The sequence below is a fragment of the Drosophila takahashii genome, chromosome 2L (assembly GCF_030179915.1).
Source record: "Drosophila takahashii strain IR98-3 E-12201 chromosome 2L, DtakHiC1v2, whole genome shotgun sequence".
Lineage (NCBI taxonomy): Eukaryota > Metazoa > Arthropoda > Insecta > Diptera > Drosophilidae > Drosophila > Drosophila takahashii.
The window spans coordinates 10835699-10907453 of NC_091678.1; the positions used below are offsets into that span (position 1 = coordinate 10835699).

General features: G+C 39.2%; 3 protein-coding genes and 9 non-coding genes across 12 annotated transcripts; 6 read left to right on the forward strand and 6 right to left on the reverse strand.

Moving 5' to 3' along the window:
- The first annotated feature begins 5742 nt into the window (after positions 1–5742).
- Positions 5743–8841, forward strand: noc (no ocelli). The gene is made up of 2 exons (XM_017147446.3): positions 5743–6209; positions 6626–8841. The coding sequence occupies exons 1-2, from the start codon at positions 6120–6122 to the stop codon at positions 8144–8146; spliced, it is 1611 nt and encodes a 536-aa protein (XP_017002935.2). The 5' UTR covers positions 5743–6119; the 3' UTR covers positions 8147–8841.
- A 2704-nt stretch (positions 8842–11545) lies between these two features.
- TRNAP-AGG (transfer RNA proline (anticodon AGG)) lies at positions 11546–11617 on the forward strand. Its single transcript has one exon. It is a non-coding gene; the product is annotated as a tRNA-Pro (tRNA).
- A 24012-nt stretch (positions 11618–35629) lies between these two features.
- On the forward strand, positions 35630–35700 carry TRNAG-GCC (transfer RNA glycine (anticodon GCC)). Its single transcript has one exon. It is a non-coding gene; the product is annotated as a tRNA-Gly (tRNA).
- Positions 35701–35848: 148 nt separating this feature from the next.
- On the forward strand, positions 35849–35919 carry TRNAG-GCC (transfer RNA glycine (anticodon GCC)). The gene has a single exon. It is a non-coding gene; the product is annotated as a tRNA-Gly (tRNA).
- Positions 35920–36102: 183 nt separating this feature from the next.
- TRNAG-GCC (transfer RNA glycine (anticodon GCC)) lies at positions 36103–36173 on the reverse strand. The gene has a single exon. It is a non-coding gene; the product is annotated as a tRNA-Gly (tRNA).
- Positions 36174–36438: 265 nt separating this feature from the next.
- TRNAG-GCC (transfer RNA glycine (anticodon GCC)) lies at positions 36439–36509 on the reverse strand. Its single transcript has one exon. It is a non-coding gene; the product is annotated as a tRNA-Gly (tRNA).
- Positions 36510–44329: 7820 nt separating this feature from the next.
- On the forward strand, positions 44330–45072 carry LOC108061211 (uncharacterized). The gene is made up of 4 exons (XM_070219749.1): positions 44330–44395; positions 44472–44627; positions 44689–44859; positions 44914–45072. The coding sequence occupies exons 1-4, from the start codon at positions 44330–44332 to the stop codon at positions 45070–45072; spliced, it is 552 nt and encodes a 183-aa protein (XP_070075850.1).
- A 304-nt stretch (positions 45073–45376) lies between these two features.
- LOC108061210 (uncharacterized) lies at positions 45377–46121 on the forward strand. Its single transcript, XM_017147293.2, has 4 exons — positions 45377–45436; positions 45522–45677; positions 45735–45905; positions 45963–46121. Exons 1-4 carry the CDS (start codon positions 45377–45379, stop codon positions 46119–46121), a joined length of 546 nt encoding a protein of 181 aa, XP_017002782.2.
- A 10329-nt stretch (positions 46122–56450) lies between these two features.
- Positions 56451–56521, reverse strand: TRNAG-GCC (transfer RNA glycine (anticodon GCC)). Its single transcript has one exon. It is a non-coding gene; the product is annotated as a tRNA-Gly (tRNA).
- A 374-nt stretch (positions 56522–56895) lies between these two features.
- On the reverse strand, positions 56896–56966 carry TRNAG-GCC (transfer RNA glycine (anticodon GCC)). Its single transcript has one exon. It is a non-coding gene; the product is annotated as a tRNA-Gly (tRNA).
- A 253-nt stretch (positions 56967–57219) lies between these two features.
- Positions 57220–57290, reverse strand: TRNAG-GCC (transfer RNA glycine (anticodon GCC)). Its single transcript has one exon. It is a non-coding gene; the product is annotated as a tRNA-Gly (tRNA).
- A 142-nt stretch (positions 57291–57432) lies between these two features.
- TRNAG-CCC (transfer RNA glycine (anticodon CCC)) lies at positions 57433–57503 on the reverse strand. Its single transcript has one exon. It is a non-coding gene; the product is annotated as a tRNA-Gly (tRNA).
- Positions 57504–71755: the final 14252 nt, after the last annotated feature.

Consider the following 71755-nt stretch of genomic DNA (forward strand, 5'->3'; position numbering starts at 1 on the left):
CGCTCACTCGAAAAAAAAAAACAAATTTGTAAATTATTATTACAAGATTCTGGATAAAAAAAATAGTCAAATCAAATACAAAAATCTTTGAATTTACTATAAAAATATTTAAAACATTATTAACTATGCGCCATATACGATTTTACTATTTTCATGTTAGGATCTATTTCGCTGGGAAAAATAATTGAAACAATGGTAAAATAGTGACATTTACCATTTTTATTTTACCAGTGTAAAAACTATTAAACAACTTCACTTTTAAGGATTTTAAAAGTATGAGATATTTTGAAAACTGCTACCTGTAACATATTTTAACACTTAAAAATGTCAATGGATTTTTTATAAATATAAAAATGTCTATAATCTGAGGACCCCCGTTCGACAACCTATTTCGTTCGTATACAACCAATTCCAGTGATTTATTTTGCGGATTATACCTTTATCAATAACCGCCGTATATCACTGGGATAACTCCTCCCCTTGGACCAAACTCCGTTAGATCGGATGTTGTAGGCAATTAATACTTAATACCCAAAATGGCAATAAAAATTGATGCCATCAATTTATCATTTTAGAATCCTGCACGTGTCAACTTGTAGGTATTTCCACTTTTTTGTTTTTGGTCTGTCCTTTGTTCCGATATTTTTTTTAGAGGGGAGCATTGGGAACGATTAATTTGCTTTATTAATCCACCAAGCGATGCCACACAGGGGGTGTTGCAAACACAACCCGCAGTTGGCGAAAAGGATCCCTTTTTTTGGTGCATTACCGTAAAATTTCAATGTCACCATTATTCTTTCTCCTTTTGGGCAACTATTACGAGATAAATTGTTGTCGATAAATTATCGACAGGCAGCAGGCGGAGCTCGGACTCGATTCAGCTCGGTAGTCACAGCGGGACACCCTCTTCTGCATCCCCTTCATTGGGTTCGGGATATATTTTTTAGGGATCCGTCGCTGTGTGCTGTGTGCCGCTGCCTGCTTAGTTCACTTTCATACGGTTCTATTGAATTTATTGCAGTTTGTTTTTCAATTTTTTAAATGGCATTTTTCGCCCTCCCCAGTTGGGAAGTGAGTTATTGTCTTGCTGCATGGCACGTAGACGCATTCAAATCGGAAGTAATTACGGTGAAGCATAAGCGATATGAGGGGAACAAATGGGTGGCATTCGAAATGGTTGATGAAGCGTAAAAAATATGCAAAACTTATACTTTTCCCCATATTTGTTTTCCTTTGAAAAAATAAAAGATTTTAGAAATATTAATAAATATAAAATTCAATGGGAATGTTTAAAATTCAAACTTTGAACGCATTTTTTTAAAATTTTTAATAAGTCAATGGTAAAATAAAACCGAAATCTTCAAAGTAATTATTTTCTTGGTATTATTACTCATATATTCCTATCCCAAACAGGATAAAATATGTCTGGCCAGATAGCCGTTTTATGACTGGGGGAAAGGTTCTTCAGAAGGCGAAATAAAGCAATTATCGTGGATCGGTTGGGGCTTCTTCTTCTTCGTGCGTAAGTCAACTGAAAATCCGCAGACAGTTAAACGACTTTCCCTTACCAACCACTTCACGGAAATATATACCTTCATATTGCCGGAGATAATGTCAAATTTATTGCATTATTTTTCGCTCCTTTTGCTCGGCAGTTGTTGTGCATGCGTGCCCCCAACCACAGTGCCACAGGCGAACCCACCCACCGCTCACCATTCTCGCACCACCACCCACCACCCATTTCCACCCACCTCCCACTGTTGTGCATAAATCAAAAGGTAAATGGCTGCATTTTTATGACTGCGCCGCCATCGTCGTCGTTCATCGTCGTTCGCCTTTTGCGCTGCTTCGCTTTTATCACACAAACATTTCTGTGATAATAAATGCCATAAAAATGAAGAAATATGTGGTTAATTTTATGTGCTGCCTCCGCCGGCCCCCCGTTTGTTGTTTTTGTGGCTTCCACGTTTACTTCCTTTTTATATTCCTCATATAAATGTTTTCGCGGCTACAAATTTCTCCCACTACATCTGAATATCTCTCTGCGCTTTTCCTTTACGACTTCTGCGGAAATTTCTAGGGTAGTCGAGTTCTGAAATCCTTGTAAAATTCTTATATAAAATTAAATATTTTTTGATCCAAAAGATCTTGGAAAAAACCCCAACATTATTTGTAGTTTTTATGTATACATTTATTATCGTAATTTTTTAGTTTAAACTTTTTTGAGCCATTAAGTAATTTAACCATTAAGAGGCTAAAATGTTTGTTACTCGTATTAACCTTGCTAAGACTTCTCTTTACATAAAATTAAGTTATCAACGCCAAAATGCTCCAGGGTGAGCATTAGTCTGAAAGCAAATCGCTTTAGTCACGGTATCAAGGTGTTCCGCACTTCCGCCTGGCAATTCCTTTGGCTTCGTGTAATTTATAATATTTTTGTATTATTTATATGACACCCCCAGCCACTGGTTTCGAGGCTGCCTTCGGCCCACTCCCGCAATTTGCTAGTAAATAATTCACATACAGGAGCAGCGAATTTATGACGCTGACAAAGTGGCCATAAAAAATAACAAATAATAAAGGAAAATGCTGGGGAACGTGTGCGTAAACTCTCTAACCCTGTAACACTGTACCAGAATATACATATACATTATTTTGGCAACACTTTGCGCACTTTTTTCGCTTTGTTGCTGCGCTCTGCACGCAAAACCGCAAATTATGTCTAAGCTGGATCGTAAAGTATCGCAGCACGCTCTTACCTAATAAATCCATCATTTTCGCCGAAGGTCGGTAGAGTTTCCTCTACCTGTTTTGGACACATCGCAGGTATTTGCTGCCGGGTTTCGGCTTAGGAATTCCCATCGAAAAATGTCTAAATACTCTAAATCGGGATTAAAACTGTCGCTTCTTGGTCTCGGCTTATCGTCCATATTTACACAGATTTTAATTTACTTGCAGGGGCTTTGAAGGGGTCTTAACACTCAGCCTAGTGATTAGGTAACATTTCCGAAAGGGAAATATTCCCAAAAATCCCCTTTGGGCTTGATGTAAGCATCTTAATACTTCGTTTTGGTAAGACCAATGGATTTTGCTAGGATTTTTGAGGTATATTTAATATCGATTAGGTCACGAGACCAAATGTTCTTAATCTACACTCAGAAAAAAAATCGCCCTGAATTTTAGAAAATCGCCATACTTTTTAAGCCAAAGGCAGCTCGCCTTGCCTTTTAGAAAAAATATTTCTAAAATCTAAAAAAAAAATTTCTAAAATTTAGGGTTAGTTTTTGCAAAATTGAATAAGAAGAAGAAAAAAAAATCGGGGAATCGGGAGTTATGCCGACTCCACCCCTCTGTCGGTGTGGGGTGTTGTTGTTGGGGTTCTCGTTTCTCAACTTATTTTTCTCTCCTCTATTTAAACACATGGATGACGTCACGATGCTTGTACATAAACACACTTTTAATCTTAAATTGTAACTGAAATAATAACTGAAATTATTATATTATTTATTAATGATAAACATAAAAATCAAATAACTTACTATCTGGAGAAAAACATTTTGGTCGCTCGCGGGATTCGAACCCCTTACCTCACAGTTTGCAGTCAAACACTCTACTAGCTGCGCCAGGGAAGCATCACGAGAGACGCTGTACAAAGAACATTCTCATTCTGTTCTCTTGGGTTCTAGGTTTATACTCTTATTTATCCATTATGTGTGTGTTAGCTTACCTAAATCCTTATTTGTATTAAAGTATACATTTTAATGCGCCAAAAAAAAAAAAATAAAGACGCAAAAAATGTCCGCCTCGACGTGGGATCGAACACACGCTTCCGAATAAAAGCGTAGAAAACAAATAATCCGCTCGCATTAGACCCCTAGGCTACCGATTGGCCAATTTCCTAAAATGTAAGGCGATTTTTTCTTAGTTTGAAAGAAAAATTTCTGAATAACAGAACATTTTTCTAAAAGTGGATAACAAGAGGAGTTGATTTAATCAGGGTAAGTTTTTCTTATTATTTAGAAAAATTTTTCTGAAAAATAGAAATATTTTCTGAATTTCAAGGCGATTTTCAAAGTATGGCGATTTTCTAAAATTTAGGGCGATTTTTTTTCTGAGTGTAGTAAGAAATATCTAGGAAAAGTGATTAGTGCTCACATTTTTTCAAATTCCTTTCTAAATAAATAGCTTAATTATTACTATTTAAAATTTAACAATGTATTATAAAATATTTATCAATTAAATGAATGCGAAATTGGAATTATTTTGAACGCAGCTGGTAGAATAATTACAATTAATATGGAAATAATTTACTATTTATTCAGCCTCGTTTCGCAATAAACCACACACAAAAAAAAAACTTGGTAAAATCAACTGTAATAATTGTCAAACAGGCCCCAACCAGCAAAATTGTCAATTTTACTAAGTAAATAGTCATTTCACAACAACAAAATACACACAATTAGCAAAGACACAAACCCAAAGCAAAAACAAAATACACGTAACTATTTTAATAGTTACGTAACTATCTTTGTTGGTCAATTTTACCAAGCAAATTTTTTTGTGTGCAGGCACAATGAAATAATTGCACTAAAAACAAGCAACCCGCTAAATAATTTATAACGTTCGTGCGAAATTCAAATAAATAAGTGAGGCAAGTGCTAACTGCAAAATTCAATCCAATTGTGGAGCGATTAAGAATGCAGCGAAGTTAACCAAACCATTAAACTATTACCAACTTTCGGAGTGCAACACACCACAATACAACACACGTTCGTTTGTTTGATATGTGCAGATTAATTACACACACACCGGGGAAAGAGGAAAAATTGCTTGGAAAAACTTTTCGACGCGACAACAAAACAACGATTTCCACTTAAACAGCGAAACAGGAGCCACAAAAAAAAAGAAGAGGGAAAACCAACCGCAGAAGTTAATCGAAAAACGCTAAACAAAGGCCACAACAACAGCTGTGTGTGTGGGGTGGGGGAAGGTGGAGTAGGGAAGGAGAGAGAAAGACTGGTAAAGCGGGAGAGCGACAAACAAATTAATTTTTATATGACATTAAAACGAGCGAAGCGAGGCGATGGAAATGGTTGAAGAGTGTGTTTAAGTGTTGAGTGGTTTGCTTTTTCGAGCAACAAATCTCGGTGCGAAGACAATGAGGCCTCTGCCGCGTCTCTGCCGCCGCGCTGCTGCTGTTGACAGCCCCATCAAGAAAAGGTTCCCCCCCCCAGAGAGGCAGAGAGCGGGAGAGTGAGCGTGACATATGTGCCAAGATAAAATTAATGTGCCCCCAAAGCGACAGCAACAACAATGCCACTGAGCGGCGCTCTCCGCGCTCAACTGTTGCTCTCTCGACGAGTGTTGCCGTGTTGCAGCCCAAGACTACAAGTACCATATGATTACTCAGCCGTCACGTTGGCCTCAAGTCTTTGCCTTGCTGCAGAGAGCCAGAGAGTGAGAGAGCGCGAGAGCGGGAGCGGAAAACCTGTCTTGGCTTCCATTGCAAAGCGCATGCGATTGTGATTGGGCAAAAAGTACGCCATATTTGAAAATTATACGCAGTGCATCCCGCTCGCGCACAGCAGGCGGCGCTCCTCTAACGCCTGCAGCAAGCGAGAGTGTGCAGCGCTGCTCGCCGGAGAGCGAGAGAGCGGAGAGAGCGCTCTCTCCAGCGGGCGCTTCGCTGCGAGGGCAGCTACACTCGCCGCCGCGTTCGTTGGATTCAATTCGAATTTTGACTTCGCAGCGTTCAGACGTGTTCGGAAAAACCTGAAAGCCATTCGAGTGACACAAGAAAAACCCAAAGCAAAAATCAAACATACCCAGTCAACTGCGGTGTCTCCGATCGAGAGTGTTTCGTTTCGAGTGAAAAGTGAAATCAGAGCCAAAACCCAAAACGCTTGGCCAGCAACAAAAAGTGCTACACAGACCAGAGTTTAATTCTCTGCTGAAAACTACAAGTGCTAATCACCGATTTTATTTGGATTTACCTACGTGTTTGCCGACGCATTTCTGTGGATTAACCTCATCGACGCCGAGAAGCAAAGCTACACATTTGTAGCCTTGTCTCGCAACTTCAGTGGATTACCCTTGCAAAAACACACTAAGCAACTAAAATGGTTGTCTTGGAAGGAGGCGGCGGCGTTGTTACCATCGGTAACAACCAGTACCTTCAACCGGATTATCTGGCCCCATTGCCAACAACGGTTAGTATTGACTAAAAAGCAAACAATCTGAAAAAATTCAGATAGGCTGAGAACATTTTTTGGAATAAAAAAAATGTTTAAAAAAAACAAGTTTTTAAAATGTTGAAAACGTAAAATCATAAAATTTTTTGAAGTATTAATATCAACAAATTCGATTTTAAATTCTTGTAAAGCTATTTTTGATAAAAAAGAATTCTACAACAAACTTACAAATTTTTACAGACTTAAATTTAAAATTTCGAAAAGTGCAAACACGAATTTTTGATGGTAGTCATATGAAAAAGTCTTAGAAATTAATATAAAAAAACAGTTGCTAATAAAAATATAAAAAAATGCAGATAGATAGAAGACAAAAAAAAATTTTAGTGAAAACCAAAAAACTAAAACATTTCTTTTATTTTTTTTATTTACCACAGATGGACGCCAAAAAGAGTCCCTTGGCTCTGCTCGCACAGACCTGCTCCCAGATTGGAGCCGATTCGTCGGCGGTGAAGCCCCTGTTGGCGATGGACAAGAACAAGACAAAGCCCGGAGCCTGCTCCTCGTCGTCGAACTCGTCGAGTTCCTCGAGCAGTGCTGAGATCTCGGCTGCCAAATCGCCTTCCGGCCAGGCCAAATCGCCCAAGTCCAGCACACCGATCAGCTCCACCGCGACCAGCAACAGTCTGGGAAATACCAGCACCGGCGAAATCAAACTGGCCTTCAAGCCCTACGAGACGAATGTGCTGAGCCACCAGAACCAGAACTCCTTCAAGAGCAGCTCCTCGCTGGAGTCTGAGCCCATGCGCCCCAGCTCCAAGAACTCCTCGTCCGCCCAGGAGCGAGTACCGTCGCGCAGCAAGTCGAATGCCACGCCCACGGACAAGGCGGAGATATCGGTGCACGACTCATCGTCCAGCCGCAAGACAGTCTCCCCGTCGGGATCCTCGCAGCGCGGCGCCAGTCCTATCGTCCGCTCTGGAATGGAGGTGCTGAACAACGCCAACGGCACCGCCCAGCATCCCAAGGAGATGAGCAGCATGGCCGCGGCGGCGGCGGCGGCAGCAGCGGCGGCTTACAAGGCCGCCGGACCCTATGGCCTGAACCCATTGTCCGCCCTCTGCTGTCCGCCCGGCATGGAGCAGCACGCGAATCCCGCCTTCCGGCCACCGTTCGCCGGAGGATTCTCACACCATCACGCCGCCATGCTGGCGGTGGCAGCCAACGGCGTTTACCAGGGCGGAGCTCCAGGAGGAGGACCTGCCGGACAGCCCAATCCGTACATCAGCTACCAGCGCATCAAGACCCCGGCAGGCGGAGAGGCCATCGTGCCCGTCTGCAAGGATCCCTATTGCCAGGGATGCCCCTACTCGGCGCACACGCAACAGATGCTGATGGGCGCCCCCTGTCCCGCCGGCTGCACCCAGTGCGAGCACCAGAAGTACGGCTTGGCCATGGCCAGTGCCGCCGGTCTGCCCCCAGCTCACCCCTACTCCCAGGCAGCCGCTGCGGCGGCGGCCAATGCGGCGGCAGCCCGTTCAGCGCCCTACGTCTGCAGTTGGGTGGTGGGCGATGCCTACTGCGGCAAGCGCTTCCAGACCTCCGACGAGCTCTTCTCCCACCTGCGCACCCACACCGGCAATCTCTCGGATCCGGCGGCCGCCGCGGCTGCTCTGGCCCAGTCCCAGGCTCAATCGCTGCTGGGCACCCTATTCCCGCCATCGGCTCTGAGGGCTGGCTATCCAACGCCCCCACTGAGTCCCATGTCCGCGGCTGCGGCAGCGGCGAGGTATCATCCCTATGCCAAGCCACCGCCGGGCGCCATGGGCGGAGGACCCTCGCCCTTCGGCGCCGCTGGAGCCTTCAACCCGGCCGCAGCGGCTGCGGCAGCTGCTCTGGGACCCTACTACTCGCCATATGCCATGTACGGCCAGCGCATGGGAGCAGCTCATCAGTGAAGTGACTTTCACAAAAGTTAGATACCAAAAATGGATAAAACTGAAGAAAAACAACCAGAGATATAGGACGAGAGGGTTAGCACCCATTTCCAAGACCCTGTTTGAGATAATTTCATAGAAAACAAAACAAAAAAAACACACAAACACGATTGCAAAGGCTGACACATCTCTGGCTTTTGCGCTATTCTGTGATACTAAACTGTAGTTTAAAGAGCGCTAGTTACACTTAAGTTTCGCAAACGGAAAATATTCAACCACCTAAAAAAAAACAGTAGCAGCCGCAAAAATAGCAGGATCACCTCTTCTTTCACCCTAAATGTCTACAGTAATCGAATCGTTAGGTAAAAAGTGCAGCAGCAAACAGGAAGTTCACTCACTCTTATTTGTTCTCAAAGTTCAACCAAAGTTTTTTAAGTCTTAGCCAGAACACATTCTACAACTTCCAATTTTGTTAACGACGAACCCATTGCTGAGATGTTCAAACATTGTTTTAGTTTTAGTTCGCCTTAAGTTCTATTAACTATTATTACGATTATCTACAAGCATACAACAAAACCAACAATTGAAATAATGTTCTTTAAGTCAACTTATATGTAAATTAAGCATAATGAATATTTGTAATACAACCAATCAGAGAAAAAAAAAAGAAAATGACAAAAAAAAACAAACAAAATAAATACGGAAAATAAAAATGAATATTTCATATAAATATGTACTGTGTGTAAATTCTATAAATATTAAATTAGATTTGCTATTTACTCCTTGATGTACGCAAAAGCCACAACACGATCTACACAAGAAGCCACGGAATATCAAACAAAAGTACTTTAAACTACATGCAAACACATTCGTATAAAACTGAGAAATATACAAGAGAAAACCATTTTTAAAAATACAAATCAAAACTCTTTTCTTTCGAAGCAAACTCTTTTACAGATGGAACCATTTTACTTGGGGCAATAATGTTTTTTTCAGCTATCAACATCGCATGGTTTGGCTTTCTCACTAATGGGTCGTAAATATGGTTGATAATACCCTGCTCGGTTTTCAATTATATTTACATAAGCTTGAGTGGCAAATTCCACTAGCCTTATCGTGGTATAATTCGCTTTATTTCTAAGCCGTAATCTGAAAGAACTTTTGAGGAATTTTGTTTTTAAGAATCGAGCCATTTATAGAAAATGAAGGACAAATTTTAAACTTTTTCGGGATATGAGGTAACGAAATAAATAATTGAAAGCATTTTATTTTTATAAATTGTTTTATTATACCCGTTACTCGTAGAGTAAAAGGGTATACTAGATTCGTGCAAAAGTATGTAACAGGTAGAAGGAAGCGTTTCCGACCCCATAAAGTATATATATTCTTGATCAGGATCACTAGCCGAGTCGATCTAGCCATGTCCGTCTGTCCGTCTGTCCGTCTGTCTGTCTGTCCGTCTGTCCGTATGAACGCTGAGATCTCGGAAACTATAGAAGCTAGAAGATTGGCATTTTGCATGCAGATTCTAGGAATTCCTACGCAGCGCAAGTTTGTTTCAAAATGGTGCCACGCCCCCTCTAACGCCCACCATCGCTTATATACGATTTTAAAAATTTTAATATTTTGGAAAAGTAAAAATGCAGTTTTATTGTGTTTATCAATACCTATCGAAATGTAGAAGAAATTTTTCAAATCGGACCATTCGTTAAAAAGTTATGCGTGATCAACGTTTTCTATCTCTATCTCCATCTCCCTCGCACTCCCTTTACCTGAGTAACGGGTATCTGATAGTCGGGGCACCCGACTATAACGTTCCCTCTTGTTTATTTTCTAGATCTACACATTTGAAATTCCAATGATTATTACAATTTATTTGCATTCCCTTTTGCATTTCAAGCGCATTCATTTTGAATGCAGCGATTCAAATTCAGCCTAAAAAATCAAATCAAAATCGAATTTGAAATTCATGAGGGGTGGAGAAGGGAAAGGTTTGATTGGGCAAGCCTTAATAAAACAGTCGCCGGCAACAGCCATAAAACACCCAAGCTGAAAATTAAAAATCAATAAAAATCACATTTGTACAAACAATGTATGTAACCAAAATCAATTGCCATTCAATGAGCGACTCGAATAAGCAATGCATATATATATATATATGTACGTACAATAAAAATTTGCTGACAAAGCCAAATGACAAACATTATTCACAAACAATATGCTTTAGAAATATCAAAATCTCAGACCAACCAGACAACTCAAACTCAAGCGACAATCAGCAACAGCAACAATCAAAATCAATGGCGATATTTCGAGTGTATCTCATAAATAAATTAATTGTGACAATATTCAATTTATTTGATTTGAAATTATCGCATTCAGCTGTCAAACGCTCAACGACAGCGTTTTTTCAATTGTTTCAATTTCCAGTTGATTCTTTCAATGTCTGTTTTCATTCCCCCTTCGACCCACTTGAATGTTGTTTCTGATTTGTTTCTGATTTGATTTTGATTCGATGCGAACACAAAAATCGCTTGGCCCCAATACGAATGTGGGAATATGTTTTTCCGCAGGAGCGGGGGTCGCAAGGGGGTAGACTTATCAATACTCAGCAATCAGCGTTGGCAAATGAAGTGCCGAAGTGCGAGTTGTTGATTTCAGATTGCTGAGGGATTTGTGTTTTGTGGAGCAGTTTTTATCGCATACCAAGAAAAATTATGCAAACCCCAAAAGTATTTGGCTTCGGTCATTATTTTAAAAACCCAATAAATTGCCAAAAGTGTTTATTAATTTAATGCGATAAGGAATTAAATAAGAAATATTTTTAACATTACCAGTCTTTATAAATAAGAAGTCTGCATACCAAGACATTATTTAAATATATAATCTTTCCGATTTGGACTTATTCCTTAAAATCATTTGGAAAGTAAAATTCATATCTTAAAAGTGGTTAGGAAAGGGATATGATAAATATTATATTTCTACCGCCCTCTTAATAAGTTTGATATATTACTAATAATGTTGGTTTCCGTTAAAAACTACGTCAGTAAAACGCTTTGATTGTCTGACTCGGTGTTTCTGTCTTTCCAAATTGAATTTATTTACATGCATCATATTTCTTTGTTTTGCCATGCTGTCCATGTTGGACAATTTGTTTTGGATGTCAACACTCGCCCGGCGCCTCCAAACAGCAGCGCAAAAACAAAAACAACATCAAAAGCGGCCACAGCAGCAGAAAACCAAAACCAAAAACCAAATCAACAACAGACTCGGCCACTTTTTGTTAAAAATAGTATGGCTTTGATTATAGAGCAAGGGGAAAAGAGGGGGTCTTCGACTCCAAATGGTTTCTCTTTCGTCTTCGCTCCAAGAGATCTTGCGTCGCACTGAAGTTGCCGGTTTGGCGGCCTCCGTTCAACTGGCTCGTTGGTCTAGGGGTATGATTTCCGCTTAGGGTGCGGGAGGTCCCGGGTTCAAATCCCGGACGAGCCCAAGTCAAAGAAATTTTTTGTTTTTTTTTTTTAAATCTTATTTTGTGTATTTGTTTGTCTATAATGGCGTTAGTCTCCGAAATAAAGCTTTATCTTTTCATTAATCAGTTGAACTCTCATTAATCGGTCGCATTTTAACAAGTAAAATACATAACTAGTGACATTTTTTAATAAGGATCAAGGATTAATTATAAAGGATGATTTTATTGTACAGGTTGATAAATAATTCAGAGTCATTCCGTATTCTATCGATTTATTGCAGCACTTAGAACCAGCCATGCAAGCTATCAGAAGTTGAGTCATAATTATTAATACTCTGCAATAATCGGGCTATTTAAAGTCATAAATATAAAAATATATGGCAAAGCTTATACTGTGGCAAAATTTTTATGGTATCTTGTGACTTTGGGGCTGGCCCCTGTCTAAATTTATGGCCACGTGAAAATTAAGTCTAATCAGTGGTTGTGATTTGTTTTAAGAGTATGTGAAGTGGCTTTTTACGTTTCGCAGTTGCTTAAAAAATCTCGGAAAAAGAATCTAATAATATATTTTCTATTGTTATACTTATGTATTCACTTCATACATTTAATATAAGACTATTCATTATTTAAAAATATTGGATTAATCTTATCCAAAAGAGTATTTGGAGGTTCGGCTAAAATATTAAAATCTTGATTTTTTCTTTCATTTGTGATTTTGGTCGGCTTTTTATTTATTGGCACCTTAGAACTGACAAGTTGTCGTATGGTTATTGCCATAAAGTCGTATAACCGATTTTATTGCCCGAGACGTACGTATATAGAGATGTTTAAGATTAAACGACAAGAAAATTTACAATCAAAATAAAGAAATGGAAAATTATAGGAATGTTATTAAAGAAATAAAAATTATTTCTGTTTTTCTCTAAGATTCATTAAATACTTTGTCTTTGACTTCGCTAGTTTTCAGATTACGCAGTATACTTGCCTTCATTTCCGCTAAACCGAGCAATCGCTCATAAATAATATATAAATAGTTTACTGAGATTGCAGGAGAATTATTTGTGGCCCTATACAATGCGGACAGCTGTTCAGTGCTGTGATTTCGCTCGGCAGATTGATATAGTATTGCACTGGCAGGTTAAGATTCGGTGATTTATTTAATGATTTATGAAGTGTCGTTTGAGATTAGCTGGTGAACAGGTCCTTGAGGTTAGTGCTCGCGAACTTTGCCATTATGAAAGCTGATTATTCTCGTACTCATTAATGGTTATTTATTTTTCTATGCATATTTTTAAATTTTATGTTTCAACACGGAAAATTGATATTATTTTATAATTATAAATGAAATTTTATAATAAATTGACTCTCCAGTTAGAGATCGCTAGGAAGGATCCAAAAATAGGGAACTTGTTGCCACATTCCATCCCCAAAGAGTTCGGGGACTTGTTCTAATAGGTGGCGAGACCCGCTCGCATGTTGGCAATAAATCAAACAACAACAGCAGCTGACTGATGTCAGTGTTGTCGTCGCAGCTAATTAACAGTTTTGTTATAAATTACACCGAAAGTCATTACAATTTTTCGTATTCTCGTATTCTCAGCTCGAATTGCCGGCCTCTTGGGGCGGCACACCCATTTGGGGCGTCAATCATGCGTAAAGTGACACAGATGTGACATCCAGCGGGGGCCCACTGTTCGTAAGTGACTAGCGGATACATTTGTATCTTTAAGTCTGTGTGCCCACTGTCAACTGTCAACTCCTTAATAATTTTCCGTAGTCTTGTTTCGGATTTTTGTTTTTTTTTGTGTTTTTTCTGTGAAATTCACGCCCCCGCTGCGAGTCGGTCCATAGTATCCCTCCTCTCCGAATATCCCATGCTGTGTTGTGACATTGTTGCTGCTGTTAGCCTGCTTTGTTTTAATATTTATGGCTTCCTCGTGTCATTTTCATAATGTTGCGTTTGACACTTTCCCTCTGGGCTCCACAAACAAAACTCACACATCCCCTTCACATTCCATATTATCTTACATTATATGGGCGGTTGCCTGGGATCGCCCATCTTTTTCATTTTGCATCTCTTTTCTTTCTTTTTGTGATTTTGTGTAAAATGTTTTTGAAAATGACATTTGTAGCTGACACAACGACAACTGTCAACGGGCACTCGGTAGGCATTTATTTCGGATTTGTTTGGGGCGGGGAAAACAAGACGACATAGTAAAGTGGCGGATATGGAATGGAGATAGGACTTAGAATTTAAAAGACTATTTTAATTCAATAATATTTAATATTTTTTTTGTAACTAATATATATTTTGAGTTATATCGCCAACCTTTTTTATTTAAAGCCTTTAAAGATACTACAAAGAACGCAAAGCCATAAATTACAGCCGGGAAACAGGGAATAAAATATGATAGGAGAATGAAAAAATAAAATATACGTCCATTGGTATCTATAAACAAATATATGTAATGAAAAAAAATATATTAAATCGCGCTGAGAATTTATGGCCCTGCAAGGCCTTCCAACTGAAGTCGCGGCATAAATTCTTCAGCTGTGATTATTATTGCACCCGACTAGCCACCCAGAGGAATACCTGAACCCGGCTGAGAGCGGCGGAAACAACTGGAAAGCGACAAAAACGAAATACCTTGAGCCAAGCCGATTTTGCCGTGGCACTCACTTCAAAGGCCAACCGCCGACGCGAAGTTTTTGTATTTTTCGGGGGAGCTTGGCGCTAATATATTATTGATAGATATATCAGTGATATATGTGACTCTGGTCAGTGGCGGGCTTTGCTTGCGTTACGTTAGATTGTAAATTACCCAAGGCGAGGAAATACCGTCTGTCCGGAAGGGTTTGTGCGCTTGACGTGGGCTGCTTTAGTGAAATCAGGTCACTGGCAGAAAAACGTCAGCGCTCGCAGATAACTGATATATCGAAAATGGTCGCTGACAAATCCGTTAATGAATTTCTACGATCTCTGTTTACCAGATGATTCGATTAAAATAAATTAGCCGATAGGCTAAAGCCGGCTGTTAAGTGTGATATAGTCGGGAGTCAGAGTCAGAAGTTGCTAAATATGGGCTTGACCTGCTGCTGGCGATGCTTGTTGTGGCCGTTGTGGCTGTTGCTGCTGTCCGATGGCCATATTATTAAGCCAATTCAGCGGCAGCAGATAAATAAATAAAATTTGAAACATTGCCGCAACAATAAAAGGCGACAGTACACGATTTATTAAACGGAGCGGCTGCTGTTGGTTGCCGGATTGCCGGATTCCAAATGAAGAGGCAAAACACAACACCGGCGTACAGCAAAAGCAACTGAAAAGCAAAAGCAAAAGCAGCAGCTGCCACCGTGCTGCTGCTCACATTACTCTTTTTGGCGTGGCCCAGGCTGGCAGGCAGACAGAGGGAAACCGACAGCAGATACAAAGATACAGATACATTCGCTATATAGAAAACACACAATACTTGAGGTTGAGGCCAAAATGACTAATGACCAGCGATTATCAAGCGATAAAAGGCAAAGAGAGCCAGCAGCAACAACAAAGATAATTTATTATTGTTTTAAACATTTGTGTTTTGCGTCCAAACGAGATACATTTGTCTCCTCTCCATGCCGTTTAGAAACCTTTTCGGCTTTTGTTCATTAGGGCGATGATAAAATAAAAATATAATAAAAAACATAATGCAGCGAAGAAGGTTCGTCTAATAAACGACTATCCCATGTATGCATTTATTTTATTCATTCTGTGAGGCGTATCTTTTTAGCATATGTTTTTGGGCGTGTTTGCGGCAACTTGTAATTAGCTGGCCCTTTATAGCCCGCTTTTTCTTCATATTTTTTTTACTACCTTTCGAGTGTTAAACTTGTGTTGGCTACCAGAATTAGTGGCGGCAAGGGCAGAAGCTCCACAGAACAGACAACAATAATAAACTTGAAGATTCATGAAAGCGGCAAAAGGAAAATAAACAGTCAACGCGACGTAAATTTAAGACTTTCCGTATTTCATTTCTTTTGTTTCTGCGCTCCCCTAACCAGCCTTTTTCAGACTACTAACAAGCCAAAACTATACATACAAAAAATAAACGAATTTATGTATATACATAAGTAATCGGCGAGCTACGAAGTTTTATTACTGTGTTCAAAAGGGATTTAAATAATTAAATTTGAAGAAGTATAAAAAATTAATTTTTATTCATTCAAAAAATTTATAAAATCATTGTGTGATGACCACAGAAGAAAGTAAGTTTTCAATTTGCCATTTCTTAGCATACCCTATCTACAGGGTAGCAACAAAGGGGTAAAATGATCTTAGCCCGATTGTTGCGGCGTTGGTTGCGTTGTAAATGTGAATTGGTCGAAATTAAAAATATATTTATGACTTAAGTGGCAATAAATTATGTTTCTTGTTAAAATTCTATTGTTTCAGCGACTGGCGGGCTGTAAAGTCTGCTGCTTCTGGCTTTCTTTTTCCCCCTCGAATTTATTTCTTTTTTTTTGTTTTGCTTAAATTATTCATTTGGTGGTGGCTACACAAATTTGCTCAGAACTGTGCGATTATGACATTATTTATGACTCGCTAATGAAATAGTCTTCAGAATTTTGAATATTTTTTGTTTTTGATGTGCTAAATATACTTTGGAAAAGTATTCATAGATTACAAATATTTCAGCTGATAAGAAGATTAATTTGCTCAAAAACAAAATGACAAAGATTTTATATGTTTTTTCCGAGCTATTATTTGTTGTCTTGTATTGGTGTCTGAGGTCATTGCGGGTGATTTGTTGTTTTTACACTTCAAGACATTTTTTGTTTCCATTTTTATGAGCACATTAATATAAATTTAATCACTTCTGTAGAGTACATCAATAAACACTTTAGCTTTATTATGGAAATCTAAAGAATAGAAACATAAAATCAATTTTTGTATATTAGGAGTATTTTCCACTGCGTCAAAGTCATATGCTGAGATCTTGATCCCTAGACAACCAGTGCATCTGATTATTTGGTCACTTCCCGTTGGTATTTTTCTTTTTTGGGTTCCAGGAATGAAATTGATTTCATAACGACACAATTATGTTGGTCTAATCTAAATGGAGAGCAATTAAAAAGAAAATTTATGGCTCTAATGTGCCACATACTCATAGAGTTCAAGAGCCGACTCGGCTGTCATCAGCTTATTATATTTCATAGAAGTTTACGAGCTCTGCCGGATTAAAGTGATAATTTTTTCTATGGGCAATTAAAAATTTGTTTGACTAACAATTCGGGCGATTTTCAGTTTAGTTTTTATTTTTTGATGACAGCACCTCCAAGCACTTCAGAATCGGTTAAAAATAACTTGTGTTTTTCGACAATGTCATGATAAACAATAGACTGCAACGTCTGTGTTTTCCTTAATAACATCACTAGCATTAGGCTACTTAGCTTCCGAGGCAAAGATAATAAACAAAATTTGTGAGGAATTTGGAAAATAAAGCGACGCAGGAAAACAAGATAAAACTATCAGTCGAGTCTCGTGATTGTCGTGCTGCCCCATGACAAGGTCTTTCGTTCTTGAATTAGAGAGGATCTGTCTAAATTTAGTAGTCATTCAGTTAGCTTGCTGCCTGTCATTTAGATAACAGACATCTAAAAGATTCTGAAAGATTTTGTTGGATTTGTTAGAGCTGAAGCCAGATTTGAGCAGTTGGTGGGGATTGCAGCATTATATATCTCTAGTCACTTGTTGTTTACAGATCTTGGCCATTTTTATCACAATATTTAAGGGAGCAATAGTCCGTGTTTGCTTTCTAAACTCGGCCAAGAGTTGTTAAAGTCCGAGCTGTGATAATATCTTTTTTTTATACCTTTATTACGAGATTTATGCAGCTATCATTAAAAAGCCCCCTAGAAGCTACTTAAATATAAATAAGAAAGAGGTGGTTTATTATTTTTTAAAAACTGGTTTGTTCCTTAACAATCTAAAAATTATTTTATTCCTTTTTTAGCCAATAGATAAAAAATTCTAAAAACATTTCTTATTAAATATGATATCAATCACTATCGAAATTTCATAAGTCGTATAATCCCATATTATATTCATTACTGTTCAGTTTCTTTTAAATTTAAACCTCAAGTCGAAAGGTATCTTGAGAAAGCTTTATAGCTCTACCCAACCCAAATCGTCGGCCAGTCAGAGCTGTCGGACATTATGGCCGCCCACCATTTGACCAACCATCCTGGATCTGTCCGCCACTCAGCCACTCTGCCAGTGGCACTCTTCTCTTGGCCATTTAATCACAGTATTAACTCTTTGGCTGAGCCGCCTGTCACTCATGTTAACTCTGTTCGCTCGGCGGTGGTTGTGGGACAGACGTCGATGTTATAAACACTACTGTCTTCCAACTGTCAAGTCGGTCTAAGTTTTTGAGCGCAAAATAAAAGCCGACTTGACAGCTGAACGGTCGACCAACTCATGTTGATGATGATGATTATTATGTATTTTGTATTTTTGCCGTTTCTCGTTTTTACTACCCAATGACACTCTTACACTGGGAAATAAAATGATTCAAAAATATGCTGGTAATAAGGGCAAACTCTAGTATAAACTTAATTTTTAAATAAATAAATTGTTTGGTAATTTTGTATTTATAAAGAAAAATTGCCTTAAAAAAATAAAATTTGCTACAGGCTAAGGAGTCAAAATCTGCCAAGTGGGCCACCCCTGTTCCGAAGGTCCGATTTTCATCGAACTTTTTTACTTTTCCGGTTCACAACGAAAATATAAGAACTTCATTTGAACGGTTTTGCGAAATTTTGAGTTTTACCGGAGTTATAGGGGTCAAAACATGGCATTTTTGACACTTTTTCGAAAAAGTTGCACTCAGTCAAAAATTCATAACTTCGGAACGGTAAGAGATATCTTTATGATGTTTTCACTAATCGCTCAAGAATTAATATGACTTTCCATTAAAAAATTTAAAAAAAAATTAATTTTTATTTTTCTTAAAAATAAATTAAAATTTTTTTTTATTTTTTATTTTTTTCAGTGTTCTTCACCAGCTATAGAGTTTAAAACCATTTGAAAATGAAGTTTGATTCATTACGAAAAAGATCAAAAAAAAAAAAAGAGGGGCCCGGACAAAGGTTTTTCGCAATATCGATTTGAAGAAGGGCGCACAGCGGTTTCCCATACAAAAACGGCTTGCTCGTGAAAATTGGCTGGTCAACACATGCCGTAGCGAGCGTAGCGTCAGCCGACTACAGCTGTCAATGGGGGACTTTTTGTCGTTTTGTATGGGAAACCGCTGTGCGCCCTTCTTCAAATCGATATTGCGAAAAACCTTTGTCCGGGCCCCTCTTTTTTTTTTTTGATCTTTTTCGTAATGAATCAAACTTCATTTTCAAATGGTTTTAAACTCTATAGCTGGTGAAGAACACTGAAAAAAATAAAAAATAAAAAAAAATTTTAATTTATTTTTAAGAAAACTAAAAATTAATTTTTTTTTAAATTTTTTAATGGAAAGTCATATTAATTCTTGAGCGATTAGTGAAAACATCATAAAGATATCTCTTACCGTTCCGAAGTTATGAATTTTTGACTGAGTGCAACTTTTTCGAAAAAGTGTCAAAAATGCCATGTTTTGACCCCTATAACTCCGGTAAAACTCAAAATTTCGCAAAACCGTTCAAATGAAGTTCTTATATTTTCGTTGTGAACCGGAAAAGTAAAAAAGTTCGATGAAAATCGGACCTTCGGAACAGGGGTGGCCCACTTGGCAGATTTTGACTCTAAGGAGACTTAAGTTCTCTATTTTTATTCGATCTAGAGCTTAATTTCTCTCAGTGTCTTAAGACTCGGTCGGTCTTGGACACAAATACAGACACAGTCTGTCGCCCATGCACATTCGTTTAGGCTTTTAAACGCTTAGGTCGTCTTATGTTGGACTTAACGCGCTGCCCGATGCCAAAAGCCAACAGTTGGACAGCTGAAGACGCCTCAAAAACTCGATGGCGGCGGCGGCGGCGAAACTTGAAATGAATTTGGACGCGCTTCGGATAATGAAAACGAAACGAGGCGCGCGCGCTCCACAAAACGGACAGACCAGAAAACAAAAAAAAAACGGGAAAGAAACCAAAAAAAGTCAAGTAAAATCCCAACCGACACAAAGAATAAAAACGTCAAAAGTGATTTTGCGCTTTGGTCAGCAGCAGCGACAGCGGCAAAGCGAAATCAAAAAGTGCCGCCGCCGTCAGCACCTCCCCCCTCTGCCGCCTACCCCCCTTTCCAACCCACTAAATGGTCAATGTCCACTGCTAACTGTTTTGTACAAGCTGATGAGCTTTTGGGCGCTTGGGGATTCTGACATTTCATTTTTGAGTTTGGCATTTTCTGGGTATGGTGCTTTTTATTTTTTGACCAATTTCAGTTAGTTTAGTTACTGTTAAGTAAGGAAACTATGCTGTACCTTAACAACTTTTGTTCATATAGTATTGTAAAATTTAATATTAAAATTTCCAAAATTGTATTTTAGACCATTCAAAAAAATTATAAAATTCGTTTTATTTTAACTTAATGGGAAGGTGTATTTTGATAAACTTCTAATTCTATACATTTTGTGCCTTGTTGTGAATTCATTTAAATAATTAATAACGTGCTAAAACTTTGATTTAAGTTGCCAAAAATATATAAAAATATTGTTTTTCTAACCTCCAACTTAATCGATTAAAAGCATGAACGAAACGATGAATTATTGACCTCTAGTATCCATAAATAATCGATAAATGCACAAAAACAAAAAGTTCACAGGTGTGAATTTTCAATTCGTTTCCCATGCAATGGATTCGGGTTAAGGCCTGTCATTCCCCACGCACACACTAAACTCACGCAAAACTGCAGGCCTTTTCTTCGCCCTCTTCTCGCCAAATGCGAACCTATAAAAAAATTGTTTATAAATTATTGATTAAATGACAATGCTATGTCAGAATTTGATTTATGGCCTGGCAGAAAGACACGCAAGCGACTCAAACAGGGAGTGTGAGAGTGGGCACGACAGCACATTGAAAAATTATTAAGCAAACAATAAAAGATGGCCGACGTCCCCCGCCGAACGATTTATGACAGCTAATTATGTATGAGAAGGAGACCCAGGGCTCCAAGAAACGCTTGGCCCAAAGTTACACAAGAGCCGAAACCGAAAACGCAATGAAGATGGCGATGGTGGGGTGGGTGGCACGTACGGCCCCCCCTTAAATAGCCGTTTTTTCTTGTATTAATTTATCATCGGAAAACGGCGAAACAAAAGTGACATCCAGTCACTCATCAATCAAAAATTACGAAATGTCGAAAAGAAAGGCAAGGAAAACTGCAATAAATTTACGATGAAATGGATCCATCGCCTGCTAGGGTATTCGAGTTTCCTTGGGGTTACTTTCAATTAACGGACTTAACTTTGTTGACTTATCTTTGGAAAAAAGAATATGCTAATTATTGGGTATTAAAAAGCCAATTCGAAAATCGAGCTGTTCACATTAGCTTTGGTGTTCATGGCAACGGAATTCATTAAAGTAATCTCTCCCCTCCTCATTATGGAAATTTTTTCTCTGCACCTTGTGGCAATCTTATCACACCTAAGTTAGGGTCTTACCTCAAAGAACTCATTGAATTCAATTTGTTTTGGGGCTTACACACAAGATCAATGGTACTAATGGAACCTTTCTAGTTTAAATGTTACTATACGAATTGAAAGTAAATCCCTTTTACATCCTTTAAGTACCCTAACCGATTGCAGTTCCTGTTATCAGGTTTTCGAAACTGTCTGATATAACAAAGTGACGTTATCTTAAATGGGGTTCTTTGGGCCTTTGGTACTTACCCGGCTAGGTACAAATAGCCTAACCTTACTTAACTTAAGTCTACGTGGTCTTACCAGATGTAACTTGTTCCTATCTTTTGTTACCTACATTTGATATAAGTTTAAGTATAAAGTAACATTTACTGGTCTTTAATAAAAATTGTAATATAATCTGAATATATTTTCTTACCTAAGATAATCCCCACCCTGTTACTTATAATAATCAGCTCTTATGATTTATGGTTTGGGCGACAAACAGCTCAACGGTCTGAAGTGTCCGCCATATACAAAAAGTAAAGCAGATTTACAGCGGACATCATCTGTCACACTGGGCTGTTCGCGAGGTGTAAATACCGGGGATTATGCTGCTACGAATGCTACTGGGCTCTTGGCAAATACGAATCAGAGTCGGGCACTTTCGTAACCCTTTTTTTCCTCATCTTCTACTGGAACAACTGTGCTAATATTTGCCAAACATTTAACAGCGCTATCCGTGCGGAATGTATTATATGATATAAGCAAGTTGGGTCCGCTTTATAGAATTGTTTATAATGCGTCCCCGTCCGGCCAGTGTTTATCAAGTGTAACACGCTGTGTCTCTATTTGTTTTCCAACACTCGGCGGATGGCTAAAGTTGATTACAAATCCCGCTTTATGGCAAACAATCCGAGCTGTGTTCCTCTCGACTCTTGACATACAATAACTGAAAGAGATTTACGGCCTCGCTCTATCTCGGTGTGTAGCCATAATTTCCAGTTACCAGATTTCACTTTTATTTGTGTATTTTATTTAATTTTTTCGTTTTTTTTTTTGGCTTGTTTAAATAAATGGAAATAAATCTGCACGTCGGCCTGGTGGCGTGGAGTTGATTTACACCGTATAATGCGCATTTTTCCCGTGTTTAACAGACTTAATGTCTGTTTATAAGTCCGGTGCGAGCTCTTTGGGTTCGTTTGTGCTCTGCGTTCGGGTGTTGTGTTGTCGTGCTATTAAATATATTAAACAAACTGATTTATTGCATTTTGATAACCTCTCACTGGGTCGGGCCACTGCCTTCGCTGGCTGTCTCCGATTCATATTCGTCGTCTAGGAGCTGTCGTCGGTCCTGAAGCTGTGCAAAATGTCAAGCAACACCAGATGAAGAAGAACGCGTTTTATAATTGCCTTGGTAATTTATGAGCTCTTTTAGTACATATATAGTACGTTCAGATTTATAGGTTTTTATTACGGGAGAGTGTGCCTTTAATGATTTTGTTTACAAACGAATTGGGTTTTTTTTTGGTTTATTCCATTTCACAACATATTGGCTGAGGCGCCAAAAATTAATGACGCCAATAAAAAAAATTAAATTGATTCGACAACTGATTGAAATGTATAAATATTCAGTGAATATATATTCGGCGTATTAATATTCATTTCTGGAAGGCATAGCTCCAAATTAAATGGGACATATCGCTGTCAAGCGTTTCTTTTCCTTTGTCCAAAGATTAGGCATTTTGACATTTTTGTGTCAAAATATTTGCGCATTCAAATTCTGTGACTTGTGGAATGAGGTAGAGGGTGACTTAAGCGATAGGTAAACCAAGCACTCGACATTTGACGCAATCTGCAAAGTTTGTTCACGTGTGACAAGGTTAATTTTATTCATAAACGAACTGATAATGCTAGAACATAGTGTGTACTTATGGAATGGTATTCCTGATTGAAATGACAGCTGGATTGACAGTCAAACAGTTGTCAGTGGGAGATAAGGCAGAAGGAAAGACGAATATGAATGTTAGATATTTTTAATATATCTAAATAACTGCGTCTTAGCGTGATATATATTTATTAAAATTTAATGCATAAATTTGCATAAATCTTCACTGATTACGGGATGTTCCTAATAATTCTAGCATCATATTAATTTATCCACCGTTCTAAATATCAACTTAACCCCCTCTCGACACATAAATAAAACAGTATAAAGTGGAGAAAGACATATGGACAAGCGCAGGAATGAAAGAGCAGCACATTCTGTTGGCTTTCAGTCATTAAGTCATTTACATATTTGCCAACAAAATGTCAGCCATAAAATATAAACTAAAGCAACTGTGTGAAGAGCAGAACCCGCACAAAGTCAGACCCCGTTCCCCGGCAAAAGCGATGGCAAAGGCAAAAAGCCGGGAAGATAAATGAAGGCGCAGCTGCTGCGGCTACATCAACGCTAATTGCTCTGTGCATCTTACAGATACTCGACGAGCTGAACAGCAACAGCAACAGTCGAGATACAGATACACGGGGCGCGAAGACTTGACTTGGAGATATATACGAAATCATAATTCATATTTCTCGTTTTTTTCGGGCTGTTGTCTTCGTGTCTTTGGCGGACTTGTGATCTGTGTGACAGGGACGGATGGCGGGTAGCGACAGCAAAAATGTCAAAATGCATTAACATTTAATTGAGGCTAATTTAAGGCGAAATATTTCGCCTGGCATATATGAAAATTTATGCGTCTCATTTCGGTCAGATCTTCGTCAGTTCTTTCGCTTTCATTCGCCTCTTCTGCACTTTTTTGTGATATTTATTTTTCGTTCTGCCTGCCTGTCTGTCGGAGCCGGATATGTTTGAGAAATGAGTGCATTTTGTAAAAATGTCACATTACATTTAATTTATGCACGCCAACGCTGAAAGCCACTTTGGTATCTGTATCTTTTGTGTGCCCTTTTGCAGCTCCTTGCACTGGAAGTGTGGCATGAAATTGTTTTGATGGCGATGATGATACCGCCTGTTTGTTTGCCATCTCAATGTTTTGTCGGCGAAATGGTTTTACATTCATGGGAAAGGAGTTCAGTCATTCGTTTTATATTTAAAATTATTATTTGAGAATTAATATTTATTTTCACAGAAGAAGGACACACATTTAAAAATTATTAAAGAGTATAGGAAACAAAACTTTACACCGACAAATAGATAAATACGGTACATATTTCCCATTCCGAATGAGAAATTAATACCAATCTCGGAACTCGAGCTATCAATCATTCAGTCGGCTGAAGAACGTCCTCAACAAACTTCGCCCCGCCCCAGTGACAAAATTTGACAGGCAAGTTGGCAGGAGGTCGTCTGCCGCCCCACTCGTCAGTAAGTGACTGTGGACTTGAGTCCGGACTTCGGACTGCGGACTTTGGACCACCAGCTGCCAGGATCGAGCTGCGGCTGTCAAGCTCTTTAAACCTAAAACGTTGTGGACGAATTGATTTTGCTCCTCTCAGCAGGACTCTGAGCCAACTGACACTGGCAGCCGGTCGTCCTTAAAGAAGTGATGCCAAATTAGGATCTTTTGGCTATAAAGTACATTTGGCTATTATTCAAAAAGGTCTCTTTTAAAAATAATTATTTTGTTAATGTAAAAAAACCCTAAAACAAATGGCAATCTGTTTAGTTGACTTCTTATTAAAATTAAATATTTATTTGGCGATTTTAATTAAGTTATATAAAATAAAATAAAGTTTTGTAAGTTCTGTAGATTATTAAAATGGTTAAAAGACACATTATCAAAGATTTCTTAGGAATAATAATATCTTAGCTATTTAGAGTTAATTTTAAAAATATATATTTTAGCTTTTTTTGTAATCTACAATGGCCAGCACCGCCGGCGATGGCAGACAAAGCATCATCCACCTTGGACTTGTCACTGATATCAGCTGGATGTAGAACTGGAGCTTAAGAGCTGGGAGAAGTGGCTACGCCCAGCAGCTAAACAAAGTTTGAATTGACTTTGTTAACTCGCCTGGTGGGCTCAAGTGGTGGATACGTAGATACTTAAGCTCGTGCATGCCTCCTCGACTCTATGAGGCATGCTGTGAAATCTGCAAATTGCCGTGTCATTATTTGTTAGCATCAAACCGAAACTCAGCCAGGATCCAGCCATCCAGGATGAAGTCGACGCCCCTTGGCCAGCCTTAACCCCAAGAAGCCCTCGCACACACAAAAACTCGCACACACATTGTGCTCGGCGTCAAAAAGTGTAATTGGCAGTCCGCCCGACAGCGGACAGTCGATTCCTGTGGATCGGATCGGTCCTGGAACTGTAGAGCTGTGGAAACGTAGAACTGTAGAACTGTGGAATTGGGGTGTAACCCACTGTCGGCTTACACACTCAAGTCAAGCGACCAACCGAACTGAACCGACGAGCTGGAACCGGCAGACAGTTGGTAACTGTCAGTGGGCATGTTCGACTTGACAGCATAATATTACAAATCCCTGCCGAAAGCAGACAGTAACGATGACAGGACGGCCGGCAACGCAACGGGGCAAAAGGCAAAAAGGACAACCGCAGAGCAGAGACAGCCGGCGGAGAGAAGGCAGTAAAATATCCTCTAGCCGATGGAAAAGGGCATATTTTATTCCTCCAGGTAAAATGTCAGACTAGGGGTAATCATTTTACCCCAAAATTGTTTGTGGTTAGCCGAAGAATGGCGAGCAATTGCCCTTTTGGGGGTTGGGAAAGTGAGCTGGCCAGGAGGTCAGGGGTCTAAGCCCTGAATAAAATCACAAGTAAATTGGCCTGATTATATTTCTTGTGACGGTTCAATCAATCAAAAATTGATTTTGCATTGATGGCCGAGGGCAAAAAGGTCTGTATTTCATAAACAGTGAGTTATTTTAAAAAGCTAACATACAAATAATAATTTTTAAAACTATTTTGTATTTAATTACAAAATATATTTTAAATATTTTCTTGATTTTGTAAATATTGTTAGCACACAAACTAGAAGTTAATTTATTCAAAATTCATGCCTTCGGGCTACCAAACGAGCAGCCATTCAATTAACCGACTGATGGAGATTTACCTCATCGCCAGCTTCCATTTCCCCAATGCTCGGATGGTAATCAATTAACGTTGTGTAGGGGAAATCACATAAATTTGCGTAACATTAAACGGATCGCGTCGTCGGCTTGAAACGGACGCATTCGATATGGTCACATTTCACAAATTTTACGAGAAGCCTTTCAAGTTGATAGAAACATTTACGAGGCACTTTTGCCAAGGCCTCCATGGCCTGTCTCTCTGACTCTAGACTTGGTCTGGTTCGCTTGGTAGCATTTGGTAAACAAGTTTATGGCCAGTCTGCATCCAACTTCGACTTCGACTCCATCTCCGCCGCACAGTTTCTCTCTTGATTCGCCGACATGGCTATAAATTTATTGCACTTCCTTTTGCATATAATTTTCAAATTAAGTGTTGCTTCATGTAAATTGATACATTTACTGAATGTATTTTTCCTGCTCTTGGCTGATAGTACAGACCACAACTAGTTGGCTGTCGGGCTTTTAAGATTTTCAGCGCTCGAAGTTGGGCCCATAAAACGCTGTTTTTCAATGATTAATGTGGTTCTTAGCATTTTCTATGGCTGAGATGTCGGGAAAGCGGAAAATTTAGCTGCAATAAATTGCTTAAATGGTAGGTGATCAAAGTTGGGTTTAAAAGAGTTCATTAAAAGTACTATATTCATTGAATATCACGCTTTTACAAGCAGGATTACGTATTATTTTTAAATGCTTGCTTTAATCTGTGTTAAGGGTTATATGTGTTAATATCTTGTTAGAAACTAACTTTAAAACGGAAAAAAAATACTGAATGCATTTATTAACCCTGACACCCTGATATCTAAACCATAGTTCTTGGCGATTTTGCTCGACTATTTCTTAGCCCTTGCAGCTCTCCTCGGGCATTTGCGAGACTCCGGCCTTCCTTTCATTCAGCTGACAGTCACTTCCTGTCAGCGCAGAGCCCCTCAAATCCCCCATTCGACCCGCCTCTGACGGCTCATTAGCATGTGTGCGTGGCTGGCCCTCCATGCTCCTTCGCTCCCTTGGCCTGCCATTAATTTCGCCAACTCTCCCTGTTGTTGCCGTCTCTATCTCTCCTTGGGCCACTTACAACTTGGCCAACTTGCAGTGTAACGCTTTGTATTGTTCACGCAAAATTTATTTCCGCTACGTCATGAACATCCTGCTGTCGTCGTTGTAGTTGTAGCTGTAGTTGTCCTCATCAACATCCTTGTTGTATTTGTTGTTAATTTACGTAATAAATACGCTTGAAAATGTTGCACGCACATGCAAAATGAATTACGTTGCTGGGGAGCAGCAACAGCAACGGCAACAGCAACAGGAACGGCAGCAACATCAACTTAACTGTCACTTGTCACAGGGACGTTGCAGGGGCCTCCCTCTGGATGTCCTGGCAGTGCTGTCGTCTCTCACATGTCAACGGGCGTCGCTTTGCTTGGCATTTTTGTGATGTGAAATGAAGCAACGAGGTGACAGCAGCAGCAGCAACAGCAATAGCAGCAACAGCAGCAGCAAAAGGGGAGTTACTGCTCCTTGCAGCGGCAGCATAAAATGAATTACTCGCGTGAACAACAAAAACTGTCAGAAGGCTGTCAGCTGTGGGGGCGACACGTGGGTGGGGCCCATGTCGCATTTGCAATCGCCCAGTGTTGCTCGTGTTGCTGGTGTGTGCGAGGTGTCAGCGCATCGCATTTGAAAAATCGCACACTGAAAAACAGTTGACAGTCAGCAGTCAGAGCAGCGACAAAGTATTGCTCCCGACAGTCAACGCCAGCGGCAGCAGCAACGGCAACAGCAACATCAGCGACCCAGCAGCAACATGTTGCCGTCGTTCGTGTCCATGGCCATGCATATAAAATGTGAGTGTGCGAAATCTTTTGTGGGTCCATGGCCCATGATTATCTTACCTCAAATTGCTTGTAGCAATCATGGAAAAAGCAACGTTGCGGTTGTCAAGCTCGCCGGGGTCCTCCCTTTTATTTATTTTTTTTTTGGTTGCAGCAATTTTCATTTTCGCACTCCATTATAAAGTAATTTTTTTGCATTACTTATGCCTGTCAACGTCTGGCGCTTTTCGCCGCTTTCTTCTTCCTGTTTCCGTGGCAACAGCAACGTCAGAGGCAAAGGCAACGCCCCACGACCATGTGGGTATCCTTCTTGTTGGCAAAGATTAATATGTTGCCGCTGTGCCGCTTCCTGTGCTCACTCGCTCAGTTTGCCAGCTTGCCGCTGTTTGAACGCTCGCATGTGTGACAGTTTGCAAATGTGATTGACAACTGACACTGGCATATAAATTCAAAGCTTTCGCACACACACTCAACCGTTGACAGTGTACACGGAGAGGAGCAGGAGCAGGAGCAGCAGCAACACCAAGACCAACAGCAACAACAACAACTGCCTCCTGCCTGGAAGGCATGACAAACTGACTGACTGAATGACGGACGTGCCGGGGGTCTGAACGGTCCCACTGACTGACTGTCTGACTGACTGACTGATGGCCCGACTGTCTGCAATGCAGTTGGGTGTTGTCTCAACTCAACTCAACTCAACTCAGTTAGAGGACTGGGAAAGTAATCGCAATTCATCTTATTTCCCTCGCAGATTGCTCATGGAAAGATTTAGGGATGTCTCTCGCTCTCCGTTGTAAAAAAAGCATCTATTTAGGAATATTAATAAAATGTTGACGGACTATGAATTTTATGTACATACTTGAAAGATAATAATAATATCTAGGATATTAATTTTAACAAAAATTAATTTATTCAATTAAAGAAATAATAAGCAAAATTACAATATTTTTTTGTTGATATGAGTCTAGATATTACAAATATGATTTTGAGATTCAAAATTAAAGTCCGAACCCCTTTTAAGATTATTAAGAGTAGTACCAACAAATAAGAACAATTCTCAGACACCGAATCAAAAGAAAGTTATTAAAAGAACGTCATCAAATACTTTCCCATTAATTGCAAATGCACCTGACCACTATTTCGGAAGAGTTCAAACCATTCGCATGTCCCACAGGTAAGTATGATCATTAGGGTGGCCCGAAAACACCGTCAAGTCATTTCCTCGAATCGCTGGGCTCCATCCACATTTTGTTAGTTGCTTCCCGGTTCTTTCAATTACCCAGCCATGGCCTATAGAAACTAATTCCAATTATCATGACAACTTCCGTTTCTCAGCTCAAATTACTGCGGCCTAATTGCTATTTAGGGCTCCTTTCGGAACCTCGAGCCGCGTAATGTCCAATTATTCAAACAAGAGACGGAGCCCATAAATGCTGACACAACCGTCCGGCCCGAGTCTGATAATAGACTCATCAGACTCCGGTCGCCATCATCGCCGCGCAGCAGGTAGTTCCTTCACCAGGAAGGGGGAACTCATTTGGAGGAGTACACAGGGAGAAACGAAAAAAGGCTTTTGACACACAAGCATATCAAAATAAAACTTAAAAAAAATGTAAGGGGACTTCAAAACTTTTTGAATAAGGAAAATATAAAAATGAAAATAAATGTGATATTTGAATAAGGAAAATATGAAAAATTAAAATAAATAAGGTATTCAAAAAATAAGCAACAAACTTAAGGAAAATATGAAAATGGAAAATAAAAGTGGTTTTTGAATAAGAAAAATATGAAATAGGAAAATAAATGTGGTATTAAAAAAGTTTGTTGCTTATTTTTTGAATACCACACTTCTTTACACTGTTTCATCTGCGTATGCTCGCATATAATCTGACTCGATCATTAAAAATACTCTTTACTTTATAGAATCGGGTATGGCTTCTCAGAGCCACATACTACACATAAATTTCTCTCAGTGTACTAACGATGAGGCCTGAACCTGCCGCTCGTGCTGACGACAAATGTCTTCAGCGGAAGTGACACGACAAAAATCGCAGGCGACCGAAAGGGAACAAAAAGTGTTTGATTATAAATGCCCGATGCCGCGAAGAAAATAAAACTAATAAATTGATGTTGATCTGGCGATGCTGGCTACTGGCTACCGTCTCGAAGCAAAACAAACGCGCCATGACAATGACAAAATCAAGCGGCAGGGCTGACAATGATGGAAGTGAGAACGACAATGGCGCTGAATGACAGGAGGATGTGGATGTGATGGCACTGCAGAATGAGTGGGGCGTCGGCAAGGGGGGTTTAGAGGGGGTCCGGAGGTCGGGCAGTGGCAGCTGTTCGCTAACTCGACACTCTTGGCGTGACTTGTCAACGGGCATCATTCGGCTGCCGTTGAGGTTGAGGTTGCCGGTGATGCTGGAGCGAAGAAGATCATCATTCACGACGATGATGATGCGGTCTGGGCTTTTTGTTTATCAAACTTCAATGAGACTGGGACGTCTGCAATGAAGTGATGGGGGTAGCATATCACTATGAACGATTTCTTTGTGCTCAGCTGGGATCGGTGTCGATACGTTCAAAATGTTCTTGTATATTATGTATTCTCATTTATTTCTGAAATTATAATAAATAATTATAGTAAATAGTTAAATGGTTGGCCAAATATCTGTTCAAAAGTATTTCCTTAGATCTTAGATCATCCTAAAACTTCCATAAAAATATAGGCTATTAGTTTTTATGCACCATTTTCCAAGAAACTTATCATAATATTAATTTATAAATTATTTTAAAATCTTTTTCAAAACCTACCATCGAAATAATTAAATATTCATTTAATTAACTTTTATTTGATTTTTTTTTGTACGGGTTTAAAACTGCTTATGATATCTTTCGCACTTAACAATGGTCTGCATTTTGATGTCCTCATTACTCTTGATTTCTACACTTGCGGCCAGGCTTATTTGGTTTTTGCCATCTTGGCCGGACAAAAAAAGAGGAGCAATTCTCCGTATATCCGTCAGTCAGTCAGTCAGTCGAGTCATCGATCCATCAGCCATTCAATCATTCACTCATTTCGACTGTTGTCACTCACTCACACTCGAGTGGAAGGAAGGAGCAGATGGGGCAGGGGCAGGAGAGAGCCGAGGCAACCACGTTGCACGATTCCGTGGTGCGCTTGAATGAAAACAAACTGATATTTGCCTGACACTTGAGATTGATTGTCATCCATCAAGGGAGCTGCTGCTGTCGTCTGGGTGAGTGATTGAATGGCAAGGATGCGCTGTTTGCATTTCGAATTTACATGCCTGCCCCGTCCTCGTTCCCATCTTGACTACCCACTTTCCACCAAACCTCCGATGGCGTGCCCCTCCTCAGCATTTGGGCGTTGGCCTGAATTGATATTCAATTACGAGTCGAGTCTGGCGTTTTATTTTGCCAGCCCAAGAGGATTAAGTCCGAAGGCTGTGGCTTTCACACTCGGTCCTCAAGATGCTTGACCAACGTCTCCATTACCTGGCGACCTGGCTAAAAGTGATGGGCCTGCTTGTTTGCTTTGGCATGTGTTGGCCGGCAGTCAGAACCGCAGAAAAGCTGCCACTTTCGATTGGCCTTCTCGAGAGTCATGTGGTCAGGCAGCAGCTGTTAAGTTGACATGTGATATCCAACTTACACGAGAGATGCTTGAGTCAGTGAAAGGGATAATTGTTTTTCTTATTTTTATTGCGAGCAAAGCAATCTCTAGCCTCTATATCAATTCACGCACTTGTCATAAAAGTCCCACACGCATTTTTTCAAATTGAATTTCTACACCGTCTCAATTGGAATTGTATATCAATTTGTTTTAATTAAAAAAAGTTTACATCGGCTATTCATTGAAAACGTTGTTTTACCATGTAATATCAATTTGTTGCAATTTATTTCCAATCAATAACAAACAGAAATTTCAATTATTTATCAAGGCTTTTGAATGACGGTCGAACATTTAAGTTCAACATATACGTTACAGCCAATAAATCTACATTGCTGTTGGAATTGTTTAACATACGACATTTTATTAGATCATAATTGATTGGTAATACTTCTTCTCAACTTGCTAAGCAGAGTGATTTTGAAATTTAATTAAACAGATTGTTTTGACTAATGATCAACTGTCAAAGATCATTAGGATTTTATTTTTCACCATGTATGTATTTATTATTTTTACCTAATCAGAACACCCATCCTAAATCCAGTCGGTCCTCATCCACTGCCTCATTCAAAGACAAAAGACAAATACAAATTTTTCATTTCTTCTGATCGGTTTCCCCCTGAAACCGCCGGCCATTTTCGAATCGACCAAGTAGCGCATAAAGAAATTGAATTCATTAAACATTAGCTTCCTGACACGATCGTCGCCGAGCCTGCGCCGCCGGCAGAGACCTTAAAACATTTAGTGTCGCAATATGCAAATCCATAAATTTTCTGCCCCAGACAGGAGGGAAATGAGGGGATGCGGAGATGCAGAGATGGAGACCCAGTCCTCGGTTGTCGGAGACAAGACATACACACGCGATAAAGAAATTCGATTAGGCATCAATTTTAAATGAGACGCATTCCCCCTGCCCCATCTATCCTCTTTTCCTCTCTTCGTGGCAGGCCGCCTGCTGTGGATGCCACGTAACCTGATATGGTGACACTCGTCCGTCGTTCACGTCGTCGTCGCGGTTGCAATCTAATTTATGACTTAATTATCGGGCCATATTTAATGTGTCCAATAAACTAGTCTACAAAATTATACCAACACGTCGTTGTTTAGGCTTTGCCGCGATCTGCGATGCACTGAGAACGACAATCGAATGGAAGGATATTATTTAAAAGCGACACACAAATTAATTTTTAAGAATATAGGATTTTAATCTTGGTAACTGATCGAAATAACATACATCCTCAGAAAGTGTTTCCACCTGATAATAATATAGTTTTATTATAGTACTTTAAATGTTTTTAAGAATGCCTAACTAAAAAATCTAATTCAATTCTATAAAATATTTTATTTGGATTTGAGTAAACATATTTTAAAGACACATTTTTAAGTGTATTTTAGTTTTGAAAAAAATCTATGTTAAATTTTTATATGAATGAGAAAGTCTTAGACAGATATTTTCAAGGTCTCGAGTTCATTCATCTAAAGTAATTTAAGTTTGTAATTTTTTTCAGTGCCGCGGACTCGGTTAGCCTTTGCTTAATGCGTAATCGGAGCGCGGGGAACTTGAATTTCAGCAACTCAACTCGCCAACTGTCCGTGGTGTGGCCTCCTTTAATTCTGCGGCCATCAATTTGCTTTTAAATGCAACAATTTGGTTGCCATTGCGGCGGCACCACCGACAGAGTCCGCACCACGTCATCGTCACCGCAGCAGCAGCATGCAGCATTATTTTTTTTAAATACGTATTTTGTTTTTATTTTGGTAGTGTGGACGCTATGGTCGCTCGGGCTTGGCTTGCTGGTTCAGCAATAAAAATTTCGTGAAGTGGCAATAAAATTCCATTTAAAATGGCAGCGATTATGTCTCAACAGACCATTAAAGTCACTCAAATGACAACTACTACTTAGGCACTCACAGCCAACACACACCGCACCACTTTCAGCATCGCCTTGGACGGACGCACAGCAGCATTTATTTTGTATTTTTCTTCTTATATTTTCTGTAGCTTTTTTTGCTCCTTCTGTGTTGATCGTGGCTCGCAGATCGCGACATTTGATGACGGGCGCCGGACTTGGAAGTTGAACGTTGTCGCACAGTGGGGCACATTTTATTGCCTTGGGTGGTGGCGATCCACCATCCACCGGTGATCCACTTGCGTGGGTGTCGCCATCAACAATGTGGTTCGTCGGCGATCGGAAATGGCATTGGAAAGTTTAGCTCACCAAATTTGGGATCACTTTTGACTATAATACCTCTATCAAAATTAACATCTCAATGATGTTTATTTTTAGAAATAGCTGTGAGTGAAAAAGGTCAAGTAGTAAATAAATAATTTGTACAGTTACATAGCTTTTTGTTTTATGTTTTCAAGTTAATACTGTATTATACAGTATTTGTTTCCCTTACATGAATTTATTCCTAATGATTTCCTGACTTGTGAGCAACCCCAAATCTGTGTGTTCAGGCTCTTGAAATTCAATTACCTTTTAGACCCCAGTCGCCTCATCAAGACTTTAAAACTCCAACCAAATTGCATTTTTGGTTCCCCCGTTTTTCTTGTGTGCTCAGCTGAAAAGTGGACGAAACTACCCCAGTGCGAATTTCCTGCTGACTTTGCATTTTATTATTTGATGGTAGTCTGGTTGCCACCATCACCGCGTCCTTGCGCTCAGTATTACAAGCTCGTTTTAGCAAACGACTTTGCCTGCTTATGGCCCGACTTCCTGACCATTTTGGCACTGTGCACTTTCCCGGCTTATGACATCTTCGTCGACGTGCATCGTTTAGATAAGTGAATTTTTTCCTCAGCACGCAAAGGTTCTATAATTTAATTGTTCAGTTTTACTCACAGAATTTACATGCCCCGTGCTCAGTAGAAATCCCTTTGGTTACCATGCACCAGTGAAACCCAATACAGAAAGGATGTTTGCTCTTCCATTCGAAATTTAATGCCAAAATGTGACTTTCGAGTGGTTCGAAACAACAAAAAAGAGCGAGAAATACCAACCCATCGTCCTCTATCCTCCAGACCTCGACTCCAGTTGATCCTCATTAGTGGTCACATGTCAGCCTGACGCGCATTTGCTGTATAATTTTGTCATTCATCATTTTTCGCCCATTTCATTTTGTGCTACATGCCCAAGGACTCGTATTTCACGCTCATCCCTCCAATCCTGTCCCTCTTCCCCCGCCGAGTGGTGTCATCTTTTTCAGCGTCGGATGACATGTGACAACAATTTGGAACCGTTGTCATTGTCGCTGGTAGCTGTTTTGCTGTGACACCTCCCCAGCATTCCCCTCCAGAAATTTCCGGGGCCAGTGGCTCGCTGCTCAGCTAGGTGTGATTTTCAACAAGTACGTTCATTTTTCTGCTTCGGTTTTCCCTTTTTCCTACGCATCTCTTCGACCGTGAGCCTGTGATATATTACCCGCCCAAAAAACGAAAAACACGGCGCACGAGTGAGTGATGAGTGACTGAATGGGCCACACTAATGAGGGGACCGAGTGCTGGTCAGCAACTGTCAGTTGGCATGAAAATGTATGACATTCGCGTAGGTGTGTGTCTGATTAGCCAACGAAATTGGATGGCGACAAAAATATTTATCATTGCGTTTTTTGAAGAAAAGCCTTGGATAATAGATAATACCTCAGATATATTACATCAAAATAGTTTCTCAAGCAAAAGATTGGATCAGGATGTTTTCGTTTTATGGACTTTCCGGTTTTATGTTGGGCATTTTGGTGGACGAATTTTGCATAGCATATTTGTGACTCAGTTATTGCCGGGAAATTCTGCCGCGGGCTCACATGAAGCATCGGTGGTTCAGTGGTAGAATGCTCGCCTGCCACGCGGGCGGCCCGGGTTCGATTCCCGGCCGATGCAAACGGATTTTTTTTACTTTATTTTCTTTTTATAAATTATGAAATTATATTTTTAGAAAACAAAGGCAGAATAATAAATGGCTTATTTTAACTAAGCCATTTAATACTCGTCACTTATATTGGGAAATTTTGACGCATTAAAACATGAAGCATCGGTGGTTCAGTGGTAGAATGCTCGCCTGCCACGCGGGCGGCCCGGGTTCGATTCCCGGCCGATGCAAACAATTTTTTTTTATTTTTTAGTGTGGATGTTATATAAATATTTTCTTTGGCTTATCTAGTAAAATACCCTTTAAACTTTAGACAAACTAACCGGAAGCTTGCTAAAATAATTAGTAAAAAATTAATGTCAGTGCCAATTAATCTAACAGAAACAAGAATTCTAATATTTAAAAAAGTAATTTGCATCGGCCGGGAATCGAACCCGGGCCGCCCGCGTGGCAGGCGAGCATTCTACCACTGAACCACCGATGCTGTTGGGAAAATCTGTGTTTTCCATGCAAAAATTTTCCTTTTCGCAGATAAATTGGCGAAGATCTCTGCAGAGGATTCACCTTTGGTTAGAAAACCGGATTTCAAATGTAACCAGTCACACAAGACATGCCGAAACGGGTTTTTGGGTACCAACTTATGTAATGTTTGTGGCTTTAAATACAGTTGGGGATGGCTACAAAATACAAAATTAGATAAAATATACACAAAATATTTAAAAAAAAAAATCAAAAAAAAAAATTTAATTTGCATCGGCCGGGAATCGAACCCGGGCCGCCCGCGTGGCAGGCGAGCATTCTACCACTGAACCACCGATGCTTCATGAATTTGGTAGTCAGATTACCCAGCCATAAGCTTATAATCAGCTGGCCTACCAGCTGTTCTAAAATTAAACCAGAGAGATAAGATTAATTAACTTTAATAGTATTAAATAAATATAGAAGTCAAAAATAACTATTTTGGTACTCATTTTGCAACTCTTCTCAAATTTAATAAAACATTTAGTATAAGTACCAGAGCTTGTTAAATATCGTTTTTCCCAAGGCAAGGAATACAGAAATATACAATTTTACTTCCCAGAATCCCCGGCTCATCCAAACTTGAAAGACGAGTACCAATGACAACCGTCTATTAACTTCTGTGAACTCAAACATCCATCTAAGAGCCTATTAGCAACCAGAGCTCAACTATTCATGGACGCAAACAAACAAACCTCTCAGGATACGCGGGCATCAAGAGCCCATAATTAAGGTAACCTGAGCTAATTTTCCGAGCACACCGCACCGCGACAGGACAGACAACAATTGTCGCCAGATTTTCAACCGTTCCTGCCAAACAACCCTTCCAGGCAGGATGTCCATCATCTGACAAGCCCAGCCCAACCCAACCGAACCCTTTGTGTCCCTGGCCCCGTTGACAAGCGTTGAAAAATATCAAATTTCATGCAATTTCATTGTGAAGTGGTGGCAGGAGTTGCGAAGAGCAAAACCAAAAGAAAGCCAACCAACGCTAATATAGAATCGTAAACATTTCGACTACGTTATACCACCTAAGTAATTAAACACATCTTGAAACTAAGGGAAAACCCAAATAAAGTGTATCGTATGGGTATCCCAAAATTATATTTCACTATTTGTTTCTATATATATAGAGAATTTACTACTCTTTGAATTTTTTAGTAATCATATTTATACCCTTGTAGAGGGTAGTATAATTTCAGTCAGATGTTTGCAACGCAGTGAAGGAGACGTTTCCGACCACATAAAGTATATATATTCTTGATCAGCACCAATAGCCGAGTCTATCTAGCCATGTCCGTCTGTCCGTCTGTCCGTCTGTCCGTTTCTATGCGAACTAGTCTCTCAGTTTTAAAGCTATCGCGATGAAACTTTCCCGAAGGTCTTCTTTCTATTGCAGGTAGTACATATGTCGGAGCCAGCCGGATCGGACCACTATATCTTAAGGCTCCCAAACAAATATAAGAAAATTCATTGTAACTTTGTAGGAAGTAGGCGTTTTGATTCTTGACTTAAAAACAAAATTGAAATAAATCGAAACGCTGAATCTGGAATCCCTGGAACTGCACGGAGTGAGTATTCTTTTATCTACAAGGGTATATAAGCTTCGGCTGGCCGAAGGTAGCTTCCTTTCTTGTTTTCATATATTGTAATGCTGATCCCTTCAAACAGATGTTTGAGTGGTACATCCCCTTTTTCCTGCTGATTACAGGGTACAATAAAACGCGATGTGGCGCGGGAATTGAGGGAAATATGACGATGGTTTTTGAGTGACAGCAGCGCGGCAACACCTAATTCAATTTAACAATTCATTTATCATAATCAGGCATCAAGCCGTTGTCACTCACAATTACGATCAAGCCGTAGTGAAGGCGCAGAAAAAAGGCCAACAAAAGGACGCCAGGAATCTTCCCCTCAATCTTTTCCTTGCCGTTCTTCTTCGGTGTCGCCTGATTGCCCCGCGCTACTCGTCTTACTCTTCCTCATCGTCATCCTCATTGTCCTTTTGGTCGTCAGTCCTCAGCCTTCCTGTCTCCGTCGCTTCCTGCCAGCCTGCCTGGGATTCGCTATCTGTCACTTGGCTGCCAGCGGTGCAACGCAGCACGAAGTCCAACCAGTCGGCGGCGAAACAGCCAACAACTCATTGTCAGTTAAATGTTGAGAGCTACTCACATTTTAAATGAGACAACAGCGAAACAGCTGCGAGGCCCAAACGACTGGCAGGAGACAGGAGAAAATCGAGAAAATCCATATCAGTCGAAACCGTTGCAGGTACCAAAGATATGTGCCGCATAAATTATGGAATAATGCTTTATCCAAAATAATCTGATAAAGATAATAACTATGATAATTAATTATAATATTACAATAAAATGTAATTCATTAATTTAAATCTTACAATTAATAAATGCATTAATTTATATATTTTTTTAGGAGCTCTAAAATCATAAAAATATTTTTGTAGCAACCAATATGTCACAATTTGGGTTTCTAAGAGATCTTCGCCCAAAATGTCCTCACTTATTCGGTGTACGTAAGCCAGCACATGTGCATATTACACATTTCGTGTTGCATTTCTCTTTGCTCAACTGCCACTTCCACTGGCCATTAATTTAACGGCCAGCAGCAGTGACAGGGGAGGCACCCAAGCGGCCCCTTGTGTTACGTTGCAGCGTTACGTTACGTTAGTACCCCCTTTTCGACGTCCCTGCCCGGTCTCCGTGTGCCACTATCTGTTTGGGTCGTAGTCGCAGCACCCCCAGTCTCGCTCCCTTCGAGCCCTTTTCGAGCTGTCAGCCAACAATGCTTTCACTGTCAGAAACAGCAGAGTTGTTGCTGCTGCTGTGCAATTTGTTATACGTTGCAATTGTTGTTGCTGCCGCCGTTGTGGATTTTTATAACAATTTCTACCATATTTCCACTCTTCTGTAGACTGAAGACGTGGGCGGGGTGAATGGGGCATATAAGGATGGTCACATGTCAACAACAACGATGCATTCTGACAGCCCAATGACATTTTCTACATTTTCGTAAATTGCTTCGATTTGTTTGGGAGCCTTGTTGTTGCTGCCATCGCGGGTGTGTTATATGACCGAAAGCGAAATGGGTCCCCACTGCGTTGTGTAATGGCAACATGGGAGGGATGTGACATCCACGTGCACATATTTATTTATATAGATTTTTTATCGGCTGCACATTTTTGCAAACGCGGATGAGGAGCTTTGTGAACCTTTAAGTTCGTCTTTGGGCACCATTGATTTTGGGGGCAATCTTTATAAATTTTATTATTAGTTTTCACATTTTTCCCAAAACTCTTTCATCACTTTTAATATCAACGACTTCCTCCCCATTTATGTTTTTATTATAGTCATAAATTCTCATTAAATGTAGATATTTGGTACATTTACTTACACAGTTCTCTTTTATGTTAATTCGATTTGATGGCTTTTTTGAATATGTATGTTTATAAATTTCAGCTGGCTTCTATAATGATCTACACGCGCCCACCACATTAACCCCATTGCAAGCGTTTGTTTCGGCTATAAAATATGAGCCAACACGGCACTTAATTCTCAACGAAGCATTCTTTGCAACAGCCCCTTGCACTGAAATTAAGGCTGTCAAAAGTATGCTGAATGCGTTCTATAAATACACTTTAAACATATTTTAATTCCCAAGAAAGCTGAAATACACTGAATATTTTAGATTTTAAATCTTTCTTTACTGTCAATTGCCTACGTTCATAATAAGTTAATTTAGAACATCTTTCTCAGTGCACAAGTGCAACAATGTTGCTTGCCATTGTGTTTAGCAATAGCCTTTGAGGTTGTGAGGTTGTGAGCTTGTGCCAAATTGAATGGATCATAAAGCAAAGACACAATAAACGCAGCATGCGCGATTTGCAGAATAACTCTTGGATGACCGAGAGTACAGTCCCAGTACCTTGCGAAAAGTTCTATTTAATAATATTATATATGCATGGCCAGGCCGTCAGACTAATTGACTCATAAATTAGCCAAAGGACGTGGACCCCCTAATCCTCCGACGTTTTCGCTTTTATAAAATCTTGACAAATTCACCCGCATGTCTGTGACACTTGGACATCAAGCACGGGGTCTGAGAAATCATGATGGGAACTGCGACAGACAGTGACACAAAGTGCATTTGACAAATGACATTTCACAGACTGCCAGACACACACAATCCCAAGGGTTGATATTCAAGGGAGGGCGACGGGCGGGAGGGCAGGGACCACATTCTGGGGGCCCATCAAAACCAAAGTGTTTTTAAGTGAATTAGTTTCCTCTGATTTTTTCCTTTAAGTGCCCTTTGGTGGGGTAGCGTGATTAGAGAAAGGAATTGGGCTTAAAATAATTAAATTTATGCTATCTTTTTATATTCCCTTTACCGTGAGTAGATCCTTATAATACACATAAGAAACATTAAGAAAAAGATACTATTGCAAATATATTTCATAACTAATTCTATGTTAACCTTGGTTTATAAGGCATTTAATATTCGTTGATTATATTTTTTTTGTTAATGGACTGCTTACAAGTACTTTGTGCTCCCCTCAAAAATATATATTTCTTATTTTTATGAAGTTTTCGGTTTTTTTCATTCTTTTATAAGCTTTTCGCCGTTCAGCGATTCGCATTGCCATCACCGTCGTCTCCTTCGCCGAAAAGAAGATCTCAATTTCCACTTCAATTTGTCTGCTGTCACTGGTAATTGAGTTCAATTTACAATAATATGCTCCGACGTTCGTGCGGCTGAGCGCCAGCTGGGAGGCAGGGACATCCAACCAGATGAAGCGGGCGGTGTGGCAAGTGTACGAATGTCTTGCGATTGCAATTTGTACCCGCTGACTCCGGACTCCCGACTCCACAATACATACTCCCCGACCCCTGGGATTCTAAAGTCACCGCGGCATCTCTTTGGGGGTCAATGGCGGTGGTCAGGGGGTTCAACAGTTTTCAATCGAGGGGGCGTGACAGCCAGAGGGGTGGAATAGAAATTGTAATTGATGCCTTGGATATTGATGGCACTTGGTGGATTTGAAGAGGTTTGCATTACAAGAACAGTTAGATTATTCAATGGATGGGCGTTATTCCTACATTTATATTTGGCATTGTTCTGAAAAAAATGTTATGACAAGGACTGCCAAATTTAAATCAAATACGGGTATTAACAACTATGATTTTTTTTGATATTTTTTAAGTCTTCATTTATAAATTTTAGCTATATGCATTTCTCTAATTCCTCTACTTTTTACTATTTTGTTTAATTATTAGTTTAATTACAATGGCGGTTATTTGCCAGCCAATTCCGTTAAGAAAAGGAAGTTTAGGGCAGTTACAATGTTACGTTTCCTGGACACCAAATAATAAACCCTTTGTTATCGCCAAGTCGTTGCCCACTTCACTGAATGGGTAAAATTTTTGCAAACTTTTCAAATAAAGCCAAAGAAATCTACGAAGACCTTAGCAGGGGGCTGGGGAACAGGGGTTGCTAAGCTGGTTTCGGGTTCATGCATAGAGCATAATAAATCTTTTTAACGAAAACAATAAATCGCATTTCACGCATACTCTAACACGGGCCCAAACACACAGATACCGGGGAAGCCAAAAATAATAATGGCAAGACCTAGAAACGGCTGGGAAAAGAGAAGCAAAAGGAGCCCGGCTAAGAGCAGCGAAGGTAAACCCTTTAGCCCGAAGAAAATTGTAGAATTTATGCATTGGGTGGAGGAATTCTCGCCGAGAGACAACGAAAACCCATGGGCCAAGTAATTTCTCAGCGTGAAGCAGTCAGCGAGTTTCCTCTTTAGAAAAAAAAAAACACTTAGTGCAATTTTTATACTCTGGGAGAGGGTAGTTTTCACTTGTCGAAAACGTAAAATTTTAGGACTTTAAAAATTACGATGTTTTAAATTTTTAGTGGCAATGTATTAATTAAATTTTTCATTTTAAAAGATGTTGAAACATAACCATGTAAATAATAGTAAAGTAGTATTTAGTGGCGGATCTAGGATTTTGTTGTGGGGGGTGATATAAGAACAAATTTTTTGTTGCATACTTTTTTAATACCAAAATTCGTTCCATTTTTCACCCGAGTGGGGGTGATATATCACCCATATCACCCCCCGTGGATCCGCGCATGGTAGTATTGGTTTTCTATATTTCTATAAATTTGTACTTATTATTTTATTTAATTACTCGTATATTTCTTTAAGTTATAGCAATTTCAAAACCGCATAAAATATTTATCTATATGGAGCTATTTCTCGAAAAGGTACACGGTATTCCAAAAGAGTGACTCCTGTCATTTAGGGTTTTTACCTATCCAAGTGCGGCAGTTAGCCAGTGTGAGTGTGATTACACCTACTTGAAGTCATATATCTTTCACTTTGCGCTTTCAACAGTTTGTGACGTCGTCTCCGTCTACACATTTATCCTCCACTCCACTCGAGGGGGCGGTTAACAAAAGCTCTTTGATATACCGCCAGCAACTCGACGCGACTCGACTTTCGAGACATGCTACCAACACTTGAGCCCTATATGTATATATACCATACCATACCCTCGCCTCATTTGCTGCTGCCTCTGCCTCTGCCCGAAAAGCTCAGAAGTGGGCATGTCAGCGAAAATCACCGTAAATTTTCCGCATTGTTTAAAATTTATTACACTTTCAGATTTGCCAACGAACCGCACCGAACGTGGAGCGCAAGATGCCTGACTGGGGGTGTTGGTGTGGTTGATGAGGAAGTCGTTCGGGGCACGCCCTTTGTTTGCCGGGGTTTCTCCGGGGCCGCCTGCTATCTCTGACATGTTGCTGTCTAATAAGTGTAACCAGTAATTTTCTTATCACTTAACCTGACTCATGTACCTACCACCTCCCACCCTACAAACACATGGGACCTTCCTTGACTGTTTTAATTTGAATATTTAAAAATCAAACTACATTTTTTGTATGTGCCTGAAAGCTAAAATAAAGTGCTTAAATAGTTGTTAATAGAGCTTTTATAATAAGAATTAAATAGTACAGTTTAAAACCAAATCAATAGATCCAAATCCAAATCCAATTTTAATTATTATCAGCATACATAGTAAAGAAGAACACTTAACTATAATTACGATATATAATTACTCTGTTCACTTATTTTAAGTACCATTGTTGTCTATTTTATGGGTCGATAACTTCTAACTATTTTCCCGCACTCCACTGGTTTTATATCTCATTATATTCCGCAAGTTGTGCACCGTTTTTTACAACATTTATCGATCTTCGGTGAACGTAAGTTTTACAATTTCCTGAATGCTCAAAAAAAATTGTTACCAAATCACTTTTAATGGAGCATTTAAAAGTAATTTTAAGTTTTATCAGCACATTATAAAAAAAAAGTTTGTCAACTGTGTGTATAATAACACTGTGCAACATTTTTAGGGTTATAAAATGTAACCGCAATTCTGATTTCATGGGCGGAAAGAACTCATCGAAATAAGCTAAAACCCATTTGGGTTTCTGTGGCTTAGCTCGCGTTTACCTATTATAGCGAGTTAAAGTTTTACATACAAAATTTATTTGTAACGGCCATATCTTGTAAACCGATTAAAATTTCACTTTCAAGTCTTCAGTGATTATGTAGCTATGAACCCAAGGAACTAAATTGACAAATGACTCTTGCGCACTTAGCCCCTAGTGCACCTAGCGCGTTAAAGAACAAATTTGCCTAATTTTTCGATTTTTAACGCGCTAAGTGTACGTCTTCGCAAGAGTCATTTGTCAATTTAGTTCCTTGGGTTCATAGCTACATAATCACTGAAGACTTGAAAGTGAAATTTTAATCGGTTCACAAGATATGGCCGTTACAAATAAATTTTGTATGTAAAACTTTAACTCGCTATAATAGGTAAACGCGAGCTAAGCCACAGAAACCCAAATGGGTTTTAGCTTATTTCAATGAGTTCTTTCCGCCCATGAAATCAGAATTGCGGTTACATTTTTCATGTTGCACTGTGTAATAAGGCACCTTTGTTTCTAAATAAATGTATTCTCTCCACACATTTTGTTTATTGTTACTTATGCTTTCCGCAGTCAAATCATTCAGCTTCCTTTCAAATGAGCTTCGGATATAAAAATATACAATCAGTTGTGATCATTGTGATCCTCTGTGTTATTATGGAAGTAAGCAGAATTTAAGATAGAATAAAATACACAACGTGAATTGTTTCTGTCAATTTATTATTTATTTTTGGAGTAGATCACCTCTCATGTGGAGTTTACCAACGTCAAATGCACTTCATCCGACGTTAAGTTCGTTAATTATGAGGTCTGCCGTTTAAAGTCTGTGAACAGGACCTACAAATATGTTTCTGTAAAATCGAGACTTTACAAGCTACCGATTACCAATGCCACAGTTCGTAATAAAAACCATTTACAAAAAAAAATAAGTGTTCATCAGAATCTTGTGCTTCCAGATCAACATTTCACTGTTCAAGCGACTAAATGGCTATAAACCATTCCTCTACAATGTTTCTGTGGATGCTTGTAGATTTTTGCAGATTCAGAAATCCAACCCTGTCGTGAAATATCTTTTTAATTTGTTCCTCACTCACTCAAATGTAAAAAATCCAAGTTGTCCTTTCAGTGTAAGTACGAACACAAGAACCTTTTTATGTCATGTCAAAATATGTTTGTTTCAGCTTTCTTATGTTACTGTGGATAAGCTTACTACTAACTTTCTGAATAATCAGTTTTCGAAGGTTTTGCCAGTTCCTGAAGGCGACTACCTGTTTGTATTCAAATGGTTCTCCGATAACATTTATCGTTCTTCGGTTAACGTTTATTCAACAATTTCTTGAATTAATAAAACTTTTTATTCATACATTTTAAACCATTTTTCATTTTAGGTATGTTTACTCTAGTTTTACGTTTTGTAAAAAATTGTGTTACAAAATCACTTTTAATAGAGCATTTAAAAGTAATTAAAAGTTTTATCAGCATACAATTTAACCAAAAATTAAGCTCTAAGTGTATCATAACATGGGAGTTTAATTACTAAATACATATAATTATTTCCTTCACCCATTTAGTTTATAGTTAATTTTTTGGATGGGTCACTATTGACCGAGTTTTCCGCAGTCTACTGATTCGCAGTCGTTTAAAATGGTCTTCGGATGTAAACAATGCGTGCTAATCGTTGTGATCCTTTGTGTCATTGCAGAAGTAAGTATTATTTAATTAATAGGACAACAAGCAATACAGAGTGATTTATGCACAAATTTAAAATGTACCTTTATCTTTGTTTTAGATCGCCTCTAGAGTGGAGTTCAGCAACATCAAATGCACTTCCCATGACCTTGAGTTTGTTGCCTATGAGGCTTGCTATTTAAAGTCGGTGAATAGGACCTACAAATATGCTACTGTGAAATCGAGATTGCTTAAACTACCCATTACCAATGCCATAGTTCGTATATAGACAATTTTTTAGATTCACGTTTTCATTTAAAACATGTTATTTTAGATCAACATCGCATTGTTCCAGAGATTAAATGGCTATAAGCCATTCCTATACAATGTTTCCGTAGATGCCTGTAGGTTTTTAAAGACGAAAAGATCGAACCCTGTCATCACATATCTTCTTAATTTGTTTGTTCGTCACTCAAATTTGTTAAATACAACTTGCCCTTATAAGGTAAGTCCGCCAAGATTTTCTGTAATAAGCCCATATCTGCAATATTTTTTTTAGCAGCCGTATATTAATGTGGAAAAGCTTACTGCCAGCTTCCTGAATAATCAAATGACAAATGTTCTGCAGTTTCCTGAAGGCGACTATCTTTTTGAAAGCAAATGGTTTAATAATAAAACTCACCGATCTACGGTGAACGTATATGTTACTATTAACTCCTAAGTTGCATAAATATAAATGTTTTAAAATATATGAAAACTCATATTATATTTTTACTTCCCTTTTTATTTGGCATCTGAATTTAATCAAAGAAAAAACCCTTAAGTGAAATGAAAACTATCGAAATATTCTTTAATCAAAGCAAAGTTTATTGAAGTCAGTCAGTAGGATATAAACTACGCCTTTATAAAAACGAGAATATTTATTTTAGCCATTAACAATGCCACAGTCCCTTTAAAACATTCTAATTAAATTATAATTATATACACTCTTTTTAGTGAAACAAAAATACAAAATACTTCAGTGTGTACCACATACTATTTTTAAATAAATAAACGGGGGTTTTTACAATTTGAAATTGTTAAATATATTTTACAAAGCTTTTTTGCCACTTCCTGGATGTGCTAATATTTATGACAGCATAGACCCATTTTAAGTGATAAATTTACAAATCGGATACATAAATATTTAACTAAATACTAATGCCGTAATGTTATCCCATAAGCCGGCAGAGTGGCTGAGTATAATTTATGCATAATTTTCGGCTAATCCATATTTCATGTCGGACAACTGCATTGGCTTGTGGACAAACTCTGCGCTATCAAAAACATCCTGTTTTTGCGGAAAGCCCATTTATAAAATATATAGAGCCACGGCTATGTGTGCCCAATAGATAGGGGTGAATAAAAAAGAACTAAGCCAGAACCATACTCGAATTTCGAGTCTAAGCTCCGACTGCATCCGCTTGTAAATCATATTAAAATATTTATGCTGCCGCCCGACGTTTCCCCCGATGTTGCATTATTTTTTGCCGTTTGCTTTTCACATTTTGTTGGGCCACCGATAAATTGTGAACAAATGACATTATGCACATGTGCTCCGGTATCTGTGTATGTGCGGTTTATTTAGTGCATTTAGATAAAGCGAGCGAAAATGTCAACTTTTGCGACTATTTTTCGTGTTCGTAAGTTTGTCGGTACTCGGCACTGACACTGCCACACTGCTACTGCAACTGGCTGCAATTATCGTGCAACAAATCATGGCAACAGTGGTTATTGTTGCTGCCGCCGCCGTAGTTTATGGCATTAGTTGTGTTAATTTATGTCCCATTTATGAAATATTTACAAATTTTTCAGCTATTATTTCTGCAGCGCAGATTTCTCACACCCACTGCCCGATCCGCCTCCCTTGGCTACTTTTTGCCTTATCGCCATGGCACAAAAATAAAATATATTTTGTAAACCATTTTTCAGCTCAATTCAGTGGGGATCGGTTCGGATCTGTTCGTTTCGGTTGGGTTATTTATGAGATTTTGGCTGCCCGCTCTCTATGACCTCCGCCGGATGTTTAGTCGCAGTCACTTTTGTTGTTTGCCAGCGGAGGTTGGGACTTATAATATTTATTAAAATTATGCATACGATTTGGCGTTTAATTTATGTAATGACGGTTAAAGAGAGAGTCGGTTCCATTGAGTGGCTGGACAATGCATGTGTCATTAGTCCTAAAACCAGTGTCTGAATAATTAATATCAATTGGCTGAAATTTAAGGGATGACTAAATGGATGGGAGGGAATAACTTTATTTTTAGAAAATAAATGTAAAATATAAATATTTTAATATATAATCGGTATTACTTTACTTGTATAGAGTTTGATAAAAGATCTTATTAAGAACCCAGAGTAGCTAGCCTGCGTCATATATCTCCTGGTCTTCGTTGTCTATAACTCCACTCGTTCTACAATCGATTTCTCATTACACAAAACACATTTTCCAATTTATCTTCCATCGCAACTTATCAACCATTGACCGAGTCCAGACTTGGCAAGACCAGAGCCAGTGTCACAACAATCTCCTATCGATTCCCAGCACAATTGCGCTTGATTAAGATGCTGATGGTGCCCCCTGGCCACCTCGCTGGCTCTCCCATTTGCTGGCTGTTGTGTAAATGTTTGTGTTATTGATTAATTACATTTACAACAATCAAAGTTCATTGAGTGATACCAATCAAAACAACGCCAGCGAACATTGGAGGCTATGCAGTGCGATGCAATGAATCTTCAAGTTGAAGTGGCGGGCCCAAATGGACATGGAGCGATCGGAATGAATGGCTGACTGAATGACTGAGTGACTGAATAACTGACTGAGTGAGTGACTGAAAGAGCGGAGAACATGTCTAATGTGGTGTTGCCCCTTGCTGGCTGATTGCTGCATGTTCGGCTTGTCGCTGCTTGTAAGGCATTTGTCTGTTTTGGGCTCCGCGTTGCTTTGATCTTATTTCTTTCTCCTATTTTTCTTCTTTTTTTTTGATCTTCACTCGCTTTGATTGATCAATTAAATTCATTTGTAAACAACTTCTTGCCGACGATGACGCGGCATAAAGAGTACAGATGTATTCCCCATCGGAGGAAGACGGCGTCCTCAAAGAGCGGCGAAGATTTATTTGGTTTTCTATTTTTACGCGGGAGTCGGTCGATCTGCGGGCCGACGGTTAAAGCCACAACAAACGCATCCCGCTGATAATAATTACCAGATGATTTGGCCTATCCGGATAAATTGGTTTTGAGGTTGCAGCTTGTAGCAGGAATTTTTAAATTTGATCGATGCATTTTTAGATTAATATTTATCAGAAGGCTATGTATTTTATTTTTCCTTCATGCTTACAGTAATTTCTGCCACTGTGCTGTTGGCCATGTACTGCAAGTTTATCGTACATTTTTATAGCTGTCAGTGCGTTGGCTGTCAAGTGTCAAAAACATTTGCAGCTTGCAACGCGCCAAATGCAAAATGCAAATGCACTTACGAACGTCTCTCGCCAAATGCCTGACAATGACAGGCCAACAGAAGAAAATACAGAGATATATGTATAAAAAAGTGTGCGACTTGGTCGACGGATTCGCATTGTTCGCCAGATATGTATTACACAAGTCACAGGCAGTCAGCATAACAGCAGTTGGGTTTTACAATAGTTCCTCGTGTTCGAGCAGGGGCACACACATGACTAACCCACCAACTGACTGACGGACTGACTGACTGACTGACTAACCGACTAACCGAACGTATAGTAATGATGATAATGACGGTGCCGCGGGGTTGATGATGCTCTGACATTGCCTGACGCCTTGATTAAACTGTCATTTAACTTCATTTATTTTGACATAAAACTGACAAGAGACCCCCATTCTAAGTGGCAGCTTATTCAATTTTGCACACCCGTCAGCGAACAAAGAGTATTCAATGAAATAAAATTAAATAATATTTATTAGGTAGTCGCAGTCTCGTAGTCGCTTGCGAATTCAATATGCAAACCCCGATGCGGTCATCAGAGATTGCATATTCCGATGGGTTACCCGATCGCAAATCAAAGTAACAAATCAATTCCACTCATCCGCAAGTCAGCCCAAGAGGAGGCAACTCATTTATGCTAAATAACAAGTGATTAAAGTTCGTTTTGCGCCGATATAAAGCTGTCACTAAACATAAATTACAATATGTCAGTCTCGAGAACCTTTGACTTTTATTAATGTAAACATGAAAAGCAACACGCACGCCGAACCTCCGAACGAGCGCACAACAGCTACAACATGCTGACACTGAAAGCCGAGATAAGTTACCCAGGCGCACACACCGGGTCTCAAGACCCCGTCTCAGACTCAGGCCCCAACCTAAGCCCAGAGTTCCCGAGTCCCAGACCCAAGGCCCCAACTCCCAGACCGACCGAGCTCCACTTGGCAACCAACGCTGACAGGCAAAAGTTTTGTCCGAGCGTCGAGCTGTGGGTTTCTTATTAAAGAAACCAATGCGCAGCGGCGCAAAGAAGATGCAACACTTGAGGCTGGCTAGGAGTTGGATTATGGAATAACCGCCTACAGGCTTCACCTCTTATATTGCCATTACTTCTGTATTTCTGAACTAACATATTAACAAAACCATCCATAGTTTATAAAAGAAAATAGTTCTAAAAATAATATCAATAATTTTTAGTTGGTAATATCTGTTATTAAAAAATATTAAATCTTATACTTTGATCATATTTAATTTAATGGTTGAGAAAAAAAAATAATTTTAAGACGTAAACATTTTTGTTAAATGTTTTTTATAACTTAAGAAAATTTTATTACTATGGAAACCCGTTTTAACCCTTTTTATGTGGTTTATAACCTAATAAAAGTTTATAAAAACTTAATAAAATACAAATTTTTCATTTACATTTGAAATTTATTTTTATGTTTTGAGGTCTGGAATCTGCACTCCTATTATAACCATATTTTCCTTCTTAGCAGGTTTTACTGTACCAACCGCCCCTCCCTGCTCATTTCGCATTCATCCGGCTACACCCAGAGAAATGTGGGACTATTTTTTAGGTAATGTATGACCTAAAAAATTTTCATAGACTAAAATTTCAGATTTAGGTAATGGGTTACCTTAAAATATTAGCATGTGGACTATGTTCCTACTTTTTAGGTAAAGCTAAAGAGATTTTTATAGGCCATCGTAACCTTAAAATTGGTCCATAAGACCTAAAATTTAGGAATAGTTTGAAGTCGATTATTACTCACAATTTAATACAAATATTGGTCCTTAATATTAATAAACAATTTTTTCGGTTTTTTAAGTTTATTATTAAAAATTTGTATTAGACTTATCTTAAAGCTAGTGATGGAAAAGTTTCAATATATAAACTCAATACCAACGTGGACTATTTTCCTACTTTTAAGGTAATAGTGCCCTATTCTAAAAATAGAATTCGCCTGTGCCCCTAGAAGCAGGCTTTGGTTTTGCCGCAGGGCCTTTAAGTAGTTCCGTAGACCAGAGGCTAGCATATTGGACTCTGGCGCAGAAGACCGGGGATCGATTCCCACCGAGGACAAAATAACATGATTGTTTTTTCAGAAAGGTAAAATGTTTACTTATCCGAATAAAACAATATAAGCAATTAAAATAAACAAATATGTTACTATCAATAGTAAAAATGTTAATTTTTTTTGAAAATACCTAATATTTAGGTAATTTTGACCTAAAAATCTAGTCCACTAGCCATTTTTTTAGGTAACGATTACCAGAAATAAATTCAAAACTGCGTTAAAAAATATAGTCCACATGGACAACATTTAAGGTAATGCATGGCCTTGGCGCATTTTTCTGGCCATGTTTCCTAAAATTTTAGGTAATTAGGCCCCTTTTTAGTCCATTTTGTTTTCTGGGTGTATATCTCCGTATGCCGTTCTGGGCTTTTGTGTGTTTGCGCTCACTTAGCGATCATATCATTTTGACATGCTCGTGTGTTTAAGCTGTCAAATTGCCTGCTGTCTACGGCTGCTGTCTGCGATAGCTGCTGGCTCCGTCTCCATCTCCATCTCCATCTTGCTCTTGCTCTGGCGGAGTCTTAACTATCTTTTCGCTTTACATGGACTAGTCGCGCACTCCTCGGGGCCCCGGTTGTCTATTTGTATCTGGACAGGCACTTCGGCCGGCCTCATGCCTCCTTAAGTTGACGTGTTACGCTGTCAGCATGGAGAAAACCTCAATTTCAAACTGTCAGTTTATATGTCAGCTCCAACTGACAGTTCTCCATGTTGTCGCTGTCTCTCTCCCAGCGATTCGTTTCGTTTCTGTTCGCTGGGTTACGTGGCTTGGCATGCGCCCGGCTTGGCTTTTCCACGGACTCGAACTCGGACTCGGACTTGGGTACAGAAACAGATACAGATACAAAGCCAGCGACAGCGACAGATACTTAGATGGGCATTTGAATAATGCGCACACAAGTCGGGCTTACAAGAGGGGCTTGCCATGGGATACTTACTTGCTTAAGGCTGCTCATTTGGCCATGATCCTAACTCTATTCATGGTGCGCGCCTTCTTCAGGGGAAACAACTCAACTCGACTCATTCGGACTGCTGTTCGCAAGGTGAATGGGCAAGAGATACGGACGCGGAATCCGGTGATCGTTTCCCAACTAATGCTTGATTAAGTTTTACAACCACAATTCCTGGAAATCTTCGGACTCTGTAAGTAACCCAGCAGTTGTACAGCCGATGCTACTGAACTGATTACACAGGAACACAAAATTAAACTTTGTGAAATTTCCACGAACCATTTCAAGTTTTCCATGATATTTGGGTGCTCCTGAGTAAAAGTCCCATACAAAATTATTTTCCATCACCTACAGGTTCCGCGGTATAGCTAAGAATACAAAAAACCGATGTTTGCCGACATTTTGAATTACGTGTCCTATATAATTGGACCAACATTTTTTATTTTCGGTAGGACCTACTCTCAATACATCAAGGCATTCCTAAAAAATAGTCCCCATTGTGAACCATTGCCCATGTCTTTGGAATTCGACGCCAAAGTTGAAAATCCCAAAATTGTAGAGATTTTTCTGATGGAAAAACAATTCTGAGGATTAAATCTTGAATGGAAGTAATTTTAACTATTCATTGTATCTATTGTTCATTGTATGCTTTAATTTCGCTTTAAAGCGATTTCATGAGAATATTTTTTATTGGATTTATTATACTAATAAAACCGTTTTTTTTATTTCATTATCTACTCCTAAATGTTGTCAAATTTTAAAAAAGTCAAGGCATCCTACAGAATGGGAGTAAACATTTACATTTCTCTGTGTATGTTCAGTGAACGTATTTTAGTTTCTTAGTTCTAGAGGTTGCCATGACTTATTCAAAATTTGACAACATTTAGGAGTAGATAATGAAATAAAAAATCGGTTTTATTAGTATAAGAAATCCAATAAAATGTTCTCATGAAAACGCTTTAAATCGAAATTAAAGCATACAATGAACAATAGATACAATGAATAGTTAAAATTACTTCCATTCAAGATTTAATCCTCAGAATTGTTTTTCCATCAGAAAAATCTCTACAATTTTGGGATTTTCAACTTTGGCGTCGAATTCCAAAGACATGGGCAATGGTTCACAATGGGGACTATTTTTTAGGAATGCCTTGATGTATTGAGAGTAGGTCCTACCGAAAATAATAAAGGTTGTTCCAATTATATAGGCCACGTAATTCAAAATGTCGGCAAACATCGGTTTTTTGTATTCTTAGCTATACCGCGGAACCTGTAGGTGATAGAAAATAATTTTGTATGGGACTTTTACTCAGGAGCACCCAAATATCATGGAAAACTTGAAATGGTTCGTGGAAATTTTTGGCTGTGTACCTGTGTTACATTTGTAAGCAGAATTCAGATTTCTTTCAGGTTAAATTTGTTTGAAATCTCAATGTTTTCATGAATGAAAAGGCCTTGTTTCTTAGATACGAATATATATTTTTTTCTTCAATTAAATCGACATGGCCATCATTTGCTATCATGTTTTTCGAAGAGCCCATACTTGTAGCAACGGTGACAGCCTAATATTATCATAATTAGTTGTCAAAACATTTCAAGGAAGTATAAGCTTTACCTTTTCAGTCTTAAGATCGTAAATGACCATAAGGGATATCTACTAGAGCCCTGCATGAATCAACAGTGTTAGGATCATTCTGTCACAGTACGTTTCATATGTTTCGGTGATTCGTATGATTCGAAGCTTCAAAGTTTCAATGTTTCGAAACATTATAGACGAAATATCTCGAAACAATTTGGCAGTATGTTTCATATGTTTCAATGTTTCGAACAATTCGAGATAATTCGAAACACTACGTAGGCGAAACGCCTACTGTGAATAAAAAAATGATTTTTTAAGTTATTTAACCAAAAGTCTACTCCAATTTGAAAATATCGTAAATTTAATATACAAGCAATGACACAAGTAAAAAAAATTGTTTTCTGGGGGACTTAGATTACTTCATAGCGAATATGTTCATGTGAACAATTGTTAATTAAATTTGTAGTTGCTATTTAAAAACATTATTTCATCAACTAAGGTTGGGTTGGATCCTATAGCACTTCTTTTTTCTGAGAGCAAGTTTCTGGCCCTTGAAAATACTCTCTCTGAAGCAGCGCTACTTGAAGGTATGGAAAAAATTTTTCTTGATAACTTGTACAAAGATGGGACATAGTTCTCATTGTTTTTCCACCAAGCTAGGACATCAAAGTCATCAGAGTATTTCACCTGTAAGTTTAGGTAGCGCTGAACTTCTTTTTCTGACTTTTCTTGGATGTCACCACAGGCCGATTTAGTTATATAATCGGAAAAGATATGTTCATCTCCAATTTCATTTAAATTTTCCTCATCCATATTTTCATTGGTTGCCGTCATCAATTCCTTACATAGAGCTATAGTCTCCATTTTTTCTTCTTGAGTGAATTGCAGCAATTGGTTGGTTGGCGGAAACAGGAAATGAGCGAGATTATGAAATTTTGAAATGTGTTTTAGTACAACATTTTTTATACCGTTTTCCAAAGATTCTTTTAGTTTTTTTGCTACTAGTGTATTAATCGAATTGTCACAACAAATTTTGTTTAGTTTTCCAATATGTGGTATGACCAAGTGTAATGTAGGATATTTTTCTCCTTCTAAAGTTTTGGAAGAATTTTCGAAGTGGCCCAATACTTCCGTAACGGAACTAAGGTCTCGCGAGTTAAGATCTCTCATTCTGCTTAGTTCATTTTTTCTTAAAAGTATAGCAGTTATATCGTTGAAGTTGGATTCAATTGATTTAAGTGTGTAATAAATAGTATTCCAACGAGTTGGGCAAATACTTTTTAAACTGGAATTTAGATTAATATTTTCGCCGGATTTTTTAAAATACTTTACAATTTTGCTGGATGTCGATAACATTAGTTCAAGTTCTGGAATATCCTTGAACGTTTTTTCAATAACGTTATTTAAAAGGTGGTTCACACAGTTAATGTGATCATAGTTTTTGAAGGCTGAGATCATGTTCGATCCACGGTCTGTGACAACCACTGCCTTACGCATGTCAAGACTAAATTCATTAAGGCAGTCTTCTACCTTACTTCTTATTTTTGCGCCTGAAATATATTGCATATTAATAACGGTTAGAAAAAATTTGACATCTTAATAGTACCTGTGCAAGACTCGCCGTTCATTGAAGTCATCGTAAGCAGTCGGTTAAATAGCTTATCCTCAAGAATATAATGAATTGTAACGCTTAGATATGAACGTTTTAGAAACATATCAGTCCATACGTCTGAGGTTATAGAGAAACCAAACGATCTTACTTGGGCCAGTTCCTGCTTAACTTGAGATACCTCTTTCTGATATAATTCCCTTATGTTGCGAGAAATCGTGGTTGGATGGGGTAGGCTTTTTTTAATGTCGACTGAGGACCCAAGCCGAGCACCAATTCGAACTAAAACATCTGCAAGATCCAAGAGGCCTTCATCTGCAACTATTTGGAAGGGTCGACAATTTTTAACCGACCATTTTGTTAAAGCTAAAGTAATTTCAGCTTTGGTGCTAGCGTCTAATACGGTTTCTCCCAAAGCACTAGATGACGGCGAAGATTTCTCCTTATAGCACTTGTGCCTCACAAGGTTTGATGTGTTCCCAAAGAACTTCATCACGCTGGGACACGTTCTACAAGCGACGAAACCTGGAACATCTCTGTTTTGCTTGTCGACAACTTTGCCGAACACAGACCAAACTTTGCTTCTTCCTCGTTTTTCGCTAATTTGATACTCCCCGGAACTAAGCTTTATTTGCACAGAATTGGGTAACTAATATTTAAAAAAAAAGGATTAGGTATATTTCTACATGATAGATATATAGTCTGGGGAGCCACAGAAAACGCGCAGCGGTGAGGTGGCGTAAATTTATATTGATGCACATAAGATTGCAACACCAATTCAGAGCTGCGCGATTTCTGATGCTACTTAGAATTTTAACTTACAACATCTGCAGGATCAATATTCTCCATTTTTAGCCCCAGCACAGACAAACTGAATTGCTCTACAATATTATACACAGTAGCCCCTTTGCCTACTTTGATGTTTCGAAACATCTCGAAACGTTTGAAACATAGTCTCGAATCCACACTGTTGGCAAAAATTTTTGTTGTGTGTTCATATGATCCGAATCATTTGAAACATAGGTTTCGGATGATTCATATCTCGAAACTGGGAAGCACAGTAGTAACAGTATCTTAGCCTACTACGGTAATACTGTGAACGAAACATACTGTTGATTCATGCAGGGCTCTAATATCTACCAAAAGTTAAAAAAAAAAATCACTAGGTATTCAATTAATACTATTAATATATTTATTATTAATATGTTAAGTAAATAAAATTTAATGTTTTTAAATGTATGTAATATTGACAAAACATTGCGTAGGAAAGTAGATAAGATAACCATAAAATGTCGATTTAATATATTGAAAAATGTTTAAAAAAAATTGGATTGCATCGGCCGGGAATCGAACCCGGGCCGCCCGCGTGGCAGGCGAGCATTCTACCACTGAACCACCGATGCTTCATGAAATTGGCCGTCAGAATACCCAGCCATAAACTTGCAATCAACAGGCCTACTTGCTGTTCTAAAAATAAACCAGAGATAAATTTAATTAACTTGAATGGAATTAAACAATATAATTCAACAAACACTCTTTTGGTACTTTTTTTTGCCACTTTTCTAAAATTTAGTAACACATTTAAACCATGCGCTGATATATATCCCCTCACTCTGGTGATAAATTAAAGCAATTTTGGTATTCAAAAAGTGTGCAACAAAAAAATTGTTCTGATATTACCCCCCACAAAAGAATCCTAGATCCGCCACTGATTTAAACTTTGAGGGTATTTTACTTGGTAAGTAAAAGAATATATAAAGAAATAAAAGAAATGGTTTGCATCGGCCGGGAATCGAACCCGGGCCGCCCGCGTGGCAGGCGAGCATTCTACCACTGAACCACCGATGCTGTTGGGAAAACTTGTATTTTCCCAGCAAAAATTTTCCTTTTGGTGGACAAATTGGCGAAGATCTCTGCAAAAGATCATCTCTGGATAGAAAACCGGATTTCAAATGCATCCAGTCACTTCGCAGAGAGCTGAACGGGTTTTGTAAGAAAAACTGAAATTATATTTCAGAAAATCTTAAATCTAAAAATCATTTGAGAATAAAACATCATTACACACATTAAAAAAAAATAAAAACAAAAATGAATATTAATTTGCATCGGCCGGGAATCGAACCCGGGCCGCCCGCGTGGCAGGCGAGCATTCTACCACTGAACCACCGATGCTTCCTGTTTCGGGGCGTCAAAACTTCCCAATATAAGCGACGAGTATTAAATGGCTTAGTTAAAAAAAGCCATTTTTAATTCGGGTCTTGTTATCTAAAAGATTATTTCATAATTTAAAAAAAGATAATGAAAAATATAAATTTGCATCGACCGGGAATCGAACCCGGATCACTCGCGTGGGAGGCGGGCATTCTACCATTGAACCATCGATGCCGCATTAGGTTGTTGGGAAAAAGTGGAAACAAGAAAAGTTGTTGGGATCATTAAAAGACAAGACTAAAGTAACTTGAAGTACCTTCAAAATAAATGTTGAGTATAATTTAACAAACGACCTATATTTTAGACCAGCTAATCAATCCTAAAATGGTGCATTTAAGTAAAAAACGCTGCATCAGCTATACCAAACTACTTAGTTCGCTCTCATTCACCTGAGAGACAAACCCTTTCTCGGGAAAGGACAGTTACCTGGCCGTGTTCCTAAGCGATAAATAAAGTTGTGAACATTGGCTCGATTTGTTTGTAGGTAGGTCTGCCGCTCGGCTCGGTATGTTTGGCATGGTATGGGTTGGCTTTTAGCAATCGCCATCCCCATCCCCATCCCCATCCCCATCCCCCATGGCCTTATAACTGCCGCAGTGCCTCCCCCTCTATCCTTTCCAACGACCCATAAGCATACCCATACCACCACACCATACCATCCATCCTGATCCGAGCCTTGGCTTTGTCGGCCCTGTCGTTCGTTGCACTGCGTCGGACACAAAAGATTTACGATTATGGCGCGACTATTAAAAAGTTTCGCCTCTCGCACACCTACGCCACCGCTGCCCCTCATCTCTCACCCGGGCTCAGGCTCGGGCCCACATCCAAAGTCAAAATATTGTGTAAAAAATAAAAAATAAAGCCAACAAACAGAAAACAGAGTGGGGCCTGCTTGCAGCCGGCTCTCTGGATCGATTAATTATGTGCGGAATTTGGTTTATTGAGTACGAACCGCCGCCTTTAAATTGTCTAAAAGACCCGGAGAGCTGTCAGGGCATGTTCATTCGTTTCGGGGGGCGATCGCAGATCGCAGATCGGAGAACCGAGAACGGGTTTCAACGGCTGACTACGCCTGTAATTTATGAGTTTAACTATAATTTTTAACATTTACGCTGCGCCTGCGTGCGCTTGCAATATGACAATTTTACTGCGCGACAAGGAGCTCAAAGAAGGGAGCAACATTCAGCCGGGAGTCGAGGAGTTGGCAGAGATCGGGGATCGCAGAGGAACGGAGGGGAACAGGTCATATTTGGACTCTACATGGACAGCTGGTCAATTGAGTTGGTCCCAATGTCGGCGTGTTGGCGGGGCAACCATTTTGTTGTTTTCGATTAGACTGTTAAGTTGTCAAGCTGAAATTGATTTGTAGCCACTGGCCGGTCGATTTTAAATTGCTCAAATTAATGTTACACAAGGTGTTGCTTTCGATGAGGTTACAGCCACAGCCGCCCGGCCAACTCGGCCAACTGGATGCTGATCGTAAATCGATCTGGCTAACCATGTGCCCGGCCTGCCAAGGGGTGTTATGACTGCTGTTAGATGCCGGATTAATCGCGGTTTTGTACGAGTGTCCAAGCCTTAATCGATACTGATTGGCGTGAACTATTTGCCGGCCAAATTGCAGCCAGTTTTTTGGGTTGCATTGGCAACGTTTATGCGGTCCAGATGTTTCCGTTAATATTTCCCAAGCTAAAATATTTTAAAACAAATGGTAAATGTAGAAAAATTTCTAAAATGTTTTTATAGAACTTTTGTTATTTCTTAGTAGAATTTAATACACCAGAGAATTCAAATTTTATAGAAATTATTTTGTTTCTTATTGAAATTTGATAAACTTATGCATTTTTAAATACACCAGAGAATATTATTTTAATTTAACTTCAATAATTCAATTTTATTTCAAGAAAATATAAATGCTTTGAAAATTAACGATTTACAAATGGCTGTCGAGTGGCAAGATCTGTTTCCCCAAGCAATCCGAATGGTCCTAAGGGGTCTGCTCATAGCGAGCACTGCGATAGAGCTTCAGAGATGATGGCTTATTGACGGCATTGAAAAGCATACGGCCCTGTATGCTCAGCACGCCGTTTATATAGTCAGCCGATAGTTTTTTGTTCAATAGGGAATTCTTATCTGGAGCCTTGCCCTTTAGCGGAACCTTATCCGATTTCTTGGTTCCGAAGCCAAGAATAGAGCTCTCAACAACCATTGCCAAAACAAAAACCAACAGCAAAGTCCAGCGGAACAGCTTTAATTGCATTTCAAGAGCTAAGTATTTTAATTTTTTTCAAGAACTGTGATATGGGTTTCTTATTTCTAAGCTTGATATGAGTGATTGACACATAACACTCGGCTGGATGTAATCGCTTCTGATCGGACCTGAACAAGTGGTTAATCGCTTTAACGAGCTCCACTCCACGGATTATCGAGTGTGATTTGAGCCCACTAAAAATCGCAATTAACTGTCATATTTATTTTTTGCGTGCCGGCTGAATTATCAAAATTTTCGTTGCGATTGCGAAATGCATGGGGACACCATCATGGCCGGACTGAGTAATCATTTTTCAAAATCCATTCCGATTAGGTGTTGTGCACACGTCGACTAATCCACTAACGTTTCCAGCTCACTGATCTGTGTGTATTGCATTGGGGCAGGAAAATCAGGGGGTGGTGCGTGAGTAACTAACCAACTAACTAACTGACTGACAGACAGATTCGGTCTCCGTTCTCCGTTTTCCGTCCTCCGGATCTGGCTTCAAAGGAGTGTGCGACGCCTTTGACGGCATCGGATTTGGATTTATTTGCCTGGCCCCTGGTCCCGGCACGCCCCGCCACTCGATCCGGGGTTCCAAGTGGCGGGGGCCTGTGTGTGTGTCATGCACGACTATAATCTGACATTTAATTAATAATAAAGTTGACAGCTTGTTTTGAGTGACTGTGACAGTTTTAATTGAGATTTGTTCTCCAAATACCCTGCACGCTTCGCAGCGGAGCTTATGAGTTCCGGAGTGTGCAGATAACACAGATTTTGGCTAATGAATGAGTATAGAGTTTTATTTGCAACTAATAATTTCATTTTTATGACAATACTTTAAGGGTATAACGGGATGTTTAGATGTTTAATTATAAGAGATAACCCTTTTGGTCATTAGAAGACCAAAGAAGACGGTTGAAAGTATTTTAATTGCATTATTATATTAGTATTTTTCAAATTAGTAAAGTCACTCTTTTTGATCTGATATATTATCAAAAAATGTTGGATAAAATCACACCTAAACTATAAAATGGTTTCATATTTTCATATTCTACCAAAGGTGAATTCAACATTTTGTGCCGTCCAATGTCCCGAAAAACTTGTTTTACTTATCAACAAATCTTGAATATTTTTTCCAATTTATAGTCTTAGTTTTAAGGACATAGAAATAGAGTATACTTGAAGATAAAATACTTTAAAAAACTACGAAATAATTTCCTTGCAGCGGACTGGTTGATGGTTTTCCCCCCAGTGATCTCACTCCCACTCGATCTTCATTTTCACTCACTTGTAGTTGGACATCGACAAATGACCATCGCTATCTGCCTTTGATCTTCAAGTGCCTCAATCTTGGCCCCCTTCCGAACCACTAATTGGGGTGTTCGGGGTGTGCAGGGCATAAGCAGTCAAGCGGACTTGATATCCGAAACAAGCGGTGAGAGTCGGTGAGTGAATGAGTGAATGAGCACCCACCAGCGTCAACGAGGTGCCACTCAGAAAAGTCCAAACCACTTAAGCGCCTTGGGGGCCAAGAAGGGGAAATTTCCAGCCGAAAAGTGGAAAAAAAGAAAAAACGCATAACGAAATGGTCTTTCGGCTTTTGTGAGTGTAGTCAGCTCGATTGAGAGGCGATTAGCGAACAAAACAGAAGTGGCATGTTTTGATGATGATCAGCCGGCACGTCGGATTGCCAGCAATCAAATCGGAGTGGTCGGAATGGTGTGGGGGGTGGTCCCCGGTTCGAGACCTCCGTAAGCTAGACACGCGTAAAAACGCTCCCCGAAATGACTTTTCAATTGAGTTGTTAAGCTGTCTGATGACGGTTGTCAAATTCCCCCGCCCCCTGCCCACGGTCCACACAATTCGCTATATGGCAAATGCCTGCGCGATAATTGAGTTTTATGATTGACACGACAACTTTGCTTTTTAAATTGACATAAATTTCAATATGTCGCATACAAAAGCGAGGGAAACAACCGCGAGTTAAGCGAACCGAAAGCGATCTATCGCCGTATTCATTCCCCTCCCTCGTCTGAATATTCTGTCTGTCCCGGCGATAAATTGTGCAATAAATTTCAATTACTGTTATTTCGCCCGGCAAAGCGCCCATAGAATCCGCACATTGGGGTTCCCAACCCAGCTCTCGACCAAAAACCCATATAAACTATTTAAGTGAACTGAAAAAAATACGGAAAAAAAGAATGGGGAAAAAGAAGGCGAAACAAGAAATATGCGACACACAAATTGTGATAAATTTTATGTTAAAGTGCATGAAATTATATGGCGACACATTTGGGCACTCATAAATTTTATTTAAACAATTTACAATTGTCATTCGAGAATTGCTTGTCGCAATTGTTGTTGTTGTATTTGCCTTTGCAGTCACCGACTGGACACCGACTTTGTTGTTGTTGGGCTATAGTTTATGTTGTTGCTTTAATGCGGCTTTGGCCTGCGAATTATTTATGCTTTATTGTCAGTTGGAGGTTATTATATTGCCATATTGAAGCACGTTAGCGCTATAAAAATAAAAAAGTGAATGATTTGCAGGCTTGAAGTGTCTGAAAAAAATAATGGTATTACGATTGTAAATGAAGGTTGGGTTCGGTTCAATGCGGTCGTTTATTGGATACCTAGGGGAGTTATTCGATACGGTCTTAAAAATAATGGCAACACTATTTTTAAAAAGTTAGGGATTCCATGAAGTATACAATTTTTTGTTAGTGTTCAATACTCCTATTTTAATTTTGTATTTTAAATATTTCATTTAAAATATAAATAATTTGTGTTCCGAGGTGACTAGATGGTAAACGCAATGTTAGCTGGTTAAACTTAACCATAATGGTTGGGGAAATTGGTTCAAGTCCCGAATGTGCACCAGTCATTTGCCCTCCTCTGCCTCGTAATGTGCGTTTGATTTACCAGCTTAATTAACCCAGCGAGCTGCTCCGAAACATTTCCAGTTGAAAGGCAGCAGAAGCAGCCACAAGTCAATCAAGTGAGAACATCAAAGCAAATGTCGCCTGCACTTTGCACATCGTCGAGAAGATGAAGGCGAACCGCTGCGAAAGTTTTGTGCAACCCGGATTCCAGGGGACTTCGCTCAAAGTTCTCGCCCTCGTTCAGTCCAACTGACATGGCCAGACATTTGCCCACCACTCCAGTCCAATCCACTTCAGAATCCCAGCATCAGCATCCAAAATCCAGCATCCCAGCATCCAACATTCAACATCCAACCTCCAGTGACAACTTACTTTGGCATTTGGCTGTCAACATGCTGTCAGACATTTAAACAATAAATGACCAAACACTTTTCATTATGTTGCTCTTTGCGGTTTCGCCTGCAACAGACAGGAAAACCGACTTTGACTTTGGCTCGCAATTGGAATCCCAGTTTGAATCAGACTGCGTTTAAAAGTCCCCTTTGAAATTGACTGATTCGCACAAGGAATGTCGGCCATTCATACGAAAATATTTTTCGAATTGATGGTGATGTGGGTCAGCGTGTGGGGCGGTCAGAGGTCAACGTTTTTACTGCTGTTACTGTCATAAAAACGTTGCCAACTCCGCCAAGACCGAAAAAGTTATCCCCCGCCCAGCTGAATGTGCTTTTCGGTCGGCGATACAAATGCGAACCCATTTCAAAAATGTTGACACCCAACATAGGGCAATTAAATTCATTTTTCATTCATCTGTTACGTGTGTGTGCCCGGTTGTTTGTGCGCTGGACACAGTTGGCAGCCTTGTTGAAAGTAATTGACATATTGCGTTGCAAAATTTGAAAGGTTTTTCTCTTATAGGAAAACACACAGGCTGTGGTTAAAATTCTACGGACTGGCATTTCGGTAGGCTGGCTAGAATCAGGAAAATCGGTAAGCTGTCATCACGGAATGCTGAAATTGAAGAGTTGAAATCAAATTTTGGATTAAGGCTTAAAGAGATATTGTAATTGTTTAAAATACTATTGATTTACGAATATTTAAAAAATATTAGTTTTCTCATTTATTTAAAAATAGGGTGATTAAAGTGATCGATAGCACTATCGATACTGTCGATGGTTTTAGAACTAGTTTGTAAGTAACTTATAACTTATGAGTGTCATGAATTGCGATTAAAATTTTATTTAGTTTTTGTTCGCTTTTGTAATTTGTCGAAAATTTTCCCTAATTTCCTATAGTATCGATATTATCGATAGTGTCCGCCATCGATAGCCTAAACTGCTTAGGAAAATCTTTATGAGCTCTTTCGTTCTTCTTCAGCATCGCTTACTAAAAGCGCACTTATCTCCAATGAAATATCACTCACCGCACCCATTAATGCCCACAATCGATTCCATATATCCAGTGCCACCGATTTATCGCCTCACCCCCACAATCTTCTTGTCACTTTCAGTGTCAGTTGGGCATTAAGTGCGTTTCGAGGCCATTAATGGACTCTAAACACGTTGTTGGAATTCTTCGCTTCGGGACAGTAGAAGAACATTCGAACAAATTGCCTCGCACACATTAGGGAGATTTCGAATGGCTTTCTCCTCGGTCCTTGGACACCGCTCCTTTCCATTTTCCATACCCACGCACTTTAAGCACTTTGGTCTCCTCCATCGGCGGGCCATAAATTTCGTTTTATTTATGAGCATTTAATTTTTGTAACATTAATTTAAACATAACTGCCAAAACATAAATTAGCTTCCGTTTCAACTAATTATGTCCGCTGCCGTCCCGTTCTGTCGCTCTTGCAACATCGCTCGTTTTTCGTGGCAATCGCTCAAGCATGAAAATTGTTGACTGCACAAAAGGCAACATCAGAAACACCCCCGCACAGTCGAAAACCGCATAAATTTAAATGTATGCCCCGGTCGGTTCCTCTCCCTCGTTTTCGTTTAGGGACTATATGAGCGCCACGTTTTATCTTTCCCTTCGAGGGGAATGGGATTGGAATGGGGATTATGGGTCCATAGTCAGTTGGGGGCTGGAGTTCTTTAAGTGCCGTTACACATGCATCGGCACCGCCATCGCATGCATATAAATTTTGATCTGTTTTGCCGGCTGGCCTTTTGAACTGCCTCCAAATTAGTTGTTCATCCAGGCAATTAAACAAAATGGGCCCCAAGCCAGGGCTGGATAAAGTGTATAGAAATGTATCCTTAAAAAGTGTATTATTAAAAATATTGTATAATTGTGATGATCAATCTCCAAACGATCCGTTTAATATCCAAATTAAAAAAAATTAAAAATTCTTTAGTCTTTACTTAAATATTAATTTGTTGTTTATTACTGTTACTGAATAAATTAATTAATTTATTATTTCATTAATAAATTATTTCCTGACTTAACTCCTTCAATAATTCAAATCGCCCGTTTCTGCTGCCCTGGAACCCGAAAACAAAAGCCAAATAAAGAAATACGGCCAGAGACACGGCACAAACATAATAATCATAAATATATCAGGCAGCTAACTTTCGGCTTGGCATAATAAAATCCAATTAAAAACCAAAGAAAGCAAATGTTTACGACCTGACACAGTCGATGGGGCGAGGGACCGCAGAAGGGAGCCGGAGAAGCCGAAAAGGGCTGTCTTTCTGTCGACGAATGCATTGAGTTATGTTAATGGGCGGCAGAAAATATGTCTGCGCCCCCACAAAGAGTAGCCCATGTCGAATTAGAGAGTGTTCTTTTGAGGTAGCCATATTCTTTGGGCAAAAGAGGTCGAATTATTTCATAAAAGGGTTGAGGCAATAATATTCTTGATGATATTGTCAAGGTTAAAAAACAAAGAATTTCTTTTAATACATAAAATTTAAACCCATTTTAGAAATTAAAAAAAAAAAATAAAATACTTAGCTGTTAAATCTTTTTTGCAGAGCATCCACAACACTTTTACTTGGCGATCTGTGTATAATATTTTGGTAGACCACAGTTATATTCTCTCCACATTTAGACATAGACAAAACGGTAGTCAACAAGCACAGGCAGCAACAGCATCCATTCCCAACTAACACCACATAATTCACAGGAAATGACAAACAGCTGAGCTCCAGCCATCAGGGCACCCTCCTCTGGGGGCTGCAACCCCCCAAGTACCCTGCCCCCTGTCAAGTGTCAGCGTAAATCTTAAAATTCGCCGAGCAGAAAGTGTTGCCTTTGTGGAAATTGACTTGGCCAAAACCAGCAGCAGCAGCAGCAGAGGCTACAAAAACACCAACATCTGACCAGACTTGGACTGAAGTGGGTGTGACGAGGTGGGCCGAGATGGTGGTGCTTTGCACTTTATTATTTATGGCTGTCGGGTTGAGTACGAATTCATTTTATTTATGAAGCAAGTCAGCCAAGCGACCAGCCAAACAGCCAAAAAAGAAAGACAACCAAAAACGAATGGCTAACGGACAACTGTGGTCGTTGTGGCTTTCTCAGCTACTGAAAAACAAAAAACACAAAAACACCCATTCTTTTTCAGATGTGAGATGGTTTGGTTTTATTTCATTCAGACAGTGGTTAATGTGGTTTAAAGCCTATACCACTGTTTTCGTATCGATATATTTTTTATTTGGTCTTTTAAAGGACATCTTAATTTTATTTAATTGTCAAAAATACGGCATTAAAACAACTAAAAAACTGTTAAAAGTTTTTTTTAAATTAAAAATAAGAATACTTTGTGGAATATTTAGGAAAACATCGATAGTTTCGAAAGTGACTTTAACGAACATAATACAAATTCTTTTAATACTTAATAACCAAATATCTAAATTTTACTATACATAAAATATAACTGAAATCAATGTGATCCTATTCGATGAACAAACGGTCCTTCAATAATAAATAATTTGTATTTCATTTATAAATAAACTATTTTGTAGCACGATATTTTCTATTAAATAAAATATATTTTTATCAACCAACCTAAGATCATATATTATTCCACTGTATTATACTCAGGTTTCTCCAGTTTGGCCACGTTCGTAGCAATTTTCGAGTCGGCTAATTAGCTTTGGGTGTATTGTTTATAAATTTATGACGCATGTTAAATGGGTTTAATTTATTTATGGCACTTGACCGCCCTTACAAGAGTCCAAGTCCAAGACCAGGACCGAGTCGAGTGCTTAAGCTTTGGCCAATTGAATTTTCGTTTGTGAATTATGTTTATGAGCTGTTCTGGTTCTGGTTCGGTTCTGGTTGTGGCGTGATGACCAACTCTGGGTGGGGGACATTGAGGCGATGTTCTACATATTTGTGCGGTTAATTAGAGCCGCCCCGTGGCGGAGGGCGCCACCAGAATAACCGCCCGACAAGAGACCCAATTAAAACTTCAAGTTGTCAGCTATCCAGCTATCAGCACCACCATCCTCCCCCGCAGGGTCAAATGTCTCTATTATGCGGATCCAAAAAGAAGGCCAGAGGAAATCAACCCCGATTATGAAAATGGAAATACAAAATTCTGATGACTATCATTATGAGTTTGGTGATTATTTAAAAGACACAAAACTCTTTAATGTCGTTAAGGGATAAGAACGACTTAATTGAATATTTTTGGAGTCTATAGAATATCGGGTATATTCGTTTTTAAACTGGATTAGAAAATATAATTTTTTTTTAATCCAAAAAGAAAATATTGAACATTTTATTTAAAAGTTATTAGGTTTCTATTGCCTAAAATTGTACATATAAATGTTATAATATTTAAATGCTATACCACATACCAAAAATCATGTTGGCCTTTAAATTCTAAAAGCCAATGGGAGCTAAGTAAATTGTTATAAGTTTCAGATAATTTTAATAAATAATAAACACAATTATCTAAAGATACATATTAAACATATTTCGATAGATTAAAATTATTATTAATCATTTAATATTATTGTAGATATTATACAAATTTTTTCAGTTAGGGTATTTTTCAAATCGATCTTACGTGTCTCTGGGATTTCTCGCCATGAAAGACTCCTTGTGAAGAAATTCGGTTGTCACACCCAGGCGCCAGGGCCGAATGATCAATGGCCGCTAATTAGTGTGTCCTCCGCTTCGGAAACTTTACACATGCTCAGCGGATTGCCGGACACCCCCATCCTCCTGACCCGAGGGGTTTTCAGTTACAAGTGCTGATTACGGCTATGCCTTTCCCTTGTTTTGTTGTGCTGAGCTGCGTTTTTTCTTCTTTTGTTTTTCGGGTTTCCCGCTGCGGCCGCAGGTCATTTATTATGTTGCTGTTGTTGGGCGAGACTTGAATTTCAATCATGAGCTGTTGTTGCTGCCGCTGCTGCTGCTGGGCCTTCGATTAGAAATTGCGATAATGTCCAATGGCGACAAAGTTTCCGAGGCGCCCAGAGAGAATGGAGCCCTGACTTTCCCCGACTTTCCCCGCCATATCCCAGAACCCAGATCCCCGATCCCAGATCCCACATCCTCGCCCATGGGCGCCTGTCTGCAGTTTGTCAATGCGACGGCAGCCAGAGGGCTTATCTGCACTTGGCTGCCACTAAATTATGTTTTATCTGCATCTGTGGGTCATCGTGTTACTGCCATGCACACGACCATATAGACACCACACACCACATATATACTTATATCTCCGGCGCTGTTGTGGTCACTTTGATCGATGGGCCCGGAGCGCTAATGAGCAGCAATTAATAAAGCCATGGACTTTGTTGACCGCAACAATATTCCAGTGTATTTGTGTGGACATTCGGGAGAATAGAGACATCCGGGGGGTGACTTGTCGGTGTCCAGCTGATTAATGCCCCGCCACGATAATGAGGTTTTGACTTGGTCTCGGGCCTTGGCTCGGGAATATGTTTTAATGCCCGTTTGATTGATGCCCAAGGCGAGTGCAAAACCGCTTAAGGCACTGCCAAAAAGTAAGTTTGGGGGAAGAATTTTATGGACAGCTGAATGACTCGAGGGCTGATGGGTTAAGTCTGGGGAATTAAAATAGGGCTGGGCAACCTAATCATGGATTATTCTTCTTATTTAAAATTGTTTATTCACTTCATATACGATATTTTGCTGGGTCAATGGCTATCTTAATAAATCATCATAATAATGTTCTTATTTTCACAGAATTTTCAAAATTGTGTTTTTAAAATTTTTTTATTAATGCTGCTTTAAACTTGTTGTCTAACCAATTTAATTCTAAAAACAGAGTTTTGACAAAAAATGATAGTTACATATCGTTTAATAATTAAAATAAATATCCCAGCTCAGAAACATTAATCAATGCCAAATCAGATTATATTTATAATACTTATCAAAAACTTTATTATATTGCCAAAAAAGTAGTCAAGCTACCATTAACGTTGTCTTCCCGCTTCTTTCAATTCGATCCAACCTTTCCATTCTATTTCCCTTTCGCAGTCGCCCCTTTCTTTCCTTTTATTTATAAAACGCCCAAGGATAGGACAGCTGCAACGATTACCACGGAAAAAGGCGGATATAAATATATTTAAGTTATGTAAATGAAATGCGCTTGCAATTGCTTTTTTGGCCGTCCCCTCCCGCTACACTGCGCAAAAATACATATTTTTTGGCGCAGTAGTAGTTTTTGGAACGCGAAGCGCGTGCAAAAATAATTTATGGGGGCCATCAACAACCCTTAGAGCTGAAATGATAGATGGCGTGCCAGGATGTCTGCCATCCAGCGAGAGTCGGACTAAAACTGAAACCGAAACCGAAACCCAGTCTGAGTCTGAGTTTGTGTCTGAGTCTGTAACTGAGAGTCAGAGCCAAAGTCGCAGGCAAGTTAACCCAAAACCCGAAATATGCTGCGGGCGCAATATTTCTCGCACTCACTGTCACCGAGGAATGGAATGAAAGTGGGGAGAAAAGACCCCCTTTCGACTGGAGAGTGTCGAGCACTTTTCGAATTGAAATGTCGTTTTGGCTGGCGCTAGAATTTTTCATTGCCAATTGCTGCCAGAAGTGGCAAGACGGCGGGGGCCAAGACGGGCTTTCGCCAAGAGCTGCCATATTTCTCGAGGGCCCGGCACAAATGTCACATCAATCTTGTGTCCAGCGTTGCGTAAGAAGTAAAGAAAATATTCATTTTGTTTTTTGAGCGCGCGTTTCCCCATCTTTGGCCCCCCGAAAAAATGGAATCAAGTCTTCTCGCTGGCTGCTTGCGGAAATGATTAATGGCCTGGCATGTTGTGCGAATTTTAAATGCAAGACAGCGAGTGCAGAAAGGCCAAGAGAGGGGCAGTTGGCCAAGTATTTTGATTAAATGAACTTGCCTAAGGCGTTAGCATTTGAGTCCGTAAGTAATGGGGCCGAATAAAGTGGTACCACAGGGCGCATACTTAATATACATAAAAATACTTTGACATATATTATTTTTAACATATCATATCATATAAATATTATATATCATGATCGATAAACATTAAATCAGAGGACATTGACTGAAGTCTATATATGTTTTTTCTAGTATTTATTAATTTATTTATATAATATTATTTATTTGCATAAACTCAAACATACAATTTAATTATAAGTAATATTATGATCTTATTTCCACCTATGCATAAAATTCCACCCCTATAAAAATGCCTATTAATATTGCTTAACTAAGTTTTGAAAAAGCTTGCACCCTTTTCTTTTTTTTTTTTTTAAATTGCATTTTAACTTTAATTAACTCAATTAAATTTTGCTTTAAATTGATTACAGCTTGTGCTAAAAATCTAAATTTTACGCGCTTCAATGCAATTAAAGCGGAACCCTCGACATAATTTGCCAAGTAACGTTGCCACACAAGCACGAGTTATCAAGTCATCAAGTGAGGTTGATATTCCCCTTCCCCCCTAAAAAGCCACCACAGACCTGACTAGACTCTGAAAAGTCCCCTCTACTCCTCTGGTTACCTCTAACATGGCCACAACGTCATTTGCGCTGCTTAAAAGTTGATTCGAAAAGTTTTACACCACAACCGAGCGGCGAAAGTGGCGGAAAAGCTGGGTGGTAAGGTGGGGAAAATTTCGAGACAGGAAGTGAGAGGGGGAGAGAGAGAGATCCTTGAACATGCCGCCGTCGACGCCTTCGCTTTTGGTCCTGGCACACACACACACGCAATTAGGCATAATCACCTACACACACAATTAAGCAGACTCCCGCCAAAACAACACACACACATGCATCCTCGACCTGGCTATAACCTGCTTGCAACGGCAGCGTCGCCGTACAATTTCCGCAAGTCGTAAAAGTCGGTAATTTATACCTTTTGCCCCATATGCTACGGCATGGTAATTTGTTAAGTAGAGTTAAAATAATTGCTCGTATTTATAATTTACACATTTTGCCTTGGAAATTTATCGTCGCGCTGAAAGTGCGCTAGATACAGGCCCCAAAGGAGGATCCTGCACTCCGAAAAAGCACAACTGTAAAGTGGCGGGGCGTGTGGAAGGGGGATGAAAAGGGGTTTTGGGGCCAACTTGCCTCCGCAATTTTTCGGTGTATTTTCCACTTTTGCGCTGCGCTCAAATTTATGGCCACAAGTTGCCCCTGCTAAACTGAATGAATGAGTAAGTGAGCTCCTGCTCCTGGCGATGCTGCTGCTGCCGCTGCTGCAGCTCCTCCCTCTGGCAAAGTTGAAAGTTTTAGCCGCTATTAATTTCCCGCACCACCCCATTTTTGGGGGGGAAAAGCCGGGCTCTCGGGCTCGGGCAACCTCTCTGTGGGGAATATGAATTGCAGTTGAAGAGATTTACCGACCATTCGGGGTCCAGAATGAAAGAAAAACAATTTGATTTCATGTGATAAATGCTGCCTATGGAAAAATTTGGCATTCTAACACTTTTTAAGTTAATTGTGCCAGTTCACGGCTCAATTTTGGAACATTTTACTTTCGTTGAATATTTAGAAATGTTTTGTACAGCTTTTGATTGTTTTATAGAATTATTTGGTATTTTCTGGTATATTTTTTCTTATTTCCTTTTTAATAAATAAAAAGGATTTGTTATTTTCGTTAAAGTCTTAATTTTTATTTTTAAATCTTTACATTATTTCCTATGTCTTAATACTTATTAATAGCTTTTTCTTGAACATTAATAATATCATTTAAAGGAAACATAAAATCTGTTATAGTAAATTCATATGGCCTTTCATTAATCAACTGCTAGAGGCCCAGAGGAAATAATAAGAGACAAAGTAACATTTTATATGAACCCATGCCTTGGTAACATTCATTTTCC

Bases quoted from the DNA above. Each gene is read 5' to 3' on its own strand.
- noc (XM_017147446.3), top strand. From the start codon at position 6,120: ATGGTTGTCTTGGAAGGAGGCGGCGGCGTTGTTACCATCGGTAACAAC. The intron at 6,210-6,625 runs GTTAGTATTGAC...TATTTACCACAG, and splicing joins TGGCCCCATTGCCAACAACG to ATGGACGCCAAAAAGAGTCC.
- LOC108061211 (XM_070219749.1), top strand. From the start codon at position 44,330: ATGAGCTTCGGATATAAAAATATACAATCAGTTGTGATCATTGTGATC. The intron at 44,396-44,471 runs GTAAGCAGAATT...TTTTTGGAGTAG, and splicing joins TCCTCTGTGTTATTATGGAA to ATCACCTCTCATGTGGAGTT. The intron at 44,860-44,913 runs GTAAGTACGAAC...TGTTTGTTTCAG, and splicing joins ATCCAAGTTGTCCTTTCAGT to CTTTCTTATGTTACTGTGGA.
- LOC108061210 (XM_017147293.2), top strand. From the start codon at position 45,377: ATGGTCTTCGGATGTAAACAATGCGTGCTAATCGTTGTGATCCTTTGT. The intron at 45,437-45,521 runs GTAAGTATTATT...TCTTTGTTTTAG, and splicing joins TCCTTTGTGTCATTGCAGAA to ATCGCCTCTAGAGTGGAGTT. The intron at 45,678-45,734 runs GTTCGTATATAG...ATGTTATTTTAG, and splicing joins TACCCATTACCAATGCCATA to ATCAACATCGCATTGTTCCA.